The sequence below is a fragment of the Rhagoletis zephyria genome, unplaced genomic scaffold (genome assembly GCF_001687245.7).
Source record: "Rhagoletis zephyria isolate East Lansing unplaced genomic scaffold, Rhagoletis_zephyria_1.1 Rzeph_scaffold_00074, whole genome shotgun sequence".
Classification (NCBI taxonomy): Eukaryota; Metazoa; Arthropoda; class Insecta; order Diptera; family Tephritidae; genus Rhagoletis; species Rhagoletis zephyria.
The window spans coordinates 438,241-510,329 of NW_016157158.1; the positions used below are offsets into that span (position 1 = coordinate 438,241).

General features: G+C 35.4%; 4 protein-coding genes across 31 annotated transcripts in view; 2 read left to right on the forward strand and 2 right to left on the reverse strand.

The window, feature by feature from the left end:
* The window catches only part of Mical (Molecule interacting with CasL), a 221,660-nt gene extending 212,472 nt beyond the window's left edge, over nt 1-9,188 (forward strand). For 25 of the 26 annotated variants that reach the window (XM_017628191.1, XM_017628068.1, XM_017628083.1 and 22 more), the window contains 2 exons: nt 4,106-4,329; nt 4,843-5,109. In XM_017628191.1, the coding sequence (XP_017483680.1) occupies nt 4,106-4,329; nt 4,843-4,851 (233 nt within the window). In that variant the 3' untranslated portion in view covers nt 4,852-5,109. Of the gene's footprint in view, nt 1-4,105; nt 4,330-4,842; nt 5,110-8,184 lie in introns of those variants that run through there. The other variant, XM_017628230.1, reaches the window with a different exon arrangement.
* Nucleotides 9,189-14,940: 5,752 nt separating this feature from the next.
* LOC108372552 (palmitoyltransferase ZDHHC6) lies at nt 14,941-38,439 on the reverse strand. 2 transcript variants are annotated; one of them, XM_017628277.1, is made up of 6 exons: nt 38,233-38,439; nt 27,506-27,690; nt 16,555-16,636; nt 16,199-16,497; nt 15,908-16,126; nt 14,941-15,828 (listed from the first exon to the last, which is right to left on the reverse strand). In XM_017628277.1, exons 1-6 carry the CDS (start codon nt 38,291-38,293, stop codon nt 15,316-15,318), a joined length of 1,359 nt encoding a protein of 452 aa, XP_017483766.1. In that variant the 5' UTR covers nt 38,294-38,439; the 3' UTR covers nt 14,941-15,315. The 2 variants fall into 2 exon arrangements, with proteins under 2 accessions (XP_017483766.1, XP_017483774.1); XM_017628285.1 differs by lacking the exon at nt 38,233-38,439 and adding an exon at nt 27,769-27,915.
* Nucleotides 38,440-41,067: 2,628 nt separating this feature from the next.
* LOC108372604 (protein FAM50 homolog) lies at nt 41,068-42,312 on the reverse strand. 2 transcript variants are annotated; one of them, XM_017628337.1, is made up of 2 exons: nt 41,216-42,312; nt 41,068-41,143 (listed from the first exon to the last, which is right to left on the reverse strand). In XM_017628337.1, the coding sequence occupies exon 1, from the start codon at nt 42,310-42,312 to the stop codon at nt 41,233-41,235; it is 1,080 nt and encodes a 359-aa protein (XP_017483826.1). In that variant the 3' UTR covers nt 41,068-41,143; nt 41,216-41,232. The 2 variants fall into 2 exon arrangements, with proteins under 2 accessions (XP_017483826.1, XP_017483834.1); XM_017628345.1 differs by having other exon boundaries at nt 41,080-41,153.
* Nucleotides 42,313-60,761: 18,449 nt separating this feature from the next.
* LOC108372336 (uncharacterized) lies at nt 60,762-62,672 on the forward strand (the record flags this gene model as incomplete). The annotated part of the gene is made up of 2 exons (XM_017628000.1): nt 60,762-60,945; nt 61,110-62,672. Coding segments are annotated over exons 1-2 (1,747 nt in total), but the record flags the coding sequence as incomplete, so codon positions are not given.
* Between the last annotated feature and the right edge of the window lie 9,417 nt (nt 62,673-72,089).

Consider the following 72,089-nt stretch of genomic DNA (forward strand, 5'->3'; position numbering starts at 1 on the left):
GTCGCAATGAGGCTGAATAATAAAGCAACAAGAAATCGATTCGATCTCGCGAGTTGCCTGGTAATCAGAAATTGACTAGTGAACCCGCATGGCGTTAAGACTCCAAAATTTATTTTGAACGAAGAGAGGTCCGAAATAGCGTCGGTTTTTCATTTCCTCAATATTCAAACCATCGTGCACCGCTAAAAAAGGTTGTAACTTCAAAAAATAAAACCTTAATGCACATTTAGAATGACGGTGCTGATCTGATGACCTTCACATTAAAGATCTGATGACCATAACAAAAAAATTATTTATTTGTAAAAATTAACTCAAACTAATTTGTTCGGTATATTATGGGTTTATTCGAAAGAACATATATTCCCATTAGTTATGAAACCCGATTTCATCATGTGACTGTCTTCCCAGTAGCGCATCCTGTTAGCCGAGTTCTTCAAGACCTTGTTGATAGTTGCTGGCTCTATCGTAAGAAATGCCCGACGTACGCCTTAAAGGCCTGAATCGTTAATAGATTGTTCGCATTATTTCGGTCCTTCACGGCATGGCACAAAAAAGTCTAAGGGCGTGAAATAGCGGCTCGGAAGGGGCCAATTGACTTCATCGAGACGGCTGATAACACAATTACCGAGCTTTATCGCTCAAAAAAAAAATCGAATAGATGGCAACTCAAACAAAAAATATTTTCAAACTAAAGTTTTATTAAAACTCTTTCTTTTGCCACTCATATTTTAATATTTCATTGAAATTGTGTAAAAGCTAAATAAATTAGGCTTTTCAAACAGGTGGCAACCTTTTGCGAAGCATTTTCAAACTGAAATCCTTTAAAGCTCTTTCGTCTGATACTTTGATACATTATTCAATTACCTGAAGAATTAAATTTAATTTAATATTTTTATCACCTGGCAACTCTGTTAAACAGTTCAGATATAAATTCTTTTCAAACCCATGAACGATTAAATTAACTATTTTAGTAATTTATTTAGCTTAACTTATTTATTAACTTAATTTATTAAACTTAACTAATTTAAATTTAAAATTTTCAACAGCTGGCAACTCTCTTCAAACCATCAAACAAAATTTTGATTTTTAAACTGAAGATTTCTTAGCACTCTTTCGTTTAACACCCATAATTTAATCTTGCATATAACTAAATTCGGCTTTTAGAGCAGGTGGCAACCCTTTTCAAATTACCACCCTTTTTAAACTCCTTTAGTCCAGGGGTCCAGCTGTGGGGGAACATTTTGTAAATTACGTATGAAATTTCCCTGTTTAAAATTTAATTCAATTTTTTTAAACAGGGGCCACACTCACAGTAAAGAAGCAAAGCTTTTAATAACCATTTCGACTGATACCTATGGCTGCTCTTTTCAAAAAAGTAAAACCTTAAGAGTTTTAATTTGACACCTTATTTTGGAAAATCAAATCAATTGTTATACAAGTGGCAACTCCTTTCGGAAAAATAAAGCCAGTTTGCACATCAGTTGAAAATCGAACGAACGGTGCAGATCTTTTATGCGGAAAAAATGCCTTCGTGTATTTTGAACTTAATTTTTTAAAAGGTGGCAACTCTTTTCGAAAAAGTTAACCCTTATTGCACACCTAAAGTCAGAGCCCTTTGATTTGACATCTCAATTTTGAAAATCGAACGATCGGTGTGGATCTGATGGCATTGATTATTAAATTATTTGAATGCAATTTTTTATCAGGTGGCAACTCTTTTCGAAAAAGTAAAACCTTATTGCACATCTACAGACCAAGCGCTTTAATTTGACATCTCATTTTTGAAAATCGGTCAAACGGTACATATCTTTTATGCTGCACAAAAAATCCCTTCGCGTATTATTTATATAGATAGATACGATTGCGATATTTCCGGCAAAAGCTTTGTTGCCGAGGACGACACGTTGGATCATTTAAGTTTATCATGAATTTGTATTTGAAAGCGAAATTGAGTTTCCCCTATAAGTGGCCATAATTATGTATGTATTTAAATACTGTTTGAAACAAAAAATAATAATTTTGAATATCTGCATGCATATACATTAGGACGGGTCGAAAGTCTAATTTTTCTCAAATCCCTTGGTAATAGTGAAAATATATTGTATCATGAAATCAACAACAAGCCTGCAAAATATTAGTCTTTTATTTTAATTGTAAGAGCCCGCGCATCGACTGCCAAGTGACCCACAGCACACTAGTAGAGTAAGATCAATTTTTGTTGAAAATTCTGGGTTCAGCAAAAAGGTTTGGTGCATATTACTAGATAATGAATCCGTTAACGCAAAAGATAAAGTCAAATATCATTTCTCGCAGCCCTTTAGCTTACCGTCAATCTCAAATTTATCTTTTTCAATAAAATTTTAATTGTTCTCTTGATAATTCCACTGGCCTATAGTCACAAGATATAAAGAACATCATTAATATTGCTCGCGTGCATTTAGGTCGCTGCTTCCAAATAGTCTAATCTTTTTTTCAATATTAACTATAGTTTGCGAATTTCTGCAAATTTAGGAACAATTTCGGTAGCTCGAATAGAAAAGCCATTATTTTCCATCATCGTGGAAAAATCTTGTTTATGCAAATGAGCAGGGAACGGATTTTATGGAAGTTGCCTTTATTCTGCTAAAGAGATAGAGTATATTCGATTAAGAATGTCCACGATTTAGCTTTCCCTGATTCCATATATACACATTTGAAGTTGCCTTTTTTTGCCTTTTTTTAAGATATTTGCCTTTTTNTTTTTTTTTTCTAAAAAAAAATCTCTTCATTTGTATAAATAACTTTTAATTACAAGAACCGGATTACAGAAAAGTGTGCCAAGGGTGACTTTTTTCGTTCAAGCTGAATGCAATGCAATATCGTCCAATTGGNCAGGGAACGGATTTTATGGAAGTTGCCTTTATTCTGCTAAAGAGATAGAGTATATTCGATTAAGAATGTCCACGATTTAGCTTTCCCTGATTCCATATATACACATTTGANTGGTAATTATTACGTACTGATCGAGTAACATTTACCAGAGTTATATCGAAAAACTTAAGTGGATCTCCATTTTTTTTTTCTAAAAAAAAATCTCTTCATTTGTATAAATAACTTTTAATTACAAGAACCGGATTACAGAAAAGTGTGCCAAGGGTGACTTTTTTCGTTCAAGCTGAATGCAATGCAATATCGTCCAATTGGAGAGTTCTAAAAAGGATTTGCTAGGATATGTTAAGGATTATTGTATTTACCTACACTCACTTTTTCACATAATGGAATTAACTAAAATATTTATATCTAAGCATTTATTGCACGTCCCCTACTTTCATATAACGGCAAATTTAGAAACCGCAAAAATGTGCTTCTTCGGGGAGTAATGAAACCATTCCGCTCCGATTTTCAAGACTGCATAAATGGACTTAAAATGGGAATTTTGTATTTTGTTAATGTATGTAAATACTAATGTGCTTGAAACTACTATTAACTTATCAACCGATTTCTAACCTTGGACAATACATGTTTGACTACATTCAGGACGATCTTGAAAACTGACCAAATCTGCGTGACCAAGTCCATGGTCCTTTTAAGATTATATAAACATCCAAAAACTTTAAAACGTTTGAAATAAATGTCGTCTCACTTTTTCGTATTTTTCACTTGGTTGCTGAAGTAATGAAGAATTGAAAATTCATAAGGGAAAATTATACTTTTGTAAGTTTTATCTTAATATTTTAAAAACCTGTCGACTTATTGAAAAATGATAAATGGACGTGGGATAGTAAATTTAATAGCCCTTAGTTTGATATATCATCCTGTTTATAACAATTAACGCATTCCATAGATATTACAAGCCAAATTTTCATTTTCGAAATTCATAGACTTTGATTCAATTGTGCGCGCTAAATATAAGTTTTAAATTAATCTTTCGTGGCCAATAACAATTGGCTTAGACCTAAGACATCATAATATTACTATTACAATACGATCAAACTCCTTTATTTTCCCCCATACAAAATCGACCCAGCCTAATATACATACTCATCAGTTACCATTGATATTTTCAATAAGTACGTTTTTCGAATGTAAACGATGCATTGAAAATTTTCTTTTTTATTTTCTACAGAATTGGACAAAAGTTCCGCAGATGTTGCAGCTGAGGGTGCTATACTTAATGAAATGCTAGAAATTGTTGCCAAACGTGCAGCCTTGCGTCCAACTGGTTCTGGTGCGGAGTCCACCTCGGCTGTAGACTTAATGGCTCCAGCGACAGCGATAGCAATGTCAGCAGATGGCATTAATTTAATGAGTGCGCGTGGACCATCAGCACATAACACCGATGAATCAAATGTGAGTGCAGAACAGAATGGCACATTCCTCCGTTTAAATTCTTATCGATTTGTTGTCATAGCCTTTATTTCTTTTGCGCTTTTAAATTTATATAATTTTTCAGTTTATTTCTATAATTAGTTATTGTTTTTTCTTAATTCGATTAATTTTTCTAAAGTTAATATTTGTACCTTGCACAAAATCGATTTATATTCCCAGAATACAACACTTGAAATATAGAAAAAATTGCAACTTTAATTTTACAAATCTTATCAGTTTATTCAAATCTCTGGCCAAGTCAGAGGCAAACTATGCTTTGCGTAAGGTCATGCAGCCAATATATTTGCTATAGCTTCAAATGTTAAACAGACCTTTATTGTTTACCCCGCCCTAATACCGGTTATGACTGGCTGAGATAAATACAGATTTTATAGAAGAAATGGAGCCATAGCTTACGCTTAGTAAATGTAATCCAAACCGACTATGATTACTATTACCAACCTTCCGGAAAAGTAATACCACTAATTTTGGCAGAATACGTAAATAAAATAGGTGCCTCGGAATATTTACTAATTAAACTTATATGGAGACCATCCACAGTAACATTGCAATAAAGTGTATCGGTGACGAGCTAACGAGAAGGTGCACCTTTTAACCTATAGAATCGGATGATTCATTCACTCTTAGAGAGATGAACTTGTTGAAAAGTACGATATGCACAATTGCAAGGCACTTCTGGCCCAGAGTGGATCGATGGTAGTCAAAAAGACCATTTATGCTGCAAAGCTTTTGGTGGGGGTTCCACAGTAACATTGCAATAAAGTGTATCGGTGACGCACGTAAAACGTATGCTTGCTACAATGAACGCTTTGCAGCGAATACTTTGAGCACTAGATTTACATACTAACGACAGATAAATTAATATTTCATATCAATAATTGCATGATAAATGATATTTCTTACCTACATTTGATTAAAAATTAAAAACATTTCACATAATTTTATTTATTTGCAACAGCTGATTGACAACACGCGCAAAAAATGAGAGACGCCCATCTTTTTGTGTGCGTTAACTTTGGCGTTGGCGTTGCCGTTGATATGTGGACATGTCCATATAATTGTGTGTATTCATAGTCAGCTGTTAATCAACGCCAACGCCAAAGTTCTATGTGGACCGGCCTTTAGTGTGCAAACGTGCTAAGTCCATTATTTATGAAAATCGGATTTTAATGCAGTAAGATAGCACAACTCAAAATACATGATTACAAAAAAAAAAATTACCGTAATGTCGTTCTTACTCGGTGCACTTAATAACCTTGGTACGGAAAAGCAATTCGTAGAAAATTATTCTAATCTACGCTTCCCGTATATCGAACGATAAATTTCAAAAATACGGAAACTCTCATATTTCAATAACTGAATACGCTAATTTACCCCAAGTTAATATTTACTCACAGCAATAAATAAGACAGCTATAGACTCTTAGGAATGGAGCGTGGCACCGGCAACTTTATGACTACAAAGGTGTATCTCGGTAACCACTTTATCGATTTCTACCAAACTTTGTTCTATTATATCGTTGTGTCTAACTCAGCATATTATGGAAAACGTTTGAAATCGGGTAGTTTAGAGAAAGTTGAAACGACAATATTCGCTACCTGTACCGGGTATATAAAGCTCGGTTCCGGTAGTTTTTAATTATTTTGCTTTATAAATGGTACGTAAATTTACGATTTAAAATAGTTATTTTTTGTTAACAGCAATGAAATAAGACTGTATTAGGTTATTATTCATTTTGTAACAATAAAATATATTTAAAATAAACAACTAAATCCTTTAACAATAACAAAAAAACTCAGTGCGTGTAGTCACTACGCGCAGAAGAAGTGAAATTTAATAGAGGAATAGGGAGGAGAAAGAAAGAAATATGCGATATACATTCACAAGTATATATTTTCTAATACACAAAAAACATATTTTAAATTTTTTTTAACATCCATATCTACAATATTAACTAGTAGATTGTAAAGTAAGATATGAAATCTTTTGTTTCAATATTAATATTTTATTTAATAATAAAAAACTGCATCAATGCCGCTCCTTTGGTTGTTGATCATTTCTTCCATTAATCATTTCCACTGAAAATTTTTCTTCGAAAAATTTTGTCAGTTCATCAGATTTGGTCAGCGAAAAGTTGACGTTGAAATCTCCTGCGAGAAATACAGGTCGATCATAACAGTCTACTTATCTTTATCTTCATCTTTATCATTCATTTTCATCTTTATTCAAAACCATTTCTTTTTATACCCATTGGGATACCTTATTTATTTTAATAAATAATTTGCATTTGATTTTCGTATATATGGCAACCCTTTAAATAACTGAAATCATAGACTGCTTTTACACAGTTCAAGTATTGAATTCAATTCTGCTCGCATGTGGAAGAGAGGGGGTGAGAAGAAAAGGGACGAGTACACATGCGTCTGTACTGTCAAGTCGTTTCAACTTTCTTGCTTTGCTTTTGGCATTTTCGTTGCTACCTATTTAAAGAACCAAAAACTTGAACTCAACAGAATTGAAACGTGTAAAAGCAAATAGAAAACACAAAAGAGAATGAGTAAGAATTGCTTTCAAGTACTTGAATCATGTAAATCGGGTGTTATTACACATCTCCAGGTGCCCTTTCATTTTTGACACCACATCTTTTAAAATCGAACGAACGATACAGATTTTATGACTCGGTGTTTAAATATTTAGCGCAACCCTCTGCGGCAGAGAAATTTTAAATTCGATTTTCTAACATGTGGCAACTCCTTTCATGGAACTAAAGCTAAGTTGCACACCCGAAGGACGAGACCTTTCATGTGACACCTCATTTTTGAAAATCGAACGAACGATACAGATTTTATGACTTGGTGTTAAATATTTAACGCAACCATCTCCGAACTCGTGTAAGAAGTTTCACTCCAAAAACTGAAAAACAGGTTGATAAAAAATGTGCTAAATCCACATTAAAAGAACAAAATCATGAAGAGAAAATGTGGTAAGTCCCAAAAGCGCCTTAAGTCTGCCATAGCTTTATTTTGAAATTGAAATTATTTGTACTGAAACAAGACGAACTAAGGAAGAAAACTGAATTTACAGATTAGGAAAATATTAGCAAAAAAATAGTTAGAAGGTTTTTTGTCCCTCCTAAAAAATAAAAAAGGGCCTTACGACGTTTGCATACTAAGCCAACGATATTCTTTTATTCTACTCTACTTAAAAATATTATTTATTCGCATATACAATGCAACAAATTTCAGGTGGTATCCGCACAAACGGGGGTCTTGCCAAATATTTCATCTGCGACGAAACATCTAAATAAACTGCATGCTCATGTTTCCATCTCGTTGCGAAATTTTTAGGGGTCCTTCTTTATGCTTGAATTTCCTTGATTACTGTTATTCTTAGGTATGGGACTATGGGACACTTGGTTTAAAGAAGTAATAAATTGTGCTGAGTATAATAAGGGTTAAAAAAAGGTTGGAAATAAACACAGTTTTTACTGTTTTGGGATAAGTAAATTTTAATAATAAAATAACAATTTTTGAAGCCAATTTTTAGTTTTAAGCCATATGTAATGGGTACATACGCATGTATGTAGTTTTATTTTGCATAAAAATATTCGCTTTAATTGTGACGTTTTTCCAGCAAATTAGCAGTAAATGCTGAACATTTCTTGGTCAACTATCTTTTATACATTACCAATCTAAACTCTATTGCTTTTTCGTTTTTTTTTTTTGTGCTAAGATAATTTTCTACTTTCCAATTAGATGAATAAGTAGTTATAGTGAATTTATTATAAATTATAATATTCTCTCTTTATTCTTTTAGATATGAAACAAACGCTTTCCGTGGAGTCTTATCGCCTCAGAACTCTTTTATGCAATTTTAAATTTACACAATTAACATGTTTTAACCATTTAACCAAAAACCAAAAAAAAAGGAAAACAGGCACTTGGGAGACATAGTCAATCTATTATGTGCTTTAACATTTCTTCTTCACCAATCATGCTATGGACTATTGAGATACTCAATAACGCTGAAGTCGCATCAAATAGCAATTTAAATTACTAAATACTTACCTATACTAGCAGTTAGATATAGTCAATATCAATTATATTATTGCATTAAGTATTACTAAAATCGAAAGTAAAAACAGAAAAAACTATTACATATGTTGGTAACACACCTAAACCAACTAAAAAACATTAAATCGTCAATACTGGCCTTCAATATTATATACGAAATCAATTAAAAAACTAAGAAACTAAGAGAAACCATAATGGCGAAAGTAAATGTAACAAAAGGCAAGTAACGCAAAAATTGCGTCAAGATTTAATTACAAAACACCTGTATACCTACATACATGTTTAAAAATAATTTTAATGAATACCAATCCAATGTTTAAACAAAACAAATCTACACAAAGAGTGTGGGCACAATAGAAGTTTCGATATAGCATTATGCCAATGCGAATATTTTATTTATAAAATTTTATAAAAAAAATGTGTATAGAAAAACATTTTACACGCGAAAACGTCCCTATAATCAAACGCCGAAATAATCAGAGAAGTGTCTCCTGCTCACTAATACATTTACCGTATTAATATTCCCATTTGTAGCTTTCTTTTTTTATGAGCGCATGTATGCAGAATTTCATTTTATTTTACATAGTCATCGTCTAACCCTTTGATTTACTTACTTTCTTGCACAATTACTTTCCTCTTGTGCTGCTTCGTAATTTAGTTAGTGCTTTTCCATCAAGATTAAGTACGAATTTTTATTAATATTTTTTATTGCAACGAGTTATAAAAATATACAATTTACTATATATATATTTTTTTTTTTATAAATAATCCACTTTTCCTCATACCATACCGCTCATTGTATGTATGTCTAGTATATTTTTTATAATTTTTGTTGAACTGCATTTTTTTATACATGCATTAGCTTTATGTTATTTGTTAGCACGAGTATATGACTATGTACATATGTGCGGCTGCCATGAAGTTGAACATTTCATACACACACGCACACGCATCATATAAACCAGTGAGGATAACACAAATTAAGCGTAATCGGCACACATAATTGTGAATGTGTTTTATATGATATCAACTATAATTATTAATATTGTAATTATTTTATTTATACGCTCCAGCATACATACAATACATGTATATCGAATTTACAAAGAGAGTAAAACTAAAACAAAACAATATTTACCTAAATTTATTTTTATTAATGTAAAAATTATTGATGAATTAATTTTAATAAAGTGGAATTTCGTTTAATTGAAAGTTTATACTTTTATTTAAAAGCTAAAAAAAGTTATGGTCGAAGGCTCCGAAAAAGGATATCTATATATATAATACGCGAAGGCATTTTTTGTGCAGCATAAAAGAACTGCACCGTTCGTCCGATTTTCAAAAATGGGGTGTCAAATTAAAGCGCTTCGCCTGTAGATGTGCTAACTGGTTTTATTTTTTCGAAAGGAGTTGCCACCTGTTAAATAATTAAACTCAAGTTATTTACTAATCAATGCCCCCAGATCCGCATCGTCCGTTCGATTTTCAAAAGTGAGGTACCAAATTAAAGGTCTTAGGGTGTGGATGTTGAAGGTTTTACTTTTTCGAAAAAAGTTGCCACCTGTTAAGAAATTAAGCGCAAATGAATTAAAAAGTTAAATCAATTATTAAATGTGGGTATCAATCGAAATGGTTCTGAAAAGGCTTTATAACTTAACTACGTATAGGGGGGTTGCCACGTGTTAAAAAAATGTAATTCAATTTTAATTCAAGGAATTTGGTAAGTGAATAAGGTTTATATGGGTGTCATACAAAAGAGGTTTAAGAAAATAGTAGTTTAGAAATATTTTGAATAGGGTTGCCACCTATTTGAGAAGTCTAATTGAACTATTTTACACCCAAGTTATATGAAATATTAACGCTTGATGTCAAATAAAGAGCTTCAAGAAATTATTGGGGGATTCACAACGGTGTTGTAAGTGTCGTATTGTTGTATGTCGTAAACTTTAAAAGCATAAATAAATGTTTAAAGAACTTGAAACCACAACCAACTATTTTTTAACACTGCGAAAATGCAAAATAATGCTTTGATTTATTTAAGAACTATATTTAGGAGGGTCGTCACGTGTTTAAAACATAAATTTCCACTTAATTCATCAGTTACTTGTAATATTTGTAACAATGCTAGACGAAAAATATTTAAGGAAATTTTAGTTCGAAAATAATTTTTAAGAGGGTTGCCGCCTGTTTTGAGAGTGGTATTTCATTTAATTATACATAAGTTACATGCTATTTTAAAATATGGTTACCAAAAGAATGAGCGTTAAGAAATCTTTAAATTGAACATTTGTTTTAAATAATATCCAACGGTTAATTTAACCATTCTTTAATATCAACCATTTTGGCTGCTTAAATGGCGGAGTTATAATGCAAAATCTCAAATCTGAACATTCAGTTTCATGATGGCTATATTTTTAGTGGGTTGTGGCTGTAGCGGCTTAGTTAGCACTGCTTAACCAACGGGTGGCTCAAAAGGCGTGCCAACCTGACTGGGTGGGACTAGAGGGAGAGGGGCGTTAGTTGAGTGGGGTTTTGCGGGCGTCCGAAGAGCCGGTTGAGTGATGGGATGACTCTCCGCATGCCGTTGGACACATCGTCGCCTGGGTAAAATATTGTCGTAAGCGCCATTTTGACGATTTTTAGTTCTAGATACAGTCATATATTTTGAAATAAGGTCTTTCGATTGGTGTTTAGTTTTTAGATATCTCCTTTAGTTTCCGAGATACTGACTACAACTTTTTCGATAATTTTGTAAAAATTTAGTTGGTGATGCAGTCATACTATACTAATCAATATCTTTAAAATGACGTTCTCCATTTTTGGATATCTCATAAATAGTGGCTGCCAAATTGTGGAGAAATGACGCTTACGACAAAATTTTACTAAACAAACTCAAAAGTAATTAACAATTAACATTAAAAATTAAATAATTGAAGAATTTTGTGAACTAAATAGTGACATTTTCAGAGACTTTGGAAATTGCATTCCAAACTTCAATCGCGATTTCCCACAACCTGGCGAAATTAACATACGACAATCTTTTACCCAAGCGACGACATGTTGATCAATCCCGCTCAGGTGAGAGTTTAACCTGCTGCAGTATCCAAAGCGAGGTTTGACGAGGGTTGTGCTGGTCTCTCAGGGCAGACGAAGTTCTGTCCAATCAACAGCGGGTGGTTTTACTCCTGAAACGGCATTCACAGGTCGGGGGTTGGTGTAGCTTGAGAATACCGTTTATAGTCCGTATGCACTAGGATCCAGTGATTTTTAGGCTAGGTTTCTGGAGCCTGGGGAACCTTCTGCTTAATTTTTTTTTGGCTTGGATGCTTCATCTCGAAAAATTACTGCCGAGTGTCTACCACTCCGGCAATTCGCTGACCACCGTATGAGAGTCTGTGGAAGAGAGGACGCCTCAATTACAGTCCGACCGATTAATCGGCATCGGCTAGTATCTTTTTACTTTTTTCGCAATTTTAACAAATGTTCATGAAAATTTTAAACTGTTTAATCAGGCAGTTTTTTAAATTTTAGCATAATAAAGTTCAAATTTGAAGTAGCTGACAAGTGTTAATTTTTGACAATTTTTTGTTCACGCATTTTCTTCCAAATAAAGTATGTTCGAACATTTTTTTGTATGGAGAAAATCCGTATCATCTCCACAAAAAAAATTTCAAAAATCAATAGTAAGTCTTAGTTACTTAAAATTTTCACTTCATTAAAATAAAATTGGATGGGCTAAAACTGCATACTCAGAATGTTTAAAGAAAAAATTTGAAATTTTTACTAACACGGTTTTTGTTAGATAACGAGCTACACTTTCATAAAGAAAGGGAATTAGCCAAAGAATGCTAAAATGTCGATACTGTAAGTAGTGTTACGATTATCCTTAAATTAATCGCTGAATTCCTAAATCCTTCGGGTTCTTTTCACTGGATTATTCAATTGTTTACGTTACAAAAATACTTTTATCATTAAATATCTACGGTCACTGTTTATTGACAAATTGTATTCAATACAACACCTCTATAGTCAGCAGAAGCTGCATATTGTTACTACTATGAGTACAACTAAGATAAGTGATTTCGAATGAACAATTTTTTTAATATTGAATAAGAAAAGAACTATGGGACAAAGTTTTGCAATGATGCATACGCGATATACTACTTTTAATACATAATTATGTATGTATGTACATACATACTAACCCTGCCAGCAAAATCATCGTAAACGAACTCGAAACTGGATATTTTCTCGAAGAAAAACCGGCTAAAATGTCGTTTATGATAGCCGTTTACGATTCGTTTTCGAGTACCTTATCGCTTGAAATTGTCGATCGCCTATGAACAGTCGTAAACGGATCGAAAAAGCGTTCGTATGCGGCGAATATTATATATTATAAAATATTGTGGTTCAAGAAAATTTTCCAACAGAATGTGAATAACTCAGTGAGAGGGGAGACCAGTATGTTTGCATGTATGTATTTAAAAAAATATTTATTGGACCAAAAAGTAGTGGGTAGGCACTGTGGCCAATGGTAATCAACTATTACCACCTCTGCATGGTCCGCAGAAGACTCCGGAAGCAGTGTCCGGAGGATGCATCAGACTAGGCCGAGCATACTTTGAACTGCCATCAAATTAAAACTTAAGAAAGTTTTATTACATGGCAGTTGAGAAGTGCATGTACATAAATTTCATTAATTTAATGAAGGAAATTTTTGCACATGCAGCAGTACATAGCATGCATTTAGGCGCCTGGTGTTAGCAGTCGCGTCTAAACAGAATGAAAGTTTTTTCTTGTGCTGACAAATCACTACAAGCCTCTTTATTTTATTTTGTTTTTGCTATATCGTTTACGAGCTTTTCTCTAACTTTCCGCCGATCGGGAACCCCTCGTGAAACATAATGCTCGTAAAATGTACGTTTTCTTGCTGGCTGGGGAGTTTATTTTGTCATTATAAAAGTTTATCAAAATCATTTATTCTTTTTTTAAGGAATCGGCACCGGCATCGGCATCGGCCAAAAATTGGAAATCGGTCGGACTCTAGCCTCAATGTCTTTTAGTAGCGTGGAGTTGCTGACGGCGTTTGACACCTTCGACAGATCCAATGTTGCTAGGACTGTTTTCTCACAGGGGCGGTTTTGGTTATGGCTATGGCGTTAATGGTGGCCATTGACGTGCTGATGGTCTTGGTGAGGTAGTCTACTCCCTCTAAACCCACTTTTTTCAGCATCAGTACGTATATTTCGTCGGGACCAATAGATTTTGAGGCTTTCGTCCTCCCAATGGCCAGCAAGAGGCGCATAAGGTTGGTTGGCAGTTTGTGCAGCCTTCTGGCCACTCGGAGTTAAGCTTTGTCTGATGCGGGGATTCCTGGCAGCGACCTGGCAAAGGTTGTCGCGCTCGTTTGCTAGAACAGCCGCTTCATCTGGAAAAATTGGACAGGTTTCCACTGAAACTTTGCGGAATTGACGTTCGCCTACATGAACGCCGATTGGTATTGGAAGGGCGGCGAAGGTGGTCTCTGTATTTTACGCAAAGTCGTTCCAATCAGCATTATTGAAGTTTATATAGGTTCGGTGTTCCCAGGTAGCAAAGACAGCAGGTTTATCGATCCACACGATCAAGTGCATTCCCTACGATTGTTCGACAGGCGGAGCGCATTAAAGTCACCAACTACCATACGTAGCGCACCTATTTCAGGGTGATATCCTCCCAGGCAGCTAGTGACAGTGGCTAAATACACGTTAAATATTTCGAACTCGGCATCGCCTGAACGGATATAGATATGCCCTGTCATTCTATGATTGTATCCCTGGAGTCGATAACACGATATTGAACAGTTTGATGCCTGATGAACGCTAAGCCTCCACTTCGCGATCTAAGTGGGGCACATTGTATCCGGCGCAATTCAAAAGTGTTGAGTTACTATGCGGATTCGTCTCTTGGACCGATATTCCATGTCAACCCATGAAGACGGTTATCTACTAGATCTTGCTCTGGCGTCCGTTTGAGTTTAACTGTAGTATTTTCGTGTGCCTTGGCAACCGATCGCGATCCGGCGTGTTGGTGATGTGTTGTGTTTGTTGCCTGCCGGGCATCTGTTGTGTTCGCTGCCTATGGTGGAAGTTGGCGGCGCTTAGCAGATGTTTGCAGTTGCGCAGTTCTACAATAATTGTACAGGCTGCAAAAATGCATCCGAGATAGTTTTCTAAAAACTAATAAAGCCATTAGGATAGCGCACCCATTTGCTGACTTTTTAATTTGTATAAAATTTTAAAGCTCAAATTTAAAAGCGCGATTCCAAAATTTTTCAATATGACATTTAAGCACAATGGTATCTATAATGCATAGATTGAAATCAATTTGCAGTTATCATTGACATTTGAATTTGGGTACTCAAATTAAGGACAACACGCGCTTTGCCTAAGAGAATATTTAAAATTACTTACCATTATTAATATCTCAGTTTAGATCAAAGTTATAACAATAAGAAATGTTTCAAATATCATTTGCAACAGCAATAGCCTTTATTAACCTGCCAGTATGTACGCACATACATACATATGTAAGTTTTCAGATTTAAAAAAGTCAAAGAATTTCAATAAACCGCATAATTGAAATCCACTCATCTACTATTCTGCAGATATTGTATAGTGTATATGGCTTCTACATAAAAATTATAACTAAGCACTAAGAAAGTCTTGGAAGTAGTTGAGTGACACACGCTAAGTTTCCGATGTCCTTTAAAATACCCCTGACGATGTAAAACAACACCCACATAGCGACTTAAAATTGCACTTTTGTATTTTCCATACTTTTCGCGCACATACATATGTATGCACGCATGTAAGAGTTCCATATACATTGTGCATCACTTATTTTTCTTTTTTTGACCATTTTTGGTTTGCTGCTTGCCGTTTCCATTTGCAAGCGCTTTCTTAGACACTTTTGGCACGCCATTTGGGGCACTATTTACTTCTCTTTTATTTTCGGCGGCAGCGTTTTGATGTTCACCACCAGTCTCAGCCTCACCCTCTGATTGATCGCTGCTATTCGCATAGTAATATTCCTCGGGCTGTATAAGCTCAATGGCACAACGACGTGGGAACCAGCCGCGTATCGGCCCCTTGCGCTGTAGTCCCGGCTGGAGCAACTCTACCTCTGGCACAACACGTTCGCCAAACAACCAGTGTTTACGGAAGCGGGTTACTTTAATCACGTCACCGGGTTCGAGGCGAATACGTGCCTCATCAGTGCACGGTGGTGAAAGGCAGACACGCAAACCTTGCGAAAAAAGAGGCAGGAAGCGACCTGTTGCTGGACGAATGCACCTAAATGTTTTCGTACGCGCGCGCTTCTCTGCTTTTTGTGCAATTTGCTCACGCTACGCATTAACGAATTGAAAGAAAAGAAGGTAAGTCGATAGTTATTTATTATAAGTGTACATGATTGTATGTATTTACCGTTAAGGTGTATTGGTCGCAGCCATCTATAACGGGCCACACAGTGCCATCTCCTTTTTCTACAAGTCTTCTGTTAAATACCTGACGTAAATTTCGACGCCAGCCCAAGTCGTATGGATATACAAAATCATCTTCGTCTGGATTGCAGTAACGTCTGTAGATAGCCTTTTCTACAATCCACATCTCAATACTAGTTTGATTTTGCAGAATGGACTTAAGCTGAAAATTATTAAATAAAGAGTCATTATTTAGAGTCTCTGTAGTCATTTGTAAAAGAAACAAATCACTTACTTGTATATAAAGAAGCATGCCCAAAGCAATAACAACACCAATAGCCAAGCCCATTGCTATAATGGTCATTATAATGCTTGCCATTGTGAATTGCACAGTGGCTAAATGAAGGTAACCATGTGTGAGATACCAGTATCGATGGACGCCACGATAGAAGGCGAATCCTAAAATAATGGACGCTTGAAGACTGCCCAAAATGGAGAAGGTAAGGAAGTGGGTGAAATAAGCATGATTCGCCCATCCAACGCAATGATTTATCCACGGACAGTGGTGGTCCATCTTTTTAACGCACCGATCGCCTAAGAAGGGGAGGATAAATGAAATTCAAAAACTATTGAAAGAAACAATTGACTTACATTTGCGACAATGATGTGAACGAGGAGCTTTAAAACCTTCGCATACTTTGCAGAATTGTAAGTGGTCTTCATCATTTGGGTTCTAAAATAAAACAGTATAAATTGGAGTATGATGATTAAGATTTTATATTTTCATGTGACACTTAGTACATATAATTCATGTGGTGATTACAGACAAAAACGCATAAAAGGGTGGGGGCTCATTGAAATATGCGTGTATATTAGGGTGGTCCTTAAAAATCAAACGAACGATTTTTTCAGTCTGACCCCCTCAATCGGTAATAATACGGTCACAGATATCACATTTAAATTTTGGTCCCGATTGGAGACGGTTAAGGCGTGTCGCAAAGGCTTCAAAGGACAGATGCCTCTATGGAGTCAAAAAAATAAAAATATATATTTTTTTCATTTAATACCCAAAAACGATATTACTAAAACCGAGAATATTACATATAAATATTGATCCCGAGTAATCTGAACTTTGACCCCTGTGCGACACGCCTTCACCGACTCCAAACGTTGCCAAAATTTATATGTGATATCTTCGACTATACTATAGTCGATTTAGGGGTTGAGGCTTAGGAAATCTGAAGTAAAAATTTGCTTCCTACATTTAAGGACCACCGTAATGTGCACGCATACTTCTAAAACTAAAAAATATTTTCCTAGTGCATAATTGGCATCCGTACTTTTAGTTACGTATGTATTTCTCAACACATGGTTTGCTTATATATAGTTACCAAATCATTATAGTTGGTGACTTTTTCCTGAGTGGAGTAAAGCTAAAAAGCCCTTATTGTAGGAAGTAAGCCGTGCCCTTGATATCAACGTGCCTTAAAGACTAAAGTATGAAATCGTACAATTAAACCTTAACTACTACTACTACTTTCTTAACCACGAGCTACTTTGTCAAACAGTTATAGGGGAAAACACCTACGACTTTTTAAGCACTTACCGACTGCCGTTCATATATATATATATATATATTATGTTTTAAAAGTTCAAGTTACGCGCTTACGTGTTTGTAAAACAGGAAACCTTACTAATAAATTTTTATACAACTCAAACGTCTTTACTTTATTCGTTTTAAATCCATTGTCGGTAAGCAGAAGCAGTTCTTACACTTCAACAGGCTCGCTTATTTGCATAAACAGCCTTTATTTGCTTTAACTCATGCATTTTCCTCTTTCAAATGCGCATAAGCAGCCGAACAAATGCACGAAATTTTTGGGAATTAAAAACGGCCAGCTGTTGTCTTTTGTACAAGTAAGCAAAGAAAGCATGCGAGTTTGGCGTCCGCGGTAGCCGAGTGGTAATGGTAAGAGTTGCGTACTAGAATTCTGTAGCTGCCAGGCATGGTTGCCACAATTGGTAACTTTCTACCGAAATTGGTAACTTTAAGCGGTTTGGTAACTCGGTAATTTTTGGTAAAGTCCATAAATCGTTTTGATTATTCCGGCACAAAAAAAAAATGTCGGGTACTTTTTACCAGACCCACCTACTGACATGTATTTCGACCCAATGAATCCGAATCTGAGGACCGTTTGACACGTACAGTAAATTATGAAATACCGAGTAGCAAACCAATTAGTAATTTTCGGTATTTACTCGAAATTGTGTACGCGTCAAACGGACGGTTAAAAGCACCCACAACTTCTTTTTTGTGAGCTGGTGAAAATCGTTCGACATTACATTATGCTCCTACCCTATCGGAAACACCAACAATGAAAATGAGAATATCGGCGCATGCAGTAATTTGTTGATAGAAAAATATATTCTAATAAAAAAATTATTATAATGTTCAATAGGATTTTCAATCTTGATAATTTATTAAGAAAATAGATTTTAACTTCTGTGCTACAACTGGGAGTTCTTGATAAGTAATCAAAAATTGGCATATTATAAAAATATTTAATTTGTTAAATAAGTGCACAGAATCGGGCTGTAGGTATATACACATTTGTTATGAAATATAGCAGTTTTATTCAGTATATTTTTTTCACAGTGAAGAAGTAAAGATTTTGTTAGTGAAGATTTGGTAACTTTTCTTGAGAAATTTTGGTAGAAAAAAATTTTGGCAAGCGGTAACCATGCTGCCAGGTTCGATCCCCGATTTTAGCGATTGCCAAAAAATTTTTGTTTTTATTTTTTATTTAACTCTTTTATTTTTATTTGTTTGATTTATATTTCATTTTACCTTATTTTATTTTCTTTTGTTTTATTTTATTTACATCACATTTTTCATTTTACTATTATTTACCTTAAATTTTTAGAGTTTAATTTTATTAAAAAGTCAACATCTAACTGAAAGCAACGTTAAAAAAAATATAAAACTAATAAATGAATGAATAAAAAGGAAATAAGTTCACATTCTACTGGCGAAGTTGCGGCTCGCTAATCCGCATTACTGCCGTCTGTCCCTTTTAATCAGATTAACTGCACCGATAATCCGGATCTGAGAACTCTGCCGTCTGTCTATGTTTTTATGTAGATTGGTGACAGTCCAAATCAAATTTTGTAACCGCCTATGCGATTTTGACCGAGTTCAACAAATCACGCCAGTCGTTTCTCTTCTGTGCCAAGTGACGGCAATTGGAAATTCCAAATGAAGCAAAATCCTTCTCTACTTGGTCTTTCCATCGCAGTGGGAGTCTCCCTCAGAACCGCTGTATTTTAATTCGGTGCACTATGTACATACATCTCGTTGCAATGCTCATACAGCTCATCGCTCGTTTTGTGGTACCCGCCGTCGCCAATGCTCGTAAATCTTCCGCAAAATATTTCCCTTGAATACTCCAAGAGTCGCTTAATCGGATGTTGTCATTGACCATGCTTCTGCGCCATATACCAGAACTGGCATGATGAGTAACTTATAGAGTGTGATTTTCGTACGTTGAGAGAGTACTTTATTCCTGAATTGGCTAAGTAAACCCAATTCTCCACCTTATCGAAATTATAACAGTCAACAGTGACATGAGTGCCGAGGCGAGAATGCGCTGTCTGTTTGTTTGATGACAGGAGTTGCTTCATCTTCTCGTCAGTGGCCACCAGACCTAATCGGTTTGTTACCTTATCCAACTTCGAAAAGGCAGAACAGGCTTCGCGGTTCGTGCTGCATATGATGTCAATGTCATCGGCGTATGCCAGCAACTGCACGCTCTTGTAAAAAAATTTTCCTAAGCGGTTCAATTCTGCAGCTCTTATCATCTTCTCTAACATGAAAGGGAGTCGCCCTGCCTGAAACTTCGTTGGCGGGGTCACCTTTCTTGTGGATTGGTCAGCGCATACTTAAATTCCAGTTGACGGACATGCATCCATCTGCCCATATTCTACAGAAGAGTTGATGCATGCATCTTATCAACTCGTTGCCGCCGTACTTGAACAGCTCTGCTGGCAGGCTGTCAGCTCCAGCAGCTTTGTTGTGTTTCAAGCGCGCCATAGCTATTTGTAACCCGTCATAGTCAGGTGGTGGAATATCGGCTCCGTCATCGTCGGCTGGGGCTTGGGTTTGTCTTCTCCACAGCTTTCAGTGCTGCTACCATTCAGTAGAGGCAGCAGTGACTAGGTCGCCATTGTTGTTCTCACATGACTTTTCCCTCTCTCTCTCTCTATCTCTGAGAGCAGGTGTGAGAGTCGAGTGACAAATGCATTGGCCGTCTGTTTATGTACATCTGTAACAACACACATATTGCTTATTTTATAACGAAACCTACAAGCATTGTAGTTAATTCATAAAAACTTGCCATCTCTTTACCACCAACCAATTATTTGTTTGCACCCCAATTTTTCTATGCCTGCAGTAAAATTGGTCTTAATAATTGCGATTATAAAGCATTTTAACATTCCACGCTCGCGTTTTCTTAGTAACTAATACGCCTATTTATTACAACAGGAAGTGTTAGAAACATTCGTGGTCGCGTGCAAGCAACAAATAATTACCACCAAATTGAGAAGAAAAATGAAAGTGCACAATGTCGTGCAGCCTATATTAAGTTTGCATTACTTGCAGATGTCTATCGGTGGTCACTTTGGGAGTGGGTGTTCCGGCACACCCAAACGTGTCCAATCGGTGGCGTGCTTTGTTTACGCTAAACTGTAGCGTTTATTAAGTACAGAACCTAAAGCAACACGTCAATGACGGCCACTACTATACACGAGTTTATATACTGGTGTAGACCAGGAAGAAAAGAGCAGTTTACAGCTTGTTCTGTATAGTAAAATCCGCCAAAAGAACACTCAACATGGTTAAAATTTTATAAGCAACCCTGTTGGTCTCTGCCACCATGTGATTAGTCGAATGGGATTTATAAACACCAACCAATTGAAATTAAAAGTAAAACAAGTAAAAAATGCTAAGTTCCAGCGGAGCCGATCAATAAATACCAGGTGCAATTATTAAATATATGTTTTTCACCTTTCCGAAACCTACCGCTACATGGTAAGCAGGGGTGGTTTTATCCCTATTTTAAACATTTTCGATAGAACGTTCAGGTAGATATAACACTGTACGGCAAAATCAACTTTTTTTCTGGTTATTAGATCAAACCAATTTTTTTAAGAACTTGAGTCATAGGTAAAACAGTGATTTCTCGAGATCCAGGTATGGGCTTTCGAAGTTCGAAATAGGACCTTTGGTAAAATATTATATTTAATTATTGCATGTAAATAACTAAAAACCTAGAAATATAGACGTAGTCCTCCTTTCGCTCTTATTTAAATGGTATATAACTTTGTTTATGCAAACTTATATCACAGGTGCTATAAAGGGTTCAGGTCTTCGAAGAATTAAACAATTTTGCACTAATTTTTAAAAAATTAATATCGTTGTAAAGGTGATTAAACGCCCTTTCCTCCTATATGCATATTTGTATACTTTGTACATAAAAATTTTAGAAAAACACATTTAAATGAAAAAATATCTTTTTTTATAAAAACAAATATTTTGAATAAAAAATTTACTAACAGTTTAAATTGGTATCGTTGTAAAGACGCTTAAATCCCCTTTCTTCCGATATGCATATTTGTATACTTCGTATATAAGAATTCAAAAAAAAAAACACATTTAAAGGAAAAAATACTTTTTTTTTATAAATAAATTTTGTAGACAAAAAATACCTTTTTTTTTGTAAATAAATTTTGTAGACAAAAAAATACTAACCGATTTTTAAAAAATTGGTATCGCTGTAAGAGATCAAACGCCTTTCTTCTGAAATTCATATTTGTATACTTCGTATATAAAAATTTGAGAAAAACCACATTTAAATAAATATACCTTTTTTTATAAATAAATCTTGTAGACAAAAAAATACTAACCGATTTTTAAAAAATTGGTATCGCTGTAAGAGATCAAACCCCTTTCTTCTGATATGCATATTTGTATACTAAATATAAAAAATATTTTAAAGAAAAAAGTTACTAATTAGTAATACAATGGAATACTTTATATAAATAAAATAGAAAATTACCTTTTATTTTCATATATAACCTGTTATGTAAAAAAATCAAAAACCATGGTGCTTTTATACTTTTATATGCCTTAGACTTCTGTTATATACATATTCTTTTGCTTTATTTTTAACAGGGCTGTGGGTGAACAAGAACGAATTAATGCTGAAAACACTAATAATTATTTGTTTTATTTAAAAACGGTATTCAATTGTATTACTAATAAGCAGGGAACGGATTTTATGGAAATTGCCTTTTTTTCTGCAAAAGAGATAGAGTATATTCGATTAAGAATGTCCACGATTTAGCTTTCCCTGATTCCATATATACACATTTGATGTTGCCTTTTTTTGTCTTTTTTAAGATATTTGCCTTTTTTTTGCCTTTTTTAAGATATTTGCCTTTTTTTGCCTTTTATACCTTTAAAAAAGTGATTATAGCATTTAAAATTTTTTTTTTTTTAAGATTAAAAAATATACACATGCCCATGCGGCTTATAGAAGCGCAGGGACCTCTTGCCAAATTGGTGTTGAAAAAATTCAAAGCCGTTTTCTCAGCTAACGTAGGCTTGAAGACAATAAGGGGTGTGGATAAAATTGTAAAGGGCGAGGGAAACGCCCTTATTCCTGATAATATGAACGTTTCAAACGTTCCATATTTAAATTGGGCTCCACTTGTATCAACTTACCTCGAGCGCACATTTAGTACATTCAAGGCTTTTCTTCGCGAAAATCGAATGAAAATGCTGCCAGAAAACTTCAAAATGCATCTTGTGGTTCAATGTTACTACAACTATACAGATTAAAGTTTTATGAGTTAGAAACTCGAAAGGATAAAATAGTCAAAGATTCAAAGTACAAATTTTTCATATAATGAAACTAGTTCATAGTTTTTCTCTTTTTACTTGTAATATAAACATTTCTAAAAAAAATGTATTTTTTGATTGTTCTTCGTATTTTCTGTCTTTTTTTAGTGCCTTATTTTGCTTTTTTTGCAATACCTTTTTTTTGCCTTTTCCTGGCCCTTTTCGCTATTTTGTTTTGCCTTTTTTTGCCTTTTTTGCAACACCTAGTGCCTTTTCCTGCCTTTTTCGCTATTTTATTTTGCCTTTTCCAGCCTATTTCGTTACTTTATTTTGCCTTTTTTATAGGTTTTTAGGTCCTAAAAATCCGTTCCCTGCTAATAAGTAATTTTTCTGTAAAAACTGGTACTTTTTCCTTTTAAGTGTTTTTTCTAAAATTTTTATATACGAAGTATACAAATATGCATATTAGACGAAAGGGGTTCCATCGCCTTAACAACGATGCCAATTTTTTAAAAAAAGGTGAGTAATTTTTTTGTTTAACATTATTTTTTTTTTTGATAAAAAAGTTATTTTTCCTTTTAAGTGTTTTTTCTCAAATTTTTATTCACAATACATGTATACAAATATGCATATAAAAAGAAAGAGGGTTTAATCGCCTTTATTTAAATGTGTTTTTTTCTAAAATTTTTTAAAAATCAGTTCAAATTTTTTTGAAATATAAAGTTTTTATTTTTTTGAAGATCTGACCTGTAATATAAGTTTTCACAAAAAATTTATATACCATATAAATAAGAGCAAAAGGCGGACCACGTCTGTATTTTTACTTTTTTTTTTGCTTTTTACATGCAATAATTAAAAATAATTCATTACCAAAGGTGCAGTTTCGAACTTGAAGGCTCATATCTGGATTTCGGAGGCTAACTTCGAAAAACCGAGAAATTACTTTTTTTACATATGACTCAGTCCCTTAAAAAAGTCCCCTGTGGGGAAAATCTCTAGTTCTGAACTGGTGCGCTTCTAGTACATTTAGACCCAGTACTGGTTCGCGATAAATCTCTTTTGCATGCAAGCAACTGGCGAATTTAACATGGCGAAGTCCTAGGAAGTGTCAATTGCCCCCGCTGCATCCCTTTTTCGATAATTCCGAACTAGACCTAAATTCTATAGTTCCGAACCAGTTCGGAAATCGACAGACGAAAGAAAAAAGTATCATGATTTTTCAATCTTTTTGGTTCTCCCGTGTGTGCGATTTTAAGTTATTTTGGAAGAAATGTGTTTTCAATTTGAAATTAAATTTGTTTGAATGATTGTAAGAAATGTACGTTTACATACCTTTAGCTGTAGCTGAGTTTGCAGAGGTGCTCGCTGTTAGATTCCAGACGGTCCCAAGATGTTGAAATGTTAACACAAATTTTGGTTTTGTATTACCAAGCTATGAAAAAGCATCTGCGAAATGCAGGATAGAAGCAAATTTGAACGAAGAAGCCGCTGAACACATATCTATGTAAAGTAAACAAGCCCCCTGCTGCATCCCTTTTTCGATAGTTCCGAACTAGTTCTAAATTCGACAAATAAGATCTGGTTCAGTCTGCATCTCTTTTTCTACAGTTGCGAACCAGTTCTAAATTCGTCACTTTAGATATAGATTTCTAGTGAAAAAACTGAAAAAAAAAATGTTTTTTTAAAGTACCACTTTTCGGCGATTTTGGACTGGTGGGGATCTAGCTCTTATCGGACTAGTTCCTTTTTGGCGATAAAGACCTAGTACGAAACTAGAAATTTAATTCACTAGTCCGTGTTTTCCCTGCAGGGTTTGTTTGGTCCAATACCCAGCTGAGTGCTGTACAGTATAATGAAATAAACTTATATAGTCATATGTGGGCGGTATCACGGTAATTTTCGAAAATTCCAAATAATGTTACTTATTTTAAAGGGATTGTTGTTAGAATCAATTTCGATAGAACGGTTACCGAGATACATAAATGTGATCATAAGTGGGCGGTGCCACGCCCATTTTCCAAAATTGTATCATAAACGTATTCCATGTTAAAGAATGCATCAATTTTCAATAACTTAGCTTTCGTATTTACTGATTTATCGAAGATTTCATATTTCTCAAAAATTACCGTTATATGGGATGTGGGCGTGGTTGTTATCCGATTTAAAAATTTTCAGCCATTTGGTATGTTGTACCTGTGCCAAGTTTGGGAGAAATTGGTGGAGCGGTTACGAAGATATACACATGTAATCGTTTTGCCAGTTACAAACAACCATTACATCAACAAAGTTATAATACCCTTGTGCACAAGTGCGCTCGGGTATAAAAATAATATGCATAACTCATAAATGTTTGGTTTTTTCTTCTTCTGCTTCTGTAAGTCCTTCTACCGTTATAATATACCCTGTAGGGAAACCGCGGACTAGTGAATCAAATTTAAAAAAAAAACTAATTTTTTTCAGTTTTTTCACTAGAAATTTATATCTAAAGTGACGAATTTAGAAATGGTTCGGAACTATAGAAAAAAAAATGCAGAACGAACTAGATCTTATTTGTCGAATTTAGAACTAGTTCGGAATTATCGAATAAGGGATGCAGCGGGGGGCTTGTTTACTTTACATAGATATGTGTTTGGCGGCTTTTTCGTTCAAATACGCTTCTATTCTGTGCTTCGCAGATGCTTTTTCATAGCTTGGTAATACAAAACTAAAATTTGTGTTAACATTTCAACATCTTGCGACCGTCTGGAATCTAAGAAATAACAGCGAGCACCTCTGCAAACTCAGCTACAGCTAAAGGTATGTAAACGTACATTTCTTACAATCATTCAAATAAATTTAATTTCAAATTGAAAGCACATTTCTTCTAAAACAACTTAAAATCGCACACATGGATGAACCAAAAAGATTGAAAAATCATGATACTTTTTTCTTTCGTCTGTCGATTTCCGAACTGGTTCGGAACTATAGAATTTAGCGGGGGGCAATTGACACTTCCTAGGACATCGCCATGTTAAATTCGCCAGTTGCTTGCATGCAAAATAGATTTATCGCGACCCAGTACTGGGTCTAAATGTACTAGAAGCGCACCAGTTCAGAACTAGAGATTTTTCCCACAGGGTGGCGGTGGCAATTGTCGCCCAGTGCATTACTTTGAAATCAGTTTTTAACCGGTTCCATTTTGGACAGTTTTTTTTATAAGAAAACGTTTTTGCGATTAGATTTTTGGACATTTTTTCGTTTTTCTCTTCTTTTACAAATTCAGTTTTTGTTACATATTTTATTAAAAAAAACATATAAGCTGTACGCAACAATTTAAATTAATTTAATTTGAAAACTCACAACTGCCTCCACCGCGATTTCAACTCGCGACCAACGATGGTTGAGTCGGAGGTCTTCTCGCTGAGCTACTTTCGTATTGTACGATTAGTGAGCATTTGCACATATACACCGCAAGTTTCAACTGTCGCGCTCTGCGTTCCTTTTGCACTAGTTCAGAGCTAGTTCTGAGATAAATATGTAGTTTGGAACTAGCACTTTGTCAGACTGTCTCTAAATTTTACTGCAGGGTGTATACAAAACTGAAACCTGTTTTCGGCCCACTGCCCAGTCCAGTGTGCGTTCGAGTGGTGGACTGCTCAGTCCGACTGAGCAGGCTAGTGTGCTCAGGCCCAATGAATACGACCCATCATATTCTCAACAGTTTCTAATGAAATTCTATTTCTCTTTACATATTGGATCAATTTTTAATCTGAAAATATATGCTCTGCAGCTGCAGAGCTATTTATGAGGCAAGTAAAGTAAATTAAAAATGAATGAAGTCAGCTCTTTATACATAGTTCATTTAAAGCATTTTTCATTAAGCTTATTTGACCCCAAAACGTTTTAGTATTTTCGATGAAATTTTAAAAGCTGCCACTACGTACATAAAAATATATTTTCTCTTTAACATGTATCAAAATTTGTACAGTATCGCGCGAAATGAGCGAAAAAATAAAGTATGTTCCGAAAATTTGCACAAACACGTATCACTTTTGAAGTATATGGATCAAAACGGCAATACTGATTGCAGCATCTTACCCAACAGCTAAGATATTAGAGTTTTACAGGTGGGGTATGCAACACTGACTGAGTATTTTTAAGCGAATATTTTTTTGTATGTATGTTACTTACCGGATAGCTTTGAACCATGTGAACCGATTATTCTTTTTATCGGAAAGGTGGTACCTCAAAGGTGGCCCCATACTATTTTGGTTCAGTTCCGACCATTGCGTCATGAAGAAGTTAAAGGTACTTTTTAATTTTTATATGGCCATTAAAGTTTTAATTAAAAATTACGTGTTTTTTAATATGGTTTGTTCAAAATAAATCTGGGAATATGGATGGAAGTTTTAAAAATTAAAAATTACCGTCAACTAAAAAGACATTTTCTATGAAAAATTATCGAGATGGTAAGACAGATAGATTCATTACCTTTATAAGGAATTTTATTGACCCCACTTGACTTGTCGTCTTGTGCGGTTAAGCAATTTCCGACTGTGTACAAATAAGGGCGCAACAAAGAATACAGTTTCAATAAACATAGTATGTATGCATAATCTTAACATGCATATAAACCAGTCATTCGTAAATATGTAGAAAGGTGCGTATGTAAATTTGTGTACATAAAAATATGCAGTACAACAACTTTTTAAGTGCACTTACTTTTGGTTTCCATTTTTTGGGCAATAAACCAGGTCCTGTGAGCGTTGCCATTATGTAGTTGAAGGTGGCTACTGAGGAGAGCAGCAGAAACAGTCCCTGATTAATAAAACCACCCAAAGTGGCATTCGGTGGCCACCACATTGAGTTCATATAGAGCGTAGTTAAAGTTATTACCTTTATTATGCCTGAAATTATGGAAATAAGGAAAAGTGATTAAAATTCTGAGTATTATTTATGGTTAAGTAAAGTTAACGTGCGCATACTCATATGCGTATGCAGTTATCGCCCGTTTGCTGGAAGAATGACATATTCCAAAAAATCACAGGTCTATTATCAATTCCGTCGGAGATCCCGTCGTGACATCGCTATCATGAATTCCGTCTTGATCACGAAATTCTCACGCAAATTCGAAATTCGTGAGAATGGTACCACTGATTTCGAGTTATTTTATTGTGATTTATTTTATTTTGATTTAGAATTGTCAAAACATAAAAACAAACAAAAACCAAAGGCAGCACTAACTATGAATGCGCTGAATTCATAGTTTAGTGAACTAAAGTTTGGGAATCGAACGAATTTAATTGATGATATGTGCTAGAAGCAAACCTCCATACAAAATCTGAAGCAATATTTTGTAGTAACTCGTTGCTAAACCCCATTGTAAAGGCTCCCTTCTTCATAACGTAACATTTCTAGTTAGTACATTTTTGAAGAACGTCTGCGATATGTACATATGTATGTAGATTAGAGTGGCCGACTGGAGGAATGGCAAAATGGTCGTGCCTTCTAAAACATATTACCGGGGCTCAAAATTGGCTACGTATGTATAATAGGATTCAGTCTTGATTATCCAGTTCCTGGTTTTTATTTGGAAAATTATGCAAAGCATTATTATTACACGCAGTCCTAAGAGAGCCTACATAGAAGTGGGCTTACAATTAGTCAAGCAGCGCCCAGTGCGACACAAATCTGAACCGTTTTCAAGTTACATTTTTAAATGAAATATAATAAAATTTTGCTTCGAATTATAATCGGAGAATTTTAAAACACACTGATTTATTTTATTTATTTATATTGCAAATGAAATAACACAAATTATTTACCAAATTATTCGTATAATTTTTTTTATATTATTTATTATTTATTATTATTATTTTTTTTTTTTGATATTAATCAAAAAATTTTATAAATTTGTTATTAACAAATATTTAATTAATCACTCAAAAAACAAAATTCATGGCCATGTTTTTAGCACCAATGTACGGCGTGGCAGCTATTCACTTTGTATAACTGTATTTTTTTAGTATGTATCCTTGTATTTAAGTGGACTTGGGGCTTGTCACATATACTACTTTAAGGCCACGATAATTTTAATTTCCTGATGCCGAGATACATATACATATGTAGTATCTTATGTGAATTCACACTAGGCATTAAATGACAACATTTTCATTGGCAATGTTTGGCATTAAACAATTTTCGCAAAATTACGTGCATAAAAATATTCACTAAGTCTAATTCCACATGGCACTTTTTAATTGGCATACATTTTTACAAATTTTTATTTAACTTGGCCATCCCGCGGAAATTTCCAATCGATTTTAAACTAACTTCCCGACAAGCTAGAGACTTGAAATTTTCCGCATAGTTTCAATCACGATGACAATGCAATATACAATAGTTGCGTTCGATAACAAAATTAGCCAACACCAGCCAACAATCAAAATCAAGAGAGTAAGCGAAAATTCTCTCCCAAAGAGAAGAAAAAGCAAAAAAGTAAACGAACAGGAAATTAGCCATCACTTGCAAAAACCGGAAGAAGAAGACACACCAGCTGACTTTGTTTATTTTGTTTGTTGTTTTGTTTGTTCACAAAAATTGCAACCATATGTTTTCGTGTTGGAGAATTTTTGCTGACTAAAATTTTGCCAGTACAAAATGAACGCTTCTCTTGCATCAAAATGAACGCTTGCTCTCTCAATTTTTGTGTGTTGGATAATTTTTTGTCGTTATCGAACGCCATCCAGTAAAAATTTGGAAAAACTTACAAATTTTTGACTTGTCGAACGCAACTAATGTAAATTAATTCCCTAGATGGTCCACGGGTCTTGATACGAAGGCGGTCAAAATACAGTAAAATTTATGACTAACAGAGCACAATTTGTCAAAAAACGTAAAAGCGCTATACATTTGTTTAATAATAAGTATAATTTCAGGCGCAAGTAAGAGAAATACCGAAAATTAGCTTCAACTGTGTTTAACATAGCCAAATTGTTAAATTTTAGGCACTTCTGTTAAAAATTACATTATTAGGTTTCCTCACATAGGGAGTTAGAGAAATAAAGAGATACGATATAAAGCGCTGGTTATACTTGCATTGTGCTGCAGCGCATAACATGAGTACTGCCACATAGAGAATCTGTTTAACGAGCTTTGCATACAAGCGATTATCCTACGCAGCGCATGACAGGGCATGGCATCTAAGTCTGGAGAATTTTGATTTTTCGCTATGTGACATTTTCAAAGAGAGATGCCACTCCCATTGCTCTCATTAGTCTGTTCCAGTACCCATCAGATTTAGGGGAATTACTGAGAAGTCGTTCTTGTACATACATTGGGGCATATTTATATTCGAAACAAAGTCAATTATAAAGTTAGTTGCCGCCATTTCATTGAAAATTATGACAAAAAGCAGCAACTAACTTTAGTGTCGACTTCATTTAAGCTATGAATAAGCATTCTTCACTTATGTTTTCCTAACTAAATGCTGGAGTAGTGGAACAGACTAACTGATCACAGTGAGCAGCTGATTCTGGAAAATTATGCGCTCTATGCCGAGTACAATTACACCACTGCTTCACATGCGCTGCTTCTCTATGCCCTGCACTTGCAATGTAAGTATAACCAGCGCTTAATGCCTGAAAAATGCACATGCATGCATCTAAAAAGTGTACATACTTCTAATATCCCGCAGGCGAAAAAATTTCAGTTAGTGCGATGTGCTTCTTCTGAATACTGTTAAGGCGATGCGGATAATGCTACATAGGCGTGTGCCATGGGATGTTAAAGGTAAACGGAAAACAATTTTCTATAATTAACATGCCGAAGTGGTCAAGAGGATTAGCTTAGGTGAACATTTAAAGAACTTTTCTATTTAAAGCGACAAGATAAAATCTTTATAAGAACTGTTTGTTCATAGAGCGCTACTGCTATGCATATAACAGAGAATGTCGATATCGATGTTTGAATGGGGGTTAGTGTTAGCCAAAGATGGCGAAAACCACCCTTAGGGCCGTTTTTTCAATGTGTGGTTATCACTCCCCTCCCAGTTAAACGTCATTATCGACATTTTACCACCGGTTAGTGTTAACCGGATATAGAACGGCCCTTAGTCAATTGTTGTCGTTTGACAGCGTCAAACTCTCTGTCGTGCTTTTGAGATTCGGTTTCAGCATTCTACGTAAAAATTTGTTTATCAAATAATTTGATTTGATTTAAATCTGAAAAGTGCTCTAGCAACGTTATAATAATTTTAATTTCCTGTGCATTCGTCTTAAGAGCGCACATATGGACATATGTACGGATATACATATCGTCGATTTTTTGCAAAACCGCCCATCGACCAATTACAAAACCGCCTATGTATCTTACGGCACTCAAATTTTACAGAGAGTTTTAATAACGAAGTGAATCAGTATAACTTCTTAGTAATTTTCATTAGAGTTTGAGTAACTCCTTTCACTATTTGGCTTTTAGTTACTTTAGCGAAGGCTTAACTTATTTTGTTTTATTAATTTAAGTGCAGTTTTTACAAAATTTTTTTGCTAAAAAATCGTTTGTTTAACTACTTTATTTTATTCTTTTGATTGTACATGTTAAATAAAAGCTTGTTTTAAAAACATTTTTTTTCATTATTTTATTTGTCATTTCACTCCCGTAAGAACACGACAAAACCAAAAAATTTCAAATCACACAAATATACTCACGAAGATATAGTGAAACTGCGGTCTTAGTTTTTCCCTCTGACGTCAGAATTTTTTTAAACGTCAAAATTTTAAATATAAGATCAATTCAAAAAATTATTTTAAAAAAGTTTAGTGCAATGTGGAATAACAATATGCGTCCCAAATTAAAGGGCGAATTCTGTTTCGGACGAATACGTATTGAAAAAGCTTTTTTAATTAATTTCAGTTTTTAAGCTAATAAACTTAGAAGGGCGAAATTCGAGGATATGTTCGTGTGTAAATTAGCCCTTAATATAAATTTTTTGTTTCAAAATACGTATTGCAAATTTTGAAGGATTAAATTTTAAAAGGATTTGTCAGTACTTATGCGTCCTTATTAGGGAATCCAATACCGCAAATGCGGGGTCCCGTGCCATTTTTGCGGGATCAGAAATTAGGGATTACATAGCGGGATACGCGGGATTTGCGGGACTGCAGAAAAAAATTTAAAACGCGAGTGCGAGTTGTGAACTATTTTCTTGAGCTTCCTTCCAGATGATAAGTTTCGAATACTCATAACTCTGGTTCTATTACAGGCACACATTCAGGTCTGGTGTAATTTTCAAGAGTATCTTATATATAATATATTACTTTAACGCCATTTTCAAATATCAAGCGGTAAAAAAGCTACTCGGAAAAACTTAGTTAAATTTGAATAATCCAGAATAACTGATATTTTAGCTATTTTGGGATTACAGCGAGCGGGTATTGTTTCAGATCGGATAAACACTACAGTAACTCTCATTATAATATATTTTCTTCTGAAAAATAACGCACAGCGATTTTTACCATATACTTACGACACTATGCATAATCACTAAAATCAAAAGCTCCTGATTGTGCAATAAACTAAGGTCGAATTTAAAAGATGTAACTTTAAAGACTTTATCATTCCTTCGGAAATATTATCAAAAAAGTCAACCTAATTAAAAGTAAATACGTAGATTTTCTAAATCAAATCGTTTTTTTTACATATTTACATATTTTGAACATAACTGCGTGTTCTTTTTATTCTTCCTCAGTTCGTCCGGCACGAATCGTCAATTGCGGCTGTGTAAGCCAATGTTGAATATTCTCCCCAGAGCATTAATGCGACTTCAAAGAATTCGAATTACCATATTCGATATTCGTTTTTTTTTTAAATAAATATAATGCATATTTTCCACAAACAAATAGCTTCTTCATATGCATCATCTGGCAAACAAATACAACAAAAAAAAAAGCTGAAAGTAGACCATCCATTCTCGAGTTATGCGCCATCTGACGTACGCAAGTTTGGTATATACATAGAAATATTTATTTTTAATAACAATCAGGGGTTATATTCGATGTAAATAAGCTTGTTTACATTAAATAATTAAATCAAATTCGTTTTTGCTTTAAAATACCACCATTCACTATTATCCACACCTTTTTATGGAATTTAGCTCCCATTTTAGGAAGTGTGATTGAATTCTTCCCCTCTTTCTCCTGCTTCCATAAATCATCCCTGTGGGTGGGAGTGTCAAATTTTGAAAACAAGCTACTTACAAAACCTTTAATAACTGAATAATGGCTCCGACACGAGTTGCTATTCGTACAAAATTTCCGACAAATTAGATTCGTTTTTGTTGTTAACCATTTGATTTTTAATAAAATTATGACATCTCATCAAATTCATGCCACCTGATCACTAGAAGAAATATTTTTTTTTTAAGCAGAAGATTTTATCAGTACATTCAAAGGTGTGAAATATGATGGACTTAAAAATTATGCCGGCTACATAATTTCGAAAATGGGGTTGATGACTAGGTTTTACAACGCATGAAGAAAGTGATCAAAATTATACTTACATATCGTTAAAGCATGATAAAAATATAGTAAGGTAGAACCGCTGAGAGTCACTTTTAAAATTCTTGACGTTTCCAAACAATTTAGCTTTTAAATTTACTCACAAACTCACACACACATTTTCATTTTCCATCTCAAGCAACAACAATTTCGAATAATTTCAATTTTTTATTTTCACTTTTATATGATTTTAAAATGTTGGCAAACTTCAAAAAAAATCATGGCCGACAAATTAAGAGAACGGTTCTACCTTGCTATGTTTTTATCATGGTTTAAGGTACAAAACCGCGCATCGTCGTTCTCCAAAACCGCGAAACTGACATTTTTTTGCCAAAAATTGGATTTGCTCACACAACCTCTTGGCTCAAGCCTTATCCATTCGTCCTGAAATATACTAGCCAGAAATGCGATTGCTTTATAAAAAAAGAGAACCGTTTTGAAATATGAGCGTTTTTACTCTCTAGAAAATAATTGATGCATCCTCACATACGGAGTTTTGTATTTTGCTGATACGCGGTTGTGTACTTTATATGACGATATGTTAATTGTTTAGGGAGGGCGGTCTGTTCAAGGCAACTTCAGGTTTCTTCGCATACATTAGAAACTTTAAGTTCTAAATTTGTGAAAGCTAATTTTTTGTAAAAGCTGATTAGAAATTTAAAAGTAAATTTAAACCAAAATATAAAAATGTTTTATTTGGGAAGAACAAGCTTTAGGATTATATTTTTAGATCGCAAGATTGTATTCAAAATAAGAAAACGAAAAAATGTCAACATAATGCGCGCGCGGTTTTTATTATAAAATGAAAAGAACAATTACGATGAAGTCTTCTTTAATAGTCTACATTTTATGTATTTCTAATAATAATAGTGCGAGCTACGTAAGTAAAAAAATACCAAGCACTGATAATGGTTTTTCATTTGAAATATTATTAAATTGGTATAAATATGGGAAGGAAAATACTCCGATTATTGTTTTAATATTATCAAAGTGGCAAGGCGATGATAATACTCACAGTTTATGAAGCTTAAAAAAAATTTTATTATCCTTCAAAAGTTGTTTTTTTATGAAACTACCTTCTTTTTTGTATCATGGACAAATGTAATGTAATTTATTCTATATTTGCAAATTTCCAGTAACAAATCCAATACTGCGTCCAATAATTCAATAAATTGCTGAATTTTCGTGAAATTTAGTATTTAGAGGTTCTTAAGTTCGCTCATTACAAATTTCAAACTAGTTTTTGAAAATTCAAATGCAAAATCCAATTCGGCGTCCGAAATTTCCAAAAACTCAAACCTAAATAACTTTATTTAAAAATGAGAAAACTGAAGGTTTGGAAATGACGAATTTCGTATAAAATAAAAAAATCTTTAAAAAAACTATCGGGGCCTAGATTAAATTGTTTGGGCCGAACATATAGCAGATGGCCCCATCTATCCCCATGATTCAATAATACAAGGTTCGATAAACTGACAGTTGTCTCTCTCGCACCGCTTCCTTAGCAGAGGCAACGTGTTGCTTCTTTGCAAATTTACATGGAAACAGTGTAGCTTTGGTGTGAAATAAAGTACAAGCTTTTGTGCAATATGTTTATTTGTATATGCATATGAAGCATATTAACTGATGAAAACATAAACTGTTTTTAAATTGGATGTTTACATCAATCTCATAGTAGTCTTATTTTAGTTTTGAGTCATTTTGCAATTTTTATACAGCTAAATAGCACATAAATTACGCAATTCACGTAGATATATCAATATTACGCTCAACATTTCGTTTAAAATGCCAGAATTCCTGCAAATACATTAGAATTTACAAAAGGAATTTCACTACTAATTGCCTACTGTGCGTACTTTTATAGTACCATTTTCGCACCAAGAGATTTCATTCTTCCCCTTTCTCCGTCCTTCGTAAATGCAACCTTTTGTAAGGGAGTGTCAAACCGCAGCTGTCAATAATTATCTAACCTTGTATTATTGAATCATGATCTATCCCTAACTTATGAATATAATAACTGTTATTATTTCATAATTTGATCATAAATTCATGTTATACCATGATTCAATAATAAAAGGTTTGCTCCAAGGCGTATTCAATAAGGTGGTATCGGTACGCCAATAACAAAATGTACATGTATTTTGTTTTTGCTTTTGCGGCGAGGACTGTCAAAAATTTCATACGAAGGATGTGAAACAGAACAGAAAACAATAAACAATCAACTGCTCCAACCAACCAACAGCAGCCATTTGACATATGAAGCCGTGAGGCGAAGAAAAATAAAAGCGTGCTGCTATCACCTGTTAAATACACCAAGGGTTCGCTCCCTCTTGACAAAATCGGCTCCCTTAGTCTGCGTTCAAACACGGAAGCTCGAGATTCTTATTATCGGCGATTTCTCTTTTGGTGTTGCCCTTTGCATTCACACACAGAAACTCTTTTGTACGCAATTGTTGTTGTCAGCTGTGAATCGCCAACTTGAATTACTCAGACGAACGAGAGCACAAAGCGTGTTTCCCGAGTAAGGGCGACTCGGTACCCGTCCCCTTTCCTCGTCGCTCTCTCCCCTACAAGCTTAGAGTTTCCGCAACAAAAGTTTTCGTGTCTGAACGTCGACTTAGCAAGGCACTGTGTGTGGGTTCGTGTGAGTGTGCAAAGCTTTTGTAAGGGAGCTAAGGGAGTGTCAAAACTCGAATGTCACTAATGAGCAAGCCTTTAATTCTTGAATCATGATGTTATACTACGTTCAAATTGACGAGCTAAACATGTTAAATGGGCTTGAACCAGTTAAATAAACAATACATGTTCATAAACAAGTTAAATGGCATGCAATTGTTGATGGAAAATTGAACCAGTTAAATCATTTAAATCGTTTCGAAAACCAGTTCGGCGCAGAGTTGTATCAGAAAGCTTTCTGCTTATATTCTGAAAAATATTAAAAATTAAAAATTATCAAAAAATATCAAAATTGTATGCATATCTGCCCGCCAACAAAGAAAACAAAGCGGTAATTAGTTATTTTCCAAGAGGTCTCATCGAACGCAGAGATAAATAGTGCATACGAATTCAACATTTTGAAGCCTCTAAGTTATCCGTATGCGTTAATATCATGAAGCAGACATACGCACAAAACAAATTGAAACACAAAAACTTGATTTGAAATATTTTTTTTTAATCTTTATTGGTAACTCCAAATGTTCAACGTGGACGATTGTGTTTTCCAAAAAGCTCTTTTTCATTTAACAAGTTAAATGGGGCCAATTTGAACGTAATATTAGATATGTTCCCTCGTATATAATAAATCAAATTTTGCTAAACAAATATATTGTTTTACTCCATTGAAAATGACAGTTGTCAACCGAAAAAGATTGAATGTGATATATAATTCAAGATCAATGAGCCTTAAAACAGAGTGCGTTTAATTTGTGGGAAATTTTCCTTATTTCTAGAGAAATTGACCACCGATACGTATGGTTTTAATTAGACACGCAATTCGTGATTCGCATGTATAAAACCTTATTCAGTGGCATTTTTAAAGATTATCTTATTTTTAGAAAAATTAAGCTTATTTGTAAGCTGTCAACTCTCAGAGTTTTAATTTGACATAAAATTCGCTATCAGCATGTCTAAAAACCTAATGTTGTTGTTGTTGTAGCAGCATACAAGTTCCCCAAAGGGTTTTTGGGGAGTGTTGTTGGAGTGACAGTCCTTGGCCAGATATAAATCTGGGTTGTTCCGATTACGTAGACCCGACTGTCGTGGGAACGTCGAAAAACCTAATCACAGCTGTATACTGTCAAACTTTTAATTTGGAATAAAATTCGTGACTAGCGGGACTAAAAACCTAATAAGTGGTATTTTAAAAAAGATTTTATTTTTTAAAGAAATTAGCAGTTGATTTGACAGCTGTCAACTCTCAAACTAAAAATTTTATGGCATATACACATTAAATATTTGGTAGTTTTTGAAATATTGCAAGATATAAATATACTTGCGTTCCGGATGCTTCACAATTTGCAACGACTTGACGACTTTAACGCCAGAAGTGTCGACTTCGTCGCAGAACGGAACATGGCAGTTAGCAGTCCCGGACACAGCATCGAAGTATCCACAAAGCCACTTCGGTATATCAATCAAAACTACTAAGGAATATAAAATTACGATTTAATTAAATACTTACTTTACCAAAACACAGTTGAGGCGTGATTTGTGTATTACGAATAAGGACAAGTTTACTAAAACCAAATTTTGTGACCACCAATGGTCAACTACTTAAATAAATATCACGGCACTAACGTGCACTGCTCAACATGAATGAATATTAGCAAAACCAAAGGACATAATGCTTGATTAGCCTATACCTTCGTGCTACCCAAGCCCAAGTGTAGGAAAGTTAATAATTTCCGTTTTGGTGCGAATGCGGAAGTTGCATATAATTAAGAACATGGCACGCTTGAACTAATGAAGGAGGCATACTATTTTTGTTGCAGTCCTCAGAAGATCATACCGTTTGTAAAGCATATTAATTCACACTCCCCATCTACAAAACTTAATAGAGCGTGTTAAACATGTACGCACTCGAAGTAAAATTCTTTAAGGTGTAAAAATCACAACTGCTCCAGGAACCAACACATGGGAATTTCGCTGAATTCACCAAATAAGTGTAAAATAAGTTGCCAAGTTATCTGCACTTTGTTCATAAACATATGTCCATATGTGGTAGGATAAGTGGTCGTTTGCAATTCGCATCGTCACAGAACCATGCATGAAAAAATACGCCAATGAACAAGCATAACAAACATAACTTCCGATTCCGACGCAAAATAGATAAATTATTTAAAAATTACATATTTCATTTATGTATATGTATGGAAGATAGCAAAAAAAACTTACTTAAAGCAGTAATTGGTCCCCAATGCAGGAATCGTTTTATCTCTGATAATGTACCAATCATTCTTTATACACTATTATTAATCTTTCTATTTTATTTTATTTATATTCACGTAAATTTATGTTTGCAAGTGTAGACAAAAAGAAACACCCAAAACAAAAAACCAACTCACAGAAATTCTAAAATGCGACTGACATATAAACGCCAAAACGCGAAAATCCAAACGTCAGAAAAAGCAAGTAAGAAAATTGAGCACGGTTGCCAAGCCCCCAGAAATGTGAATAAACCACAACAAATATAACTAGCTTATACTATGTTCACGTTGAGCCTTTAACTCGAGTTTCTGGGCCATTTTGCAGGTAAACGTTAAACACTACTCATAAACCATCACATAACTTTGAAACGATAGTCGTTCAAACGATACTGACAAAACGATGTTGTCAAAACACTGATTTATGCATTTGTGTTCCTGTTACGTGTTACTGTTACTGTTACGTGAAGCAAAACTGGAATCGAGTTGACGATATCGCACAAACGATCAAACAATTTGTGATTTTTATGAAGCAAGACAATATCGACATGATATCATTCAGACGGTTGTCGTCATACGTGATTCATGCCCTGGGAGTTTGCCATACAAATAGCTTTCCTTTAAAGCCTGATATACAGTTCAATGCGAACGTGAGCGTGAACGTTCACAAAGTAGAGCTGCAAAAGTATCGATATCCGCCGTACTCGATATTTTCGATATTTAAGAGACGAAAACTCGATATATCGATATATATCGTTAATTTTTAATTCTACATTGAAACACTGAAACACCATCTACTCACTCAAAAAATGCATAGAACCATAGCTCGAAAAAAGGCATATTATGCATTTTAAATTAGTTTTTATTCTATAATTTTGAAAGATATCTTAATTCTCTATCTTTTCATGTCTCAACTATAGCAAAAAGTTGAGTAATAACAATAACAAGACATTGATCAAAATAAAAAGCTCACGCTCACACTCGCATTGAACTGTATTAACTCGCCTTAAACACCACTTTTATTTAGACCGAATTTGGTTTGTGTCTGTGCTAATCTAAATCTATTGGGGTGTTCACAGTTCGTTCCAAATTGTGTCTGAAAATGTAGACGTCTACATTTTGAGACACTATTTGGAACGAACTGTGAACACCCCATATGATACAAAAAAGGAAGTTTCATTGTCACTTTTCGGGCGCCATATTAACTACATGACAATTAAAGCTGAAATTAGTCAAGAACGTAAACCTACCGGTACGTAAACCCGAGTCAGCTGACACGATCTGTCTTACCAAAGCGCCATGTAAATGAAAACTCAACACCGCAGAATTTTTCTGTAGTTGTAGCCCGTAGCGCAGAAATCTGCGGAATTTAGATTTTTCCGTGTCAGCTGATTTCTCTTTCTTTAGATGGTTGCCACTTCGTCAGTTTTACAGATGGTAAAAAAGGTATAAGTTCCTATTCAAAATATTTGAAATTTATTATTGAATAAGGTTTTTGTTGAAAACTAAGTAGTTTATATTTAGCTAAAATCTATTATAGCACGAAAGTGTAGTTGAAAGGGTAAGTTTATGAAAAGGCATTGATGAGTGGCAACAGTGTAGTAAGCAATACTGAGGCCTCCAGTAATCGACAAAATTCCGCGTATACAGACTGTGTTTAAGTATACGTTCTGCGTTCTAGACTAATTTCAGCTTAAGCAGATTGTGATATTTCATGCTACCATACCTTATTTTCAAAAATCGTTTTTTTTTGTAAAAAAAAAAATTATTTTTAAAATTGAAAAATTTTTCTTCGATTTGAGCAACAAAGAAAATTCAATTGCATACATCTTAATATTTGCAAAACAAGCGACCAATGTCTTCGGTGAAATTAAACACCTGTAAATATGTGGTCCACCGCAAAAATTGTTTATTTTTTTTTTTTTGTTTATTATACAGCCAATCATCCAAAATAATTTTGATGAGCTTTGCAAACGGTAGCCCAAGTCTTTATTTTCGGAGCTTCCTGATTGTCTCCATTATAGTTAAGGACGATGATATTACTAAACTTTTTCGCATTAATTTTTATTAAGATATAGGTACGCAAATGCATTCCGATCCAGCTGAAGATTATGACAAAATGAAAGATAATCACCCTTATTGCGAGAGTCGTGTGGAATGCAAGTCGTTTTTCGAGAGTCGAATCGTATCGACAATTTCACGCTATTGCCTAAAATTTCCACTCGACTAGTGTGGGTGTTCAGAAATGCATCAAGCCAAAGCATCATACGCATTTATTTCTAAACTATAATTGATGGAAATGTCCAATATGCGCAACCACGGTTAAATTCCTAATTGGAACCTAGTTGCGTAAATAAGGCATTTCATCAATTATAGTTTAGAAGTAAAAGAGACTGATGCTTTGACTTGATGCATTTCTGAACGCACCCTGTATTAAAATGGAAAAACTTGGCAGCACTGTATAGTTTTCGACGATTTTGGTCGTTTACTTATTTCAGTACGACAGTAGACAATGCTACTGTTGTCGAGTCGTACAATTTAGCCTAAGTTACGACTTACGAAATGAAGCTGAATGTACAGCAGAAAAAAGTTAAACGTCATATGCAAACATCAAAGAGTTAGCGAAATTTCCCAATTTTCCCTCCCTGGATCTGCCACTGGTTTATGGCTATTAGGTATGCTGTTGTTGTTGTTGTAGCAGCATACAAATTCCTCAAAGACTTTTTGGGGAGTGTTGCTGGAGTGACAGTCCTTGGCCAGATATAAATCTGGGTCGTTCCGGTTCCGGTCGACCCGACTGTCGTGGGTCGCGGTGTAGCGGTTATTTTATAAACCTCAGGACTTGTCAGTCAGTTCGTAGATATGCCGATACGATAAGTAGTCTTTTAAATTCTATGGACAAATGAATGAGTTCAATGATAATTTAATCTGTTTTTATATATCAGTTTATTAACCTAGAATTAGGTTCCATTCATGATTTTTTGCTCTTATCTTTTATGGTATACTTATCGTATGTCTTCGTTGGGTCATAAGGCTCCCAACGGCTAGCTGGAAAAATGTGTTTATTTCGTTCGTACCAAGAACGTAACAGCACTTTGCCCGCATGTGACTCTTCCTTTTCCACAGTTGCATCGCTAATCATTCGTACATCATCATGTACATCGAATTGAAATAGAGGACCACTTTTACCCCGAGCCTTCGTAACAATGAAATCGTAAAATGAATAATGATGTGGAAGAATTAAATCTTCTTTCACATACATTAATTGATCTGCCATAACTGTTTTTAGTTCATTGAACTCTTTTCGCAGTAATTCAAGGCAGCGTTGTAGAAATTGATATATTGAGTTACCCTTCTTCATTACAACACTGCGTCTATGGCCCGAACCATCCCAGTAGCTGAAAGTAATGGTTATTTCTTGATCTTTTAATGCTGCTTGTTGCATCACCCATTCTTGTCGCAGTTGTTCACGTAGTCGATTTTCTTGCTCCTCGCGCTCACGGTCCGGCAGAAAAGATGTATCTACTTCCGGATTTTTAAAAATTTTCTTTTTTTTTGGTGGTGCGTTATCGTCGCTGAGGTCTGTCCACTTTTTCTTGGGTGGAGTATCCTCTTCTTTAACTTCATTGTCGTCTGCGTCCTCTGGTTCGTTCTCATCCTCGCCGTCTTCTTCACCATCATTGAAGCTGAAGGAGAGAGCTTGTATTTGACGCTTTTGTTTGTTTTTCTCCGCCTGTATAGCTTCCAGAGCACGCTGTTTTTCACGTTCTTTCTCATCTTTCTTCTGCGCTAACTTTTTTTCACGTTCCCTTACAATATCTTCTTGTTTTGCTTTCATTTCATCCAAAGTGACCAAACCAATGGTCGAGCTCTTGAGTTGCTGTTCCACGGCGTCATAATGTGCGGCGAACTTGTTTTCAATCTTGTCTAGCTTTAACTCCTCCTCGATTTTCTTCTTGCGAAACTCAATCTCCTGCTGGGCAATCTCACGTTTTTTCATCAATTGCGCCGCCCGGCCCGCTTCGCTGGCGGCCCCCTTGTAGTGCGCCATGTGGAATAAGGTTTACTAATGTGATCTGATATATATATTTTATTTTCTAAATATTTATAAAGGATAAATGCAGTATTTTCCGTGTCCTTTTTATGTACTTGACTTCTGGAATTTGACAGCTGTTTATTGTGTTCTGTGTGAATGCTGCACTGCTTCTTCTTTGCCTTGTTTTTGCGAGCAGTGATCGGACTCGTCTTTTGTGTGGTAAAATCTGGAATAACATGTGGAGATTTCAAAAAATGTAGTAGATTTCTGGGTTTACACTATGTACAAAAATTAAAAAAACTCTGCAAGGTTTCACTAAATGGCAAACCTTTTAATTAGACTCTAAAAAGAATTTAATTTTTGGGTTGGCAATTTTTTTCCTTGAGAGTGTAAACAGTTCCTTCCATATTAAGATATTTTTCGAACATATTTTAAGAGATTTCTGCAACCTTGCGGAGTGCTGCAAGCTTTTCTTTTTATCACATCACGAAGTAGTGTACAAATGTGACACGTTCCAGAAACAGCTAATTGGGATTTACCGATTTTGAAAATTCTCAAGTAAAAGTAAGCAACGCCCAGCGTTCGGACTACTGAAACTCGATTCAGGAGTCAATGATTCGAAAAATCGGAGCAAAAACGAAATTTTCGGAGCAGATTAAAATTTTTTGTTAAATAGAATAATATTGAAACGGCGTGCTTGTAAAACAGCTTGATCTCTAAATAGTATTCAAACCAAACTTTCCATGAATAAATTTATATATATATATATATTTTTTTTTTTATATAAGTAAATAATCAGACGCCGTATAAATTTCTGACCTTTGGTCTAACTTTCAAGTGTTTCGTCTAAAGCCTGTTCCTGTATTTATTTTTAATGTGATTCATCTCTGAAAACCTTCATTCGCCAGCAGCACTACTGTGCAGTAAAAAGCTAACGGCACCATATACTCTGCCAAGTTGTTAAGCATACACCTTTCCAAAACATTTTTGTGGTCCGTAATCAATCCCCTGATTTGGGAAATAAAAAATGATTCCGCAAGAAATTTTAGGGAGTAAAAGAGACAACTTCTGTTAGACCTTTATATACAAAACCTTGGTGGTTTCCATAAAAGTTATTGAGCAAAAATTTAAGAAGTTACCATATTATTTTTAATAAATTCTTAATTTGAATGGAAAAAAGTAAAAAAATCTAAGCATATTTAAGTCAAGCGGCATAGGGAGTAGATTTTAACTTTAAAAAAGAAGTAAATCAAGTCCGATCGGAGAAAAGTCCGGACGCTGGCAGCGCCTCAGAAACTTTAGATGCACATAAAATTGCTAATACTTTCTCAAAACATTTTCGGTATTAATTCTTTTTATAAATCATGTATTTTGCAATTTAACACAATAACACCGCGTTTCCTGTCGAAAAATTTATTACTGAGAAAACTTACTATTCTACAGTTTTTTTATCCTCCCATTCAGCTTTGTTTATTTTTACTTGAGAAATTTCATCGTCGCCGGGAATGGGGAATCTTGTATTATATCATCCTTAGCTACCATATAAGTGTTTAGTGTTGGACAATTTTTGCTCTTAAAATTAAGACAATTGTGTCAAGCAAAAATAAAACTACTCAAAAACGCGAATATGTGGTAGATTTCAGACCTTGAGTGGTAGTTCTACAACAATGTGGCAGAAATGCGATCACTGTTTGCGAGTTGCCACGGTATTGTGAACAGTTTTGCCGCGGCTAGGGATGTTGCGATACCATAAACTATCGGTACCAGTATCAAATGATGTATCAGAAGCTAACCGCCCTATTCCCACAACACTGACAAAATTCACCATATGACTATTGTCACAATTACTGTTCCTAAAACACAATATAAACATTGTTGTCACTTACTCAGTAGGTCATAACAATAAAACTGACAATTGTCATACGACAGCTTAAAATAAATTTGCGGCATAGTATTAGGCGCAGTAGTACAGGCAATAGTCAGCCGCTGAGTTTTGTCAGTGGTGTGGGAATAGGGCGGTTAGTATCAATACAAATGTTAGTATTGGTATCGGAAATAAAATATCGATATTTTATTTGATATTTGAAAAAAAAAATTTTTGACATAATATGAGTGATGCAGTTCATGAATATTAATAAGAAATCGTAAACAACTGCAGTGCGTAATAAACAAAATATAAAAAATGGTTCGATCTCAGATTTTTCAAACAAACGTTGCACTTAACCGGGCTTTTGTCAATCTTGGTAATGTGTTTCCATACTTTTTTTCGGCTGTACTGTGTTTATACGGTTTGAATACCTTAAGATGCCATGCAAGTATTGATACTAGTATCAAATGGGTATAAGAATTAAAATATCGCGCGAACGATAACATAGAGGCACTAATGTGGAAATATACTTAAATAGAATTTTAAAGACAATATGGCCTGTGTGAAGATGATATTGATATTGATGTTATTATGGTTAGGGTAGGTTATTCTGGCTGGTTGACCGCCCTCCATAGACCAATAGGCCCATAGTGATGCCAGATGGAGATAGAGGTTCAGTTAAATATATTCGAAGTATACATCATTTAGGATGTCAACGCTTTTTGAGAAGTCTTGTTACGTTTTCAAGATTATTAAACTCTGGAGCTCCGATATTAGCTTCGTTCCCCACGCTTTCCGGGCTGCTCCGGTAATTAGAGCGTAAAAATAAGTTACTCTCTCACAAGTGTCAAAAATGTGCCAACACTGCCAAAACTGCCCAAAGCGCGAGGAACGCAAAAAACCACATTTCGTGCCCGGAATCAACATATCAACTCTAAACAATGATTTTACGTGTATTTATCTTATATGGCTAATAAAATTACCAAATAACTACATTTTCTGAAAATTCTGTGATATTTCCACTTCACTTTTTATAAAATTTGCTTTCGGATTTAAACAACAGCAGCTGTTTGTGCCCGGAAAAAAGTCCGGGCTGTTTCGTCCTCAAAGAAGAAGACATTTACGATCCAAAAAGGGAACGTATTCGCTCTCAATTGTCCATTTTTCTAGCGTGAGGAACGCTTTCTGGGCAGTTTTGGGCACCCACGGGTACCCGCGGGCTAGTGTGGACAAACCTGTTGATACATTAGGCGGTATCGAAAGAAAATACACATATGGGTATCAATAGTAGGTTCTTTCCTTAACAATCCGGACCGGATCCGGTAATTAGAGAATAAGCGAAAAGTTTCCTCTCAAAAATAGAACATAATCCAGAAGTAAGGGAACGCAAAAAACCACATTTCGTCCCCGAATTTGAGAAACAGTTGATTCGCGTTGTTTTTGTTTTTGTCACTAAACGCAAACTCTTGTAAATTGAATTTATGTTTCACAAATTTGATTTTACGACTATAAAGGTTGAAAATACATTCACTATTCCTTAAAAGCATTAAGTAAATGCAGGCTGATATGCACTTTGACACTTTATCAATTTTTACCCGGAGAAAAAGTCCGGGCTGTTTCGGGCAGGAAGAAAAAGACACTTACGATCCAATACGTTCCAATTTACCCATATTGTATTGTTGTATTACCCATATTGTTGAGTACGGGAATAATTTCTGGGCTATTTTGGGCACCCGCGTGATCCCGCGTTGCGTACGGGAATGAACCTGGTATCGTCACCTTAGTATCGAATACCGATTTACCCAGAATCGAAACCAAAGTATCAATACCAAGACTATTACTACGTTTATACGTAAGCTATTTGCAAATAAAAATAATTTGCAAATACCTAACTCACTGTTTAATCGATGGGGAAATTTTTTTTTTAATATTGCCTGATTATAAAAAAAAAACACAATAATATGACCATCGAAAAGGAAAATAAAGTTAAAAATGGCAACGTCTTGATTATAAAAAGGCAATAAGATGACCATCGAAAAAGAAAATTAACCTAAGAATGGCAGCGTCTTGCGCTTATTTGCAAATAGTAGCACTGATCAATACTTATTTGCGTGATTTAGTTATCTATACATATAATAAAATTGTAACAGGTCGATGTCTGTACATTATAGATATTAAAGAAAAATTAATGTGGAGGGTCTTTTTTAGAGCACCAGAACCCAAATCAACCATTTTTAGAATTTTTGTCTGTCTGTCTGTCTGTCTGTCTGTCTGTCTGTCTGTCTGTCTGTATGTTTGTTCGCGCATCACTCGAAAACGAATGCATGGATTTGAATGCAGTTTTCACCGATGCATTGCTAGAGGTCTAACTTAAAATTTAGGGAGAAAAAAAATTAGAGAGTTGCCACCTGTTTGAAAATTGGAGTTTAAGTAAATTGATAAGAAAAAATTAATATTGCAATATGGGCGTCAAAAGAAAGAGAATGAAGAAGGCTTACAGCCAAAAATATTTTTTTAGAGTTGCCACCTGTTTAAAAATTTACATTAAATTTAATTTATAAGATAAGTTGAATATTGCAATATGAGTATCAAACTGAAAGGGTTTAGGAAATTATATTGCCGAAAATATTTTTAGGGGGGGCTGCCACCTGTTTGAAAAATTGTATTGTATTAAATTGATAAAATAAATGAAATCTATATCTACATCTATAAATCTATACATATAATAAAATTGTAACAGGTCGATGTCTGTACATTATAGATATTAAAGAAAAATTAATGTGGGGGGGTCTTTATTAGAGCACCAGAAGCCAAATCAACCATTTTTAGATTTTTTGTCTGTCTGTCTGTTTGTCTGTCTGTATGTTTGTTCGCGCATCACTCGAAAACGAATGCATGGATTTGAATGCAGTTTTCACCGATGTATTGCTAGAGGTCTAACTTAAAATATAGGAAGAAAAAAATTAGAGAGTTGCCACCTGTTTGAAAATTGGAGTTTAAGTAAATTGATAAGAAAAAATTAATATTGCAATATGGGCGTCAAAAGAAAGAGAATGAAGAAGGCTTACAGCCAAAAATATTTTTTTAGAGTTGCCACCTGTTTAAAAATTTACATTAAATTTAATTTATAAGATAAGTTGAATATTGCAATATGAGTATCAAACTGAAAGGGTTTAGGAAATTATATTGCCGAAAATATTTTTAGGGGGGGCTGCCACCTGTTTGAAAAATTGTATTGTATTAAATTGATAAAATAAATGAAATCTATATCTACATCTATCTATACATATAATAAAATTGTAACAGGTCGATGTCTGTACCTTATAGATATTAAAGAAAAATTAATATGGTGGGTTTTTATTAAAGCCACAGAAGCCAAATAAACAATTCTTAGAATTTTTGAATATCTGTCTGTCTGTATATTTGTACGCGCATCAGTCGAAAACATGGAATTGAATGCAGTTTTCACCGTTGTATCGCTAGAGATTTAGCTTCCAATATAGAAGAAAAAATTAGAGAGTTACCTGTGTTTAAAATTTCAGTTTAGGTCAATTGATACGGTAATGTGAATACTGCAATATGGCTGTCAAATGAAAGAAATTTACAAAGGCCTACAGCTGAAAATATGTTTGTGGAAGGTTGCCACCTATTTGAAAACTTTAATTTAATATAATTGATAGCATAAATTAAATATTGCAATATTGGCATCAAACTAAAGACGATAGGAAATTTTAATCCTGAAAATATTTTTAGGGGATTTGCCAACTGATTGAAAGATTGTATTCATTGAAATTTGTAAAATAAATGAAATATTGCAATACGAATATTAAACTAAAGAGGATTAGGAAGCTTACTTTTGAAAATATTCTTGAAGCGGGTTGCCACTTATTTGAAAACTTTAATTCAGTTAAATTTACTATATAAACTAAGTGTTGCCATATGGGTATCAAACGAGAGTACTTGAGAATAATAAAATTGCAACAGGCCGATATCTGTACATAATAGATGATAAAGAAAAATTAATAGGGGGTTTATTAGATCAACAGAAGCCAAATCTAAAATTTCGGTATGTTTGTCTGTATGTTTGCAAGCGCATCACGCAAAAGCTAATGTATGGAATTAAATGCAGTTTTGCTAGAGCTCTAATTGAAAATATAGAATCCATTTTTTTTTTGTTTTAGTTTATCGTCGATCATTATTCCTAGGTATTTGAACGTATTAACTTTTTCCAGTGCGTCGTTGTTTATATTTAGAGTTAGCAACGCACCGTTCTCAAAATTTCGCCTTGATATAACCACAAACTTAATTTTTTTTTATTTCTGTTTGGAAGGGTTTTCGCTAAAAAAAATTTAAACTTTTCGTTGTTGCTGCCAAAAAAATTAAGAAATCTGAGACGTCACGTTTTACAATTTCATACAGTTCTCTTTACAATGCATTTCACTAAACTACTAAACGGCTGCATCGACTTGGTTCATATTTGGCAACACGTTGAAAATAAATATTCTGACCAAAAATTTACTCGGTATTTAGCTCGGGATATTCCTAAAATTCTTATACAGACTAAAACGTAAAAAACCAATATATCACTAAAACCAATTACGCTGGGGAACTGAAACTTAGCACTGATGCATATATTGCAAATGCATTGGGAAAGGGGGCGTGGCTCCTTCCTTCCATGCAAACTGAACTTCTCATATAGCTTATGTCTGGAACTGCTTACGCTAACGTCCTGAAATTCTACACAGCTACATATGTTATCAATACCGTAGTTATGGCGAAAAGTGATAATTATTGGAAAGGCTGGATCGATATACATTTACGTAAACGCGCAAGTATCACTCGATTGGGAATCATTTTCTCCTAGATTTATAAATCCCATTGAACTATTCTAACTTTGTCTTTAATTTTCAGTAAGGTAAAATTTTTGTGAAAATTTTGAAGAATTTTTTTAAGTTTTTCACAAAGAATGGAGCTTTGCTTTTACGAGTTTCGCTATAAACTGTCCTATCTACATACCTATTTGCATAAAATGATAGCCGTTTTCGTTGTTCGGAATAAACTCAAAAAACACTGAATAGAGTTCCGTCAGATTGTCGGAGGTTATCTTACATACATATATGGTCCAATTACATGCTACTATAAAACTCGCTAGGTGGTGCTGGAGTAGAGTTATTTATAAAAATCGTATTTATTAACCGATTTCGTTCAAATTTTAAATGTGAGCTATGTACCTGTATGATAGAAAATTCTTTTGATACAAATTTACCCGATTAGTGCCGCTGGAGTTAAGGTAGAAATTCATAACACGTATTCATTTTATGGTAAGCAATGGTTTTGCAGAAAATAAGCCCAATGGATGGCGCTGCAGCCGAAATGTATAGAAACCCCGTGTGGTTGGTCTGCTTTGGACCTATGTTTAAGTTATACGAATTTAGTTTTCAAATGTTTAAATGAAGCATGGGGTTAAGTTTTTCTGACGCCCTCATGCACGATCATGCGGTCTTGCATCTACCCTGAAATCAGTTCATAAATTTTACCACGAATTGTAAAAGTGGTGAATTAACAAGGAAAGATCACCGTAGGTATATCAACTGCTTCATTTGAAAGATACTTAAGAGATCACACTACTCATTTAGCAATGTACCGGAAAACTTTTCATCCTATGGGACAGCGAGGATTCTTGGCCTTCCTATGAAGAAAATGCACTTCTGTGCTCTTGAGTTTCCCTATAAGAACTTTTATTGGCATACGTAAGATCATACAAAAAGATTACGCATGATTGGCAGAGATCTCACAGGTGAAAATAAGACCATCAGTAAAGCTCATGACACCAAAAGGGATTGGTATTCCATATGGTATCACAGCGTTACTACTATTTGCCTATGTGTGAGGAGGATACTGCGCCTTAGTGGTTTCAACTTAAATCAAAAACTTTGACTTTACAGACTAATTTTGTTTTTAAACGCTCTTTTGCATTGGCTAACGCAAAAGCTCTTATTAGGCGCCGCGAAGTAAGCGGGGATTGGCTAGTAACATATAAAAAGAGATCTAGTTTTTATTAACCCGCAACTTTAATTTCGTTTCTGCTTGGATGTAAAAATTTAATACCAATGGTTTGTCTCTACGGGCAGCATTGAATACCGAATACCGAATATTTAAAAAAATTAAGACCAACCAACGCAGATCTCCATTATTTGAGAATATCGAGCAACACTAGTGTGTCCATTGTAATTTTTCAATCCATGAAGTAAACTGAATAAAATCACACTAAACTGTACCTAATTTTTTTTTATTCTGCGAGTATATTTACCAATGTTTTTGTGCTTATCTAAGCGCTTAAAACGGATTTGTTTCTTGCTTATTTTCTTCTGCCCTGGTTATTACTAACAAATTGATTTTGTCAGTGCGATCTCTAATTGGGAAAATTAAGAATAAAAACTTGAAGTGTACCCTGGATTAATGCCTTTAATTTATTTAATAAGACATAATTTATAACACATATTAATAGTGTTGTTGCTTTATGAATACTTTTATATAATTATAAATTAAATGTGACCTTAAATACAAGTCAAATTAAAATCTAAATTAATTATTGGATAATTTTAAAATAATAAATGTAATTTATTAAAAAATTATGTTTGTTAATTGATAAGGATTTCAGCTTGAAACAAAAAGTTAAAATTCTCAAGAAACCACGATAGTATCGATACTATCGATGTTTTAGTGGCAAAAACATCGAAAAATCGATAGTTTCAAACATCGATGTTTTTGCAGCACTAGAGCCGTGATGAAAGATTCACTGCCACAAACTGAACGAGATATAAATCATGTTGCTATCGTTTCCCGATTCATTTGCGAGAGTTTTTCCGGGTTAAATCTCGCATTTCACNGATTGGCTAGTAACATATAAAAAGAGATCTAGTTTTTATTAACCCGCAACTTTAATTTCGTTTCTGCTTGGATGTAAAAATTTAATACCAATGGTTTGTCTCTACGGGCAGCATTGAATACCGAATAACGAATATTTAAAAAAATTAAGACCAACCAACGCAGATCTCCATTATTTGAGAATATCGAGCAACACTAGTGTGTCCATTGTAATTTTTCAATCCATGAAGTAAACTGAATAAAATCACACTAAACTGTACCTAATTTTTTTTTATTCTGCGAGTATATTTACCAATGTTTTTGTGCTTATCTAAGCGCTTAAAACGGATTTGTTTCTTGCTTATTTTCTTCTGCCCTGGTTATTACTAACAAATTGATTTTGTCAGTGCGATCTCTAATTGGGAAAATTAAGAATAAAAACTTGAAGTGTACCCTGGATTAATGCCTTTAATTTATTTAATAAGACATAATTTATAACACATATTAATAGTGTTGTTGCTTTATGAATACTTTTATATAATTATAAATTAAATGTGACCTTAAATACAAGTCAAATTAAAATCTAAATTAATTATTGGATAATTTTAAAATAATAAATGTAATTTATTAAAAAATTATGTTTGTTAATTGATAAGGATTTCAGCTTGAAACAAAAAGTTAAAATTCTCAAGAAACCACGATAGTATCGATACTATCGATGTTTTAGTGGCAAAAACATCGAAAAATCGATAGTTTCAAACATCGATGTTTTTGCAGCACTAGAGCCGTGATGAAAGATTCACTGCCACAAACTGAACGAGATATAAATCATGTTGCTATCGTTTCCCGATTCATTTGCGAGAGTTTTTCCGGGTTAAATCTCGCATTTCACTCGCATGCGTTATTATTTGCGAGCATTTGGTCCGCTGGGTATGTGCACAGAAAAAATATTTATGGATATTCATAAAAAAATTGGCATTTATTTCAATTCAATTTATTTTCACTTCGTTTGAATATTGTAATGTCGAACATTTACCAGAACAGGTATTCACTCAAATTCAAACAAATCTGAAGCCAAAATCATTCATTCGTTTTGTATATGAATAATTCACAAGCCGTTTTTAGTGAATTCATGCAGCCCTCCAATACATACATAGCTGAATTAAATTACAAAACAGACAGACCAGCAATATGTCAAAATACAAAATTTTTTTTTTGTAAAAAAGGAGATATTCATGAGGGGGAATTTTATGAATTTTTTGGCAAAATAAGGAAATTTCATAGTCGAAATCGGGAAATTCTCAAAAATGAGTTGGCTACCCTGCTGTAAACACATTAAAGTAATTTTCACAATACTTGATTACTTTGGATGAAATTCTTAAGGCAGTGTCACACGATTGGTATATTTGTACAGATTTGTACATTTTGGCATTACAGAGTAGTGTTGTTTGAAAATTCTTTTATTGAAATGAACGAAAATTTCTAAAGAATACCACTCTGCGACTGCCAACATACCAATGTATCAATCGTGTGACACTGCCTTTAGCCCAGTACCACATCCGACAAGTTCAAAATCAAAAAGGAAAAGGAAGGATAATATTAGCCTGTCTCCGCACTCCAGGATTTAGTGCGAAAGGAAACCGATTCGAACTATTTCGGACTAAATCCTGGAGTATGCGAACAGGCTGGTTGTCTGTAGCTAACAGCAAGGGCGTCGCTACGTAGGGGAAGGGGGAGCGGGCTCGAGCCGCCCCCTAGACTTTGAAGTTTACCTTATATGTAGGTATACGATCTTAGATTATTACCGCATCGACCACAAAAATGCAGTTGCCAATATAGCAACTCAGTTGCCAGCTTGCAGTTGCCATCTGAACTGAAGTTCGGTTGTCATAAGCCTAAGTCGGCTCAGCTCGATGTTCTGGTCACATACATAAGTACACATTTTCGTGAGTCTATCTCTTCTTATTCTGGTACTAACAAATATCGGGCCAAAGTTATAATACCATATCATGCTCATCAAAGGTATANCGTTTGAATATTGTAATGTCGAACATTTACCAGAACAGGTATTCACTCAAATTCAAACAAATCTGAAGCCAAAATCATTCATTCGTTTTGTATATGAATAATTCACAAGCCGTTTTTAGTGAATTCATGCAGCCCTCCAATACATACATAGCTGAATTAAATTACAAAACAGACAGACCAGCAATATGTCAAAATACAAAATTTTTTTTTTGTAAAAAAGGAGATATTCATGAGGGGGAATTTTATGAATTTTTTGGCAAAATAAGGAAATTTCATAGTCGAAATCGGGAAATTCTCAAAAATGAGTTGGCTACCCTGCTGTAAACACATTAAAGTAATTTTCACAATACTTGATTACTTTGGATGAAATTCTTAAGGCAGTGTCACACGATTGGTATATTTGTACAGATTTGTACATTTTGGCATTACAGAGTAGTGTTGTTTGAAAATTCTTTTATTGAAATGAACGAAAATTTCTAAAGAATACCACTCTGCGACTGCCAACATACCAATGTATCAATCGTGTGACACTGCCTTTAGCCCAGTACCACATCCGACAAGTTCAAAATCAAAAAGGAAAAGGAAGGATAATATTAGCCTGTCTCCGCACTCCAGGATTTAGTGCGAAAGGAAACCGATTCGAACTATTTCGGACTAAATCCTGGAGTATGCGAACAGGCTGGTTGTCTGTAGCTAACAGCAAGGGCGTCGCTACGTAGGGGAAGGGGGAGCGGGCTCGAGCCGCCCCCTAGACTTTGAAGTTTACCTTATATGTAGGTATACGATCTTAGATTATTACCGCATCGACCACAAAAATGCAGTTGCCAATATAGCAACTCAGTTGCCAGCTTGCAGTTGCCATCTGAACTGAAGTTCGGTTGTCATAAGCCTAAGTCGGCTCAGCTCGATGTTCTGGTCACATACATAAGTACACATTTTCGTGAGTCTATCTCTTCTTATTCTGGTACTAACAAATATCGGGCCAAAGTTATAATACCATATCATGCTCATCAAAGGTATAGTTTTCAGATAGTTTTCAGATTTCAAATCGGTGAAGTAGGTAACAAAATATAAATTTAAACATTTTCTTAACTTCCCAGCGCATGATCCAATAATACAATGTTAGATAATTATTGACAGCTGCGATTTGAAACTCCCTTACAAAAGGTTGCATTTACGAAGGACGGAGAAAAGGGGAGGAACGAAATCTCTTGGTGCGAAAATGGTAGTAGAAAAGTACGTAAAGTAGGCAATTAGTANCAGCGCATGATCCAATAATACAATGTTAGATAATTATTGACAGCTGCGATTTGAAACTCCCTTACAAAAGGTTGCATTTACGAAGGACGGAGAAAAGGGGAGGAACGAAATCTCTTGGTGCGAAAATGGTAGTAGAAAAGTACGTAAAGTAGGCAATTAGTAGTGAAATTCCTTTTGTAAATTCTAATGTATTTGCAGGAAATCCGGCATTTTAAACGAAATGTTGAACGTAATATTGATGTATCTATGTGAATTACGTAATTTATGTGCTATTTAGCTGTATAAAAACTGCAAAATGACTCAAAATAAAAATAAGACTACTATGAGATTGATGTAAACATCAAATTTAAAAACAGTTTATGCTCATACTTCTATTCATACTTCTATTTCACACCAAAGCTACACTGTTTCCATGGAAATGTGCAAAGAAGCAACACGGTGCCACTGCTAAGGGAGCGGTGCGAGAGAGACAACTGTCAGTTTATCGAACCTTGTATTATTGAATCATGTTCCCAGCCTATCTATTAAAATGTCATTTTCAAAAATTTCATGCATTGCTAAGCCATGTCATTCCATCTCAAACATAATAGGGGTATTCTCCAAATCTTGCAAAGCCATTGCACGTAGCACGGATTGCATGGATTGCATAACTTGCAAACACACAACAACAAAATACATGAGAAACAACATTTCCTATCGCTGCAAAATATGCAACGTCGAAACCCATGTATATATTTTGCAAAATAGCATAGCAAAATAAATGCGACCCTGTGCTAGTTGTTTTGTTGTTGGAATTGCTGCATATTTCTCTCATTCCTCTCATCTCGCTCACTTCATTTTTTTTTGCTGTTTCTTGTTATTGTAGTTGATACATAATTTCGCTCCTTGCTACCCATGCATGCTACCACTTTGCAATAGGGTGCTCTCATACTCTTCGAAATTTGGAATAGTATTTTTGCATTTCGTGCAATCCGTGCATCGTGCAAGACTTCGAGAATACCCCTATTGTTATAGCATGTCATTGCTTCTTAGCTCAGCTGTTGTGCTACTGTTTGATCCTGCCTTGCATGATAATGTATATAGCAGGGGTGGGAAGGGCGAGGCCGAAAAAAGCCACATATAAGTTCTAAATGCTACAAAGAACCACAAAAAAAGAACAAGAAAAACAAAAATTTTATTTTTAAATAAAATTATTATTAAATATAAATGAAAAACATTAATTTCATTATTATTCTATTGTACGTAAGATAGATATAAAAGAAAATTCAAAAGATCCCTTTGACGAGATTTTCAAAATCTGATTTTAGGTCAGTTGAAGCCGTTCGTAACAATTCTGTTCAATGTTGGATAGTCAATAGGTACGTTCTTTTAAAACCGCCAGTAAAAAATGTCCAACAGCGAAATTCTGGCGAAATTGATCTGTTATCTCACAAGAGCAAAATATCCAAAATAGTTCGCGAACAGAAAACTTACAGAAACTTGCAAGTTAGACGAACAGCTGATAGAAATTTTGTTTATATTCAAAAGTATAAAATTGAAAACTTAAGAAAACAAATTCCGAAGTCTTATCCTGACACAGTTCACTGACCAAACTTACTTCTTACAAGTTTAAATAGTTGCATTTTACTATTTTAACTTCCAAACCATCAAGTTCAATTTTGGGATTTGCGTAAATTAGAACCAGCTGTTTTTGATCTGCTGTGTTCTTGTTGGCAAATTTCTGTTGGAACAAATTTTTCCAGCAGAAACTAGGAGATTTCCCTCTAATGAAATGTCATTTAGCTCTCTCAATTTCCCTAATTTGCAAGTTTTTTACGTACGCGAACACAAAAAGCTGATAATTTTTATAACTTTCAATAATTAACAGGTACGCGAAAGCAACTAATTTGAACGGTATTTTTACTTTACGAATTTCATTGTAGAGTACAAAGACTCACAGTTATGTGTTGTACCAAAAATTTAAAATATACGGCACGCAGCTGTTTTCAACAGCGGATATTTTAAATCTGGTACTTATTGCCGGAATTCAAGCAATGGCAAAGCTTTATGTTGCATTTCCAGTGCCTTATCTTCTTTTAACTCTTTCGATGCGAAAAGCAGAGATGTTGCCGTTTTCATCCAATTCTGTGTTTTCTTGATAAATTTTTTGCAAAGAAATTTTATCAAGATTTTTATCAAGTAAAAGCTTCCTTCGCATTCTGTGCCAATATTTATAAAACAAAAAGCTCTACGATCTCCACATTAGTGGAACTGATTTCATTGTCACATATGAAAAATATGAATTTAAAAGCAAAAAATCTTTTGACTGCCGCAGCTGAGTAGGTGGAAATGTCGACTATAATTCCGTGTGTCGCAGGTTCAAATGCCGGCACATGGAGTATTTAATTGATAGAAACAAATTTATTAATGTACAAAATATTTGAAAATTATAGGATTGTACCAGCATGCTGGTGTCGTGAGTGGTGAAATTAGCTCAATTTTCTAAGTAAAAAGTATTTTGGCGTAAATGTTTTGCACTATATGAGTCAAAGCCGTGTTTGCGGAAGATTAACTTCACGATATTGCAGTTGTGAATTAAAAAAAAACAATATTTAACGAAATGCTAACAAAATTATGAAATTTCGGCTCTAATCAATTCGATCATTCCTCGACCTCATTTGTAAAGAAATAAACATGCTGGTAAGTTATATGCTTATGGCCAATTTCAAATGAATACTTAAATGGCACTTAAGTTTAATTGTGGAATGTTGTTTAAATGTAATTTAATTCTCGTCGGGTTTCAGATCAACTTCGATTAAATATGCTAAACAATTTGCAGCACTGCTGCTTGTTTCTTGAAATTGTTGTTGCATTTGCTTGTTTGTTTACATTTAATGCTGAACAGCTGATTGTTTTTTGGTGGGATTTGGTGGGATTGATGAAACAACCTACCAATCAAACTTGGTTCTTTGGTACAAACACAGGGTTGCATATTAGAGGTGTCAAACTATCAATAGTCACACCATCGATAGTTTTGATAGTTTTCAGAAAAACTATCAATATTCACGATAGTCTCGAAAAAAACAAAACTATCGATAGCACTATCGATAGCGCTAAATCAGTTAGGTTGCTTTGTTTTTACAGGATGATAGTGAAATAAATATTATCTTATAAAAGTTATAATAATCCAAAATTAAGTAACTGCTTAGCCAAAATACTACTCTTTTTAGTAAGCTCAAAAACGAACAACAGGATTTACGATTAACATATGTATGTATTTTGGCCTAAATGCGTGCATATTTGAATATGACGTCGGCATCACACTAAAAAACAAAACTTTTAATTCAAATTAAAAAATTCAGGTATTACCAACAATAGTTCGATAGTCTTACTAAACTATCGATATTTTTTATAGTATTGATAGTCTAAAAAAATTGAAACTATCGATACTATCGATAGTGCCATCGATAGTTTGACAACTCTATTGCATATCTCATATTTAAATAGCCGATATTGGCCCTATTCAGATGGCCTATTTAAGTAGAGATTGTTGATTAACTTCCACTATTCATTTTCAGATCATACATTTAATCTGCACTCAAATGGCCAATATTGGCTATTTAAATATGAGATATGCAACCCTGTGTTTGTACCGAACAACCAAGATTGGTTGGTAGGTTGTTTAATCAATCAATCAAAATGTAAACAAACAAGCGAATGCGACAACAACAAGCACAAGCAGGAACAAGCAGCAGGGCTGCCAATTGTTACCGCCGATGAGTACGGCCGAACAGTGAAATCTCGATCTGGCAACACTGAACCGGTTCTTATTCTCTGTATCATTTTCTTATCCGTTTGAACTATTTGCCTTTTTCAACATCTACATGTATCTAGTATTTTCTATTAAATTTATCTGAATAACTGCGAATGTAAATTTCTATATATATAGCTGCAAGCACTTTAAACTGTACAAACGTGTAGTGAGTTCAATACAAAAAGTTTTAAAGTATAGTACGCTACGCATAAAATTTGTGTTTTATTTCAGTATCCTTCACGTTTGCCGCGCTATAGAGTAAGCGCAACATTCTTTAAAACTTTTTTGGCAATATTCCCCAAAGCGTTTAATATTGATTTGAACTATAAATATAGAAATGCCTGCAAATTGCAACAAATGTGTCGAACCGGACAACGACAGAATGNATAGTACGCTACGCATAAAATTTGTGTTTTATTTCAGTATCCTTCACGTTTGCCGCGCTATAGAGTAAGCGCAACATTCTTTAAAACTTTTTTGGCAATATTCCCCAAAGCGTTTAATATTGATTTGAACTATAAATATAGAAATGCCTGCAAATTGCAACAAATGTGTCGAACCGGACAACGACAGAATGGTTCAATGCGATCATTGCAACGCCTGGTACCACTTCGACTGTGTTTCAGTCGATAGTAACGGGGCCGACGTCAGCTGGACTTGCGAAACGTGTCAGCAGACCTCATCGCCCATCAGCGTGGGACCGACAGCTTCGTCATCGCCAACTTTCGTGCAAGGTAACCGGCAAGTGCAATTTGCACCATCGTTCCCTACTACAATAGCAACTCAAAGTTCGTCGCACCACGTGATGATGTCCGGAGCAACACTATCGCGGACTATTACTTCACAAGCCTTTGCGTCAGCTATGCCGACGCATATTACATTGCCGCCCACCACCGCCATAAGCACATCTCAGACATCTTCGAATTTCGCACCGTCTACCACAGGCAATAAGGTTCTTCGACGACGACTGCGGCTACAGGGCACCTTTCAATGCCCCCGGCAACGGTATCGGCACCACTCTTAGGAGTCAATGTGGTAACGTCCCCGATCGCACCGAGCGCTCAAAGCGGAAACCTTTTAATAGGCACATCGCAAGCTCTAGGAAATTTCGGTATGCACCGCAATCTCCAGCTAGAACGGCTCGAAGAAGAAATGAAAATCCAGCAGCAATACTTGGATGAGAAATATAAAATTCTATCACAATACAATGATTTACCTTTAACTAGTTCCTCAATGGTCGCGCCAAGTCACGGGCCTACAACAGCACAGCTAGCCGCCAGGCAAGCTATTCCGAAACAACTTCCCATGTTCAATGGGGACCCAGAAGAATGGCCGCTATTCATTAGCACATTCCAAAACAGCACCGCAGTGGCGGGCTATACGAACGCTGAAAACCTTATAAGACGACAGTCTTGCCTGAGAGGCATAGCACAGGACATGGTTAAAAGCAAGTTGTTTTTACCGTCCATGGTACCCGAGATAATTAAAACACTTGAGATGTGCTTTGGTATACCTGAACACATAATCGAGCGTTTAATGATCAGAGAGCGCAGAATGTCACAGCTCAAGGACAAACTGGAAAGTCTAATTGAGTTTGCACTGTGCGTGAGAAATATTTGCACAACGATGGAAGGCTGCCAGATGCATATGCATTTGCACAATCCGCTGCTCGTAAAAGAGTTGGTTGACAAACTACCAAATAACCACAAATTGAGTTGGGCAGTTCATCCAAAAGATATCAACACACCTGTCGTCAAACAATTCAGCGACTGGCTCTATGGTCTGGCTGAAGCAGCGAGCACGGTCGTTGATCTAGCGCCAGGTAGAGGTGCCGCAGCAGTTAATACTCATCGAGTGGAAACGCTTCCACAAAATCTACGAAACCTTGAGCAATGCAGCGTTTTCGATAGTGAGGAACACAAAGTTGCTTGTGAGGATTTTAAAAACCTTACACTGCAACGTAAATGGGAAGTGGTCAAAAATAAAAACCTTTGTCGTCAGTGTTTGAACACACATAAGCGTAGGTGTTTCTTGAATAAAACTTGCGGTAGAGATGGTTGCCCATTGAAACACCATCCACTACTACACAATGCAAATGCAGCAAAGAATGTAGCACAACCGGGTTTTGTAAGTACAAGCGAGTCGTCGGACGCTCAGGTAAATACGCATACCAGCATTCACGAAGAACATCAGCCGTTGTTTAGAATAGTTCCAGTCCGCATTCACTCAAATAACAAAACAATTAATATATACGCATTCTTAGACGAAGGGTCCTCTGTTACGCTAATCGAGAAGACGGTGTTGGACGAACTACAGGTTAAGGGTGAACACGAACCCCTATGCTTGCGGTGGACCGGAAGCACCAAGCGCATTGAGGAAGATTCCGACAAAGCCACTATCAAAGTCTCAAGTATCACTAACGCACAGAAATATTCGTTAAGGGACGTACATACTGTCAATGGTCTTGCCCTGCCTACACAATCAATTGAAGCGTCCACCCTGTGCGAGAAGTACCCATATTTGACCGGGTTGTCGATTGCGTCATACAATAATATAAAACCGTCCTTGTCGATTGGAGTCGATAATTGGAAATTAGCAGTGCCACCAAAAATTAAACAGGGGTTATGATTCCAGCCTATAGCTTCAAAAATGCGTTTTGGTTGGACGCTGCAAGGATGTCAGGCGAGTCGTACGATACAGCACCGATTGAACATTCACACGTGTGATTGCCAAAAACAATATGACGAGCTACATGGAACTGTGAAAGAGTTTTTCGCTATGGAATGCCCCAAACCGACGCAGCTGCTATCACAGGACGACGAGAAAGCTGTCAGTATGTTGAACGACACTTGCTGAAAAGTTGACGGCCACTACGAGATCGGTCTTTTATGGCGCGACCCAAATAAGAGGTTACCGGAAAGTCATCACTTAACGACTTTCTTCTCAGCGGCCCAGATTTGCTAAACTCCCTAGTGAATATTCTATTGGCATTTAAAGTAGGCAAGGGTGGTGTATGCGGCGTTATCGCCGAAATGTTTCATCGTGTTAACATACGAGAAGGCGACATGCACGCGCAGAGCTTCTTGTGGTACGATGAAGGCGACCAAGCTCGGTATCCAAGCATTTACGTCATGCGCGCTATGACGTTTGGGCTAAATTGTGCGCCTTGTATCGCACTCTTTATACGCGACAAAAATGCAGACGACTTCAAAGACCAGTTCCCTCGGGCAGTTGAGCCAATTAAGAAAAGTCATTATGTGGACGACCTGATCGAAAGTGCAGATGACGAAAAATCTGCTCTGGAACTAGCAAACCAAATAAAACAAATCCACGCTGCTGCAGTCTTCCAAATACGTGGTTGGTCTTCAAACTTGACGTCCGTACTCGAAAAGCTAGAGGAAGACCCAATTACTACCGCGAAAACTAAAGAATGGGGCTCGGCGACGAAGGTCCTAAGTATGTCTTGGGACCCCCTTAATGACAGTTTTAAGTATATTTGCAGGTTCACGAAGCTTCGCCGAGACGTTGTCAATGAATCACTCATACCAACAAAAAGGGAGATTCTGCAAGTACTTATGTCAATCTTCGACCCACTTGGATTCGTAAGCTGCTATACCATAGGCCTAAAAATTATACTGCAAGAAGTATGGCGCGCCGGAATCGCTTGGGACGAGCCGTTGCGCGACGATCTAAACAACAAATGGTGTCAATGGAAAAACGTAATGCAGCTTATACGTGACGTCGATATATCCAGATGTTTTTCTCCATTATTGCGAGATGCACAAGACGTCCAACTCCATACTTTCGTGGACGCGGGGGAGGGCGGCTACGCAGCAGTCTGCTATCTGCGGGTTAAGAGAGATGACGATGTAACGGTTTCCCTTGTAGCCGCGAAAACGAAAGTTGCGCCATTGAAACCACTCTCTATCCCAAGGCTTGAGTTTCAAGCAGCCGTGATCGGCACAAGGCTGGCCGATATGGTAACGAGTGTGCAGCGAATCCCTATTAAGTCGAAGCATTGGTGGACGGATTCCATAACCGTACTGCGTTGGATTCGTATGGATCCAAAACGCTTCCACCAATTCGTTATGCACCGAGTGGGCGAAATCCTGGAAGCTTCGAATGTCAACCAGTGGCGTTGGGTTCCATCGAAAGCTAACCCCGCCGACGTAGCCACCAAATTTACAACGCGATCAAACTACCGGCTCTGGTTCACTGGCCCGGACTTCTTAGTTTTGGACCAAAAAGCATGGCCGCAGTGTGACGAAATGAGTGTTAATACGATTAAAGTTCCAGAGCTCAGAAATTTCGTTTTGCGTATCGACGGGCTGCAGTTGCAAAAAATTACAGTCAACGCCGAATACTTCTCCAACTGGAAACGTTTATACCGAGCCGTGGCCACATTTGCGTTATATGTGAACAGGCTGCAATCACTGATAAGAGGCGCTAGGTCTAAAAAGATCACGATAGACTTCGAGGATACGAAACGAGCCCAAAGTTTCCTGGTGAAATACGCACAGAGTACCGAATTTAGTGAAGAGATTAGTTACCTACAACGCGGTAAGACCATCGAGAAGTCCAGCAAACTATATTCCTTAAATATTTACTTGGACTCAGAAGGAATAATTAGGAGCAGAGGCCATGCGAGGCATCTAAATAACCACAGCGACGTTATAATTTTACCTAATTCTCACCATATAACCTTCCTTATAGTGCGGTGGATACATGAAAACCTTCATCATCTAATGCATGAGACGATTATCATTTGGGTGCGAAGTCAATATTTCATACCTCGACTCAGGGTGCTTTACAGACAGGTACGTCGTACGTGTCAAAAATGGCAGCTCTACCAGCGGCACGGCTCGCGGCCTTCGAGAGGCCTTTCACGTACGTAGGCGTCGATTACTTCGGCCCGCTAAACGTCGCCGTTGGGAGAAGACGAGAGAAGAGATGGGGCGTTTTATTTACGTGCTTGACCCTGCGAGCCGTACATATCGAGATTGCTCACAGCCTGGATACAAGCTCGTGTATGATGTCTATTAAAAACTTTATTGCGCGCCGCGGGTACCCAAAGGAGATATTTTCTAATAATGGTACTTATTTCAAAGCAACGGAAAAGATTATTTGCGAAAGCCTCAGAAGTGTGAAATTCGAGAGTCTTGTCTCCAGATTTGACGGAATAAGCTATGGGAGGCATCTGGGAGAGGCTTGTAAGGACGATAAAAACCGTATTGCGTGAAATACTTCCAGCGTCGACTTTTAACGACGAGAGCTTGCGCTGTGGATTATGTGAAGTCGAGTTCGTTATAAACGCTCGTCCACTGGCCTTCGTTTCACTGGAACACTGCGATGATGAAGCACTCACGCCAAATCATCTTTTGATCGGATAATCTGACGGTTATAAACCAATATGCGGAGATACTGGTAACCTACGACAACGTTGGTGCCAGGCGCAGCTGTTGGCAGACCGTTTTTGGCACAGGTGGGTCAAAGAATACGTGCCAATCATTTCGCGACGCAGCAAATGGTTCGCCAAGCAAAAACCAGTGTGCATCGGCGATGTAGTGGTGATTGTGGACCCTGATCTGCCGAGAAATTGCTGGCCGATAGTCAAAGTCGTGGATTCCGTCAGAGCTAAAGACGGTCAAGTCCGAAGCGTGGTGGTGCAAACTAAGTCCAGCATACTTCATCGACCTGTAGCGAAAATTGCGGTACTGGACGTCGGTAATGAGGAGAGTAAACTCGCGAATATACACTCGTTTGCGGGCGAGGGAATGTTACCGCCGATGAGTACAGCCGAACAGTGAAATCTCGATCTGGCAACACTGAACCGGTCCTTATTCTCTGTATCATTTTCTTATCCTTTTGAACTATTTGCCATTTCCAACATCTACATGCATCTAGTATTTTCTATTAAATTTATCTGAATAATTGCGAATGTAAATTTCTATATATTAGCTGCAAGCACTTTAAACTGTACAAACGTGTAGTGAGTTCAATACAAAAAGTTTTAAAGTGCGTAGCCACATGGGTACTATATAAAATTTGTGTTTTATTTCAGTATCCTTCACGTTTGCAACGAAAGTTAAATGGCATTTAAACAACAATCCACAATTAAACTTAAGTGCCAGTTAAATATTCATTTGAAATTGGTCCTTAGAGCCTGATGGTACAATCACTTGATGGAGCCAGCAGTGATCGGACTTCTACCACATTGTGGTAGATCTGCCACTTTTTTGAGCATCTACCACACAAGGTCTGAAATCTACCACATATTCGCGTTTTTGAGTAGTTTTATTTTTGCTCGGCATAATTTTCTTAATTTTAAGATCAAAAATTGTCCAACACTAAACACCAGTAACAGGCAGAATGGGAGGATAAAAGAAAAACTGTTAAATAGTAAATTTTCTCAGTATTAAATTTTTCGACAGGAAACGTGGTTTTATTGTGTTAAATTGCAAAATATATGATTTATAAAAAGAATTAATAGCGAAAATGTTAAAAAACGGCGATTTTTGTGAAAGTATTAACAAATTTTAGTGCATTTAAAGTTTCTAAAGCGTTGTTTACTTTTACTTCAGAATTGTCAAAATCGGCAAATCGCAAGTAGGGGTTTCTGGAACATGCCACATTTATCCACTACATCGTGATGTGATAAAAAGAAAAGCCCGCGGCACTCCGCACAGTTGCAGAAATCTTTCAAAATATGTTTGAAAAATATCTTCATATGGAAGGAATTGCTTTATACTGTCAAGGAAAAAATTGCCAAAACCCGACGCAATTTTTAGCAACTTCAATCTTGCACTTTATTATACTAAAATTAATTTTTTTAGATTGTAGTTAAAATGTTTGCAATTAAGGTGAAACCTTGCAGAGTTTTTTTAATTTTTGTACAAAGTTTGATTCAAAACCTGAGATCTACCACATTTTTTTAAACCTACCACATTTTTTCAGATTCTACCACACAAATTTTAAAGTCCGATCACTGGGAGCCAGCAAACTGGTGTCGTATATTTCCCCTTTTATACAAAAAGGTTTTTGGTTTGATAAAATATTATCTTTTTTTCCCGNGTTAAATATTCATTTGAAATTGGTCCTTAGAGCCTGATGGTACAATCACTTGATGGAGCCAGCAGTGATCGGACTTCTACCACATTGTGGTAGATCTGCCACTTTTTTGAGCATCTACCACACAAGGTCTGAAATCTACCACATATTCGCGTTTTTGAGTAGTTTTATTTTTGCTCGGCATAATTTTCTTAATTTTAAGATCAAAAATTGTCCAACACTAAACACCAGTAACAGGCAGAATGGGAGGATAAAAGAAAAACTGTTAAATAGTAAATTTTCTCAGTATTAAATTTTTCGACAGGAAACGTGGTTTTATTGTGTTAAATTGCAAAATATATGATTTATAAAAAGAATTAATAGCGAAAATGTTAAAAAACGGCGATTTTTGTGAAAGTATTAACAAATTTTAGTGCATTTAAAGTTTCTAAAGCGTTGTTTACTTTTACTTCAGAATTGTCAAAATCGGCAAATCGCAAGTAGGGGTTTCTGGAACATGCCACATTTATCCACTACATCGTGATGTGATAAAAAGAAAAGCCCGCGGCACTCCGCACAGTTGCAGAAATCTTTCAAAATATGTTTGAAAAATATCTTCATATGGAAGGAATTGCTTTATACTGTCAAGGAAAAAATTGCCAAAACCCGACGCAATTTTTAGCAACTTCAATCTTGCACTTTATTATACTAAAATTAATTTTTTTAGATTGTAGTTAAAATGTTTGCAATTAAGGTGAAACCTTGCAGAGTTTTTTTAATTTTTGTACAAAGTTTGATTCAAAACCTGAGATCTACCACATTTTTTTAAACCTACCACATTTTTTCAGATTCTACCACACAAATTTTAAAGTCCGATCACTGGGAGCCAGCAAACTGGTGTCGTATATTTCCCCTTTTATACAAAAAGGTTTTTGGTTTGATAAAATATTATCTTTTTTTCCCGAGTTCATTGTTTTTATATATCATTACTTATTGAAAATGTTCGCGTGTATACTTATATATGTATATGTAAGTAAAAAATTTTAGCTACCATTTTTAGCCACAACGACTTTTTTAGGTCTTTTTTAGCCCTTTTTTAAAGGAATTTGGCTACCAGTAAAAACTATTCGCGGCAACACTGCAGTCAACTACGGGAAATTCACGTGGAAGGGATGGATGACCGGAAAATTTGAAAACTTTGTAACATAGTCCCATTTTAAATAAAATATCCATGATCCAACTACACAAGATCTGACAAGATGAAGCAAAAGAAAAAAGTAATTTTCTGGCTGACGTTTGTAATTTCGGCGCCATGTTATTTTCTGTGAAAAGTAAACAAAGAATATGAAGACGAAGCATACAGAAAAAATGCAAGCAATTTCGTAGCACATGTTTGTGCTAACCAATTTATTGTTTTTGCATCCAATCACCGCGCACTTCATTTTATAGTCTGTTCCTTTGAACTTCGGACTAAAACCTGTGGAACTGTCAAACTACAATTTTACGCTCTCAAATGAGAGTAAAAGGAGAACAGATGCAGAAGTGCATAGGAACGCAACAAGCGCTATTTCCTGTAAAAAAGTCAGACGGTTTGTTTACATGTCATTGGTACTACACTGATTTGGCTGAAATATCACTAAATAATTATTAAAATCTATACATATTCAAATATTTCGTTGTTTACTTCCATTTTTTAACAAATATAAGGTTCTTTGCTTTCACCGCTTTCTGTTTTTTTTTTGCACATGTAAATCAGCTGATCGTTTGACACTTTTCATGAACTTACAGGAAAAAAAACTCCGGACTAAATCCTGTAACTTCTGACTAGGAACAGTCGCTCAATTACTCTCTCAAATGTGTTCCCACTTACAGGTTTTATGTCAATAGGAACGACTTCCTGTAAGTTCTGACTAAATCCTGTAAACCGGACTGCTATTGCAACAGACTATTAATTACATTTCCAGAAAAAATCACTGAAAACAATCACCGACAAAATACACATAAAGAAAGAAGTAAAACAGAAATAGCAAACTTCAAAATTACGAACGTCACATACTTTTTTCTCAATTGCTATTACAAATGGCTGCTTCTCAACCGGTCAGATCTGTTCTAATTGGTTCGTGTAAAATATCAGTGAATTCATTTCTAGGGATGCAAATTTAGCATCGATGTTTGAGACCTGACCGCAAAACTCCACAGGCGAACAGCGATGGCCTATCAACTGTCATTTTGACGAGCAATGTGATTGCAAGTTTTTGTGTGTGGGCACTTTGATGTCTTGAAATAAGCATTTGTTGCATGACGCCACCAGACAACATTCTCTCAATTTCGGTGTTTAAAAACATTTAAATATTTAAAAAACTAGCTAAATAATTTTCTAAAACGTAATCATAAATTATCCAATACGCAACAGATTTTTATTTTGATTTAATATCAAAATTTCTTCGATGTTACCGCCAGCACGCTTTCTTTCAAATGAAAATATGGCTGTCAAACTATCGAATTGCCTGCAATAGATGTCAAGCAATAAGCGCTGACATATATTGCAGCACATGAGAAATAGGCGGTCTCCATTGGAAATATATTTTGTGACATGGTTATCACGACATCAGTGTTTTCCTGTGAAGACAGGGCCTGAACAAAATCGATACATCGTTCATTGATGAATGATGTTTAAACGGCGATGTTTTTGATAAACTGAAGTATCTGTAGTTCGGAGGATTGGTGACCGTTGTCCGATTAGGATAGCGCCATCTGCATGTCATTTTTGCTACAAAATATACGCATGCCTTTAATGTGTGGCAACACTGCTAAGCAGTTGAGAAAATACGAAACGCTATCTGTTTAAATTTGCAACGTTTTTTGCGAGTAAAGATTTATTTAAAGGATAAGCATTTTCACTTGTACCATTAGCAATCATATCTGTCTTAGTATGTTAGTAAAATATGGAGTTATTTCAAAAGCGGCAATGGAAAAGAAGCGGTTTGCAAATTTTGCAACAAAAGCTTGAAAACTTCAGGCCTCCAATCTTCGGGGACATCTGGAGAAGATTCATGCGGATGTTATTCAGGAGATAATAGCAGACTAGACATTACAAAGCAACACAAAATACAGTAGCGAGGTAAACGATGGGGTTCAAGACCAACCTACCTCTTCCAAAGACGTTGTTATTAGAAATAAACCTCCACAACGGCAAAACCTCGACGAATTTTTTGGTAATATCAAAAGAATTATAACTACTGAAGGTACAAAACATAAAAAAATCACCGAGGCGATCTTGCAATTCATCGTCCTAGACCATAAGTCATTTTCAGTTGTAGAAGGAAACGGATTCACGCAGCTAATGAAGGAAATTGTGCCCTTATATAAAATCCCTTCTAGAGAAACCTTCAAAAAACGGATCGATGAAAAATATGAAGCAGTGCCAACAGTTTTTAAAAGCTACGTAAAAGAAGTTGAATATTACTGTGTCACTTACGACACATGGACAGAGACAATGCAGAACAAATCTTTTGTCGGAATCACCATTCACTTTTTAGACAAATGTAAATTTACGAGTGGAACTCTAGGGGTTTTTGAATTATTTGAAAGGCATACCGCGGAATATGTTAAAAGAAGGCTTACAGAGATTTTTGGGGAGTGGTGCATTTCTACCGATAAAGTAAATGCTATAGTAACTGACAATGACAGCACAGTTATGAAAGTAAATAGAGAAATATTTGGTGCTAACAGAATAATACCATGCTTCGCACACACAGTAAATTTAGTGGTCATAAATTCACTAGATAATGCCAAAGATTCATCCCTGATTATAAGCAAAGTACGCGAAATTGTTAAATACATAAAACGTAGCGAACCGCCAGTGATGATTTGCGTAAAAAGCAAAGTGAAGCAGGCATGAATGAAGGCCAGACGAAGAAACTAATACTTGACGTCTGCAATTAGTGCAATACTCTTATGCCGCCCAGATTCTCCATCGATGATCACATCTAGCGAAGTGGGATGCCTGCGCGAAATTTTGCAATTTTTGAAGCCTTTCGAAAGTTTGACTACATAAATATCCGGGCAAAACTATGTCACTGTAAGTAAAGTAATTCCACTTGTAAACTGTTTGCGAGAGATACTGGCAAACTTGTCGCCAAGATTTGGTAGCACCATTGCCCTGAAGTCTGAAATTGAAAAACAGGTTATAAAGCGATTCGATAAACTTGAGCAATGCTCATCCTTGGCAATTGCAGCCGCACTGGATCCGCGATTTAAGATGCTTCATTTCAGAGATCCGACTGCCAAAGCTAAAATATTCACTTATATAAACAATTACGTGATGAGCATGTAAAATACGGTTACGAGAAATGAGTCCACTGACGAATCTGAAAAGGACGATAGTTTGGAACGTGACATATGGAGTTACCATAAAGAATTATCACATAAAGACTTAAAAAGCAGGACCAGCGAAAATGACAAAACCAAAGTTTACTCAGAATTTCATGTTTTTGTCGTCACCGGTTTCACCTATTAAAAGCGATCCTATTGAAATATGGAATGACATGCGTTCACTGTTTCCGTGCCTATACAAAATAGCTATGATGTACTTGCCAATTGTGGCAACCTCAGTACCAAGTGAACGGTTGTTCTCAGAGGCTGGGCAGCAAGTGCCCAACAGAGAAACCGCTTACTGGGCACCAGACTATCAAAATTGTTGTTTTTGAATTCTATTATTAAAAATGCTAACTTGTTTTTGGCCTGCGACAAATAAATTTAATGTATGTTATAAATGTATTTTGGTTATTATACTAAAAACTAAAAGTACCAATAATTTATTAAAAAAATCGATGTATCGTTCATAAACATCGATATTTTCGACATCGATGTTTTTATGAGCGATGTTGCATCCCTATTCATTTCACAATTTAACCACGTAAAATAGCAAATTCATGTTTAGTTTTTTAGTTGGGAAAAGATTGCTTGGTAGTAGGAAGGGAGTTCATGGGCGGCACTTCATAACTGATTTCAAAATTAATGGCCAATAAAAAAGAGTACTAAATACCACACGAAAAGTTTAATTGTCGCCGAAGACACCGTCAATGTCAACAAAGCGCCTATGCGGTGTGAGAAGGACGAGCCAGTTGAAACATAACGAAGTGTAATCGGAACAGAACAGAACACAGTCGACTAAAGTGAGTGCAAGGGCATAAGGACAAAGTTGTGTTCAGCATGGGCGTAGCCAGGTAGGGGCTGGGGGGTGATCCACTTGAAAAAAATCTACCAAACCAGGAAAATATCTACCAATAACTTTTTTTAGTTATATATAAAAAAATTAATTTTTTAATAAGGAACTTTTTATTTAACTAATATGGTATTTCAGATCACATTAATGGCATCTTCTCGGTTTCCTTCAACCAAAAGCGAAAGTGAAACTAAAAGCAACAACGAAGCTTTATGATTTGAAATAACTTGAACGGTGATTTTTTTTATAAATTCACGAACGTCTTGCAAGTACATTTTTTTATTAATTTTTTTTTGTAAAAATTCCAAAAACTTTCGTCTTAATTTCAAACTTTTTACTCTGAATTTTTAGAAAATTTTTGGGCATGCAGTTTTATGGCCCATGAAATTTTAGTATAACTAACAATGTGCAGCTAAAAATTCCCGTTGATTTTTTTTATTCTTTTGCCGCCGAAATTGTGTGGTTTTTTCATTTAACAATTGCCATTTATAGAAAATTAATGCAATAAAGTAGACTAGGTACGCTTTTGGAAAGCAATTTGTTAAATAAAGATATTTAGACACGAAAAATAAAGCGCGCGAAAGAATACTTTATAAAAAATGTACCAAAATTAAAAAAAAATTACCTTTTTACAAACCCGAATTTTTTTGTACCAATTTGGTAATAATTTACGAAAGTGTCAAAGCTGGTTGTGTTCATGGATCAGCTGTTGAGTGTGTGTTTGAGTTCCACGTTAAATTGCGTTTTTCGATGTCTATAGTTACCCTGCAGTAAAATTTAGAGACAGTCTGTTAAAGCGCTAGTTCCGACCTATACATTTCAGAACTATCTCTGAACTAGTGAAAAAAGGCTGCAGAGAGGGATAGCCCAGTTATGCATACTTGCACTGCTTTACCATTTTTACGTAAAAATCAAAACACAACAAAATTCTACATGTTAAGTGATATGCGTTGGGTAACAGCTTACACTCAAATCCCGTTTGACAGATTCTTATGTAACAACTCTCATGCAAAGCCAACAGCCCGATTCTGTGCACTTGATATAGTGAAAATCTTTATAATTTGTCAATTTTTTTATTATTTATCAAGAGTGCCCGCTTGCTTCTCGGCGCCTAATAAAATGTTTTGCGTTGGTAAAGTTAACATTTTTAGTTTACATAAATTGAAACGACTAAAAAACGGAATCCTCCTCACACATTTGCCAAGTATAGTAGCGCTGTGATTCCATATGGAATACTAATCCCTTTCGATGTAATTCGTTTTACCTATGGTCTTATTTCCACTGCGATATTCGTCCGGTAATATCCTTCTATGATCCTGCAACTTCAGCATTGGTCCGGTGTACCATGTAAGCCAATAAAATTCCTTATACGGAAACTCAAGAGCACAGATGAGTGGTTTCAATTATAGAAAGGCCAAGAATCCTCGCTGCCCCACAGGATAAAAAGTTTTTCGCGTACATTAGCTAAATGAGTCGTGTGATCTCATGAATATCGTTCAAATGAAGCCATTGATATACCTATCGGGTTCCTTCTTGGACAGATGTGGTCGAATCTTTCCATATCAATTCGCCACTTTTACAATTCGTCTTAATATTTGTGAATTGGTTTCTTTGAGTCTTACTGCTATAATAACGGCCACCTCGAGCAACTTCGTCAATCGGAGGTAGATACAAGATCACGCTTACACAGTGTTACGATCTTT

What these genes read in the sequence shown, in the direction of transcription:
- LOC108372552 (XM_017628277.1), bottom strand. Translation starts at nt 38,293, where the DNA reads ATGATTGGTACATTATCAGAGATAAAACGATTCCTGCATTGGGGACCA. An exon ending in TTCACATCATTGTCGCAAAT is followed by an intron (nt 16,498 to 16,554) that starts GTAAGTCAATTG and finishes TCCCCTTCTTAG; the next exon opens with GCGATCGGTGCGTTAAAAAG. An exon ending in GCATGCTTCTTTATATACAA is followed by an intron (nt 16,127 to 16,198) that starts GTAAGTGATTTG and finishes AATAATTTTCAG; the next exon opens with CTTAAGTCCATTCTGCAAAA.
- LOC108372604 (XM_017628337.1), bottom strand. Translation starts at nt 42,312, where the DNA reads ATGGCGCACTACAAGGGGGCCGCCAGCGAAGCGGGCCGGGCGGCGCAA.